Raw genomic sequence first — 72,089 nt, 5'->3', positions numbered from 1 at the left:
CTTCAATTCTAACTTGGGTGCCTGAACAATAGAGCGTAGCATTTTATTAGTAGAAACCGGAATTGACAAATAAGAAATTGACCTCTTTATAGGCTGAGCCTCCAGTGAGGCCACAGTCTTGATCACTCTAGGCTCCTCAACGTCCCACTCAACCTTGGGGATAGGTTCCCCATTTGCATCATATCCGACCCCCTCCTCTAGGGTCAGAGCCAATTCATCCTCAACCATTGCTTCAGAAAAAACCTGCGCGAGTGAATCAACTACATCAATAGCAAAGCACGGTTTCAAGTCAGAAACAGGGTACCTCATGGCTTCAAGAATGTTGAAGCGTATAACATCACCATCAAACTCCATGGTGAGAGTCCCTTTGTACACGTCGATCTTCGTTCTTGCAGTCCTCATAAAGGGACGCCCTAAAAGTAATGGAGTGGTATTTAGGGGCGATTCCTCCATGTCCAATACGTAGAAATCCGCAGGGAATATCAGATGGTTTACCTGCACAAGAACATCCTCAACATACCCTTGAGGGTATTTGTTAGACCTATCAGCAAGTTGAATGACAACATTATCCCTTTTAAGAGGGCCTAGACCTAGGGACACATACAAATTATAAGGCATAACATTTATGGATACCCCTAAGTCTAACATCACATTTTCAAACCTGGTGTCACCAATGATACAGGGAACAGAAAAACTCCCTGGGTCCTTCAACTTTGGGGGTAGTTTCCTCTGGATAACGGCTGATACCGTCTCGCTCATTTTCACCACCTCTTTCTCTCTTGTCTGCCTCCTTGTGGTGCATAGCTCCTTCAAGAACTTGGCGTATGATAGGAGCATTTTAATGCGACGTTTTAACTGCATTTCCCTATGTTTTCTGCGCCATTTCCTTGGAAAAATCCCTGTTTTGGAAAGTTTCCATTCTTTGATTGGGAAAGTTCCTATTTGTATAAAGTTTCTATTTTTGTAGTTTTCATTTCTCATTTCTGGTAAGTTTCTATTTTTCATTTTTAGTAAGTTTCTATTTTTCAAATTAGGTAAGTTTCTATTTTTCATACTAGTTTCTATTTTCAGGACCTCCGAGCTAAAAAGTGGAAATGAACGCATGAATGGAACGAGGAGCTTGCCAACGCCTAGGGGAACAAAAATGAAGGACATTGGACCACAGAAATGAGCAGAAATGAAGAAAAGAAGTTTTCCTAGTCCAACCAGGAAACCCTGCGAAATGGAGGAAGGCTTCCCTAGCAAGTTTCCAACGCAACCATGAAAAAGAAATGGAAAAATAATGTGTTTTGCGTTGGAAAACGAGAAGGCTTGAAGATGAAGCAACGAGGCCCAAGAACTCTATGGATTTTCGGCAAAATGGATCAAGGCCCATCAAAGCCCATGACATTAGGGTTTGTGACGCATAACCCTAACCCTAGGGTTGTATTGCCGTGAAAACCAAAGAGAGAAACAAGGAGATGGCGTGAGAATCAAGAAGAACCTAGAAGATTTCGGTTGAGATTTTCTAGGGCAATTTTTATGGAAAGAAATATACTTGGAGATAAACCCTAGAAGATTGCCGTGAAGAATGAAGAAGAAAAGAAGGGATTGCCGTCCAAGTCAAGAAGAAACCCTAGAGATTTCGGCAAAGTGATAAACCCTAGAGAGTTTTAAGGAAAGCCAAAGTGTGGAGACCAAGAAACGGCCAAAAAGGAGTCTAGATTCGTCCCCTATATTCTCTAAAGATATTGTTGCCGAAATTGGTGAAGAAAATCAGAAAATATCTCTATATTTCGGCAATAATATATTTAGGGAATTAATATTGGAATTTTGTGATTGGTTGGAACACATCATAGGGCTTATGTGGCAAGCAAGCATTGGAGGAAAATTATGGAGAATTAACAAGTAATTGCCGTGAGAATTTTGAGGAGTGCACGGCTTGGAGACCAAGTTTGCCGTGCTCCTATATATACTCCCCTCTTCTCAACGCCAAAAATCCCATTCTTTACGTTAGACACTTGAGAAAAAAATCAGAAAACTCTCTAGCCTAGCCGTGCTCCTCTCCATCCTCTAGGGCAACCACGAAGTGCAAGCAAGGCCAAGGAAGAAGAAGACAAGCCGTGAACACCATCCATCCTCCACCTTGAAGATTGCTTTCGAAATTCAAGAGACCACATCATCACTTCATTCATCTCACCTTCATCACGGTGTAATCCGATTCTCCTTGTAACTTTGCTTTGTATTTTCGTTGGTTTTGCCTTAGTTGACACACATGTTTGAACAAGTGTTGATTTCTGAAATTTTATGATTAATTGTTAATTTTCAGATTCATATATTGCGATTTATGGTTGCTTTTGTGTGAGTGTTTGATTAAATTTGCATGATAGAAATCTTTTGTATGATAATCTTGAATGGTTCGAAACATTTAGGGTTTTTATGTGAATGTTGCTACGAATTTGAGAACATGGATCAACTTTTTGGTTTTGTGTTCTTGAATCAATAAGTAGTAAAGGTTTTGTACAAAAACCGAATTTAATCAAAGAAGATTGCAATTAGGTGGACTTTTTCATACTAAGTTGCACATTTGAGTTGATAGCCTTTCTAGGTGCTTATTGCGTTAAACATGTATGATTGACTAGCTTTCTAGGGCTTGAATGCATGTTTGATAGGATTAGTCTATGTGCTTTCACTTAGATTAATTAGCATTGAAAGTAAAATATGGGGAATTGTTTGCTTTTAACGTTTCACATGATCAACTCCTCTTGCATGACTATGATGAACAATGATGAACTTGAATCAATTTTAATCATGAGTTTCGACTTTGATCCTTGTTCTCACATCCCATTGATGTTTTTATGTTTTTGCATTTTAATTATTTAGTTAACTTAGTATTTATTTTCGGAAAAAGAAAACCAAAAACAAAATCCCCCCTTAATTTCGTAAATAGTGTGTATAGTTGTAAATAATTTTTGTGAATTTTATACTTTGTTTTAATTTTAATTGTTTAATTGTTTGATAATGACAGGTGTACCCTCAATCCCCGGAATAGAACGATCCCTATTTACTTTGTACTACTAATGACATTTCAGGGTTAAATTATGCGCTTGCTCAAAGCGTATCAGCGTATTTAGGCACTTGTTTGATGCACTCGATCAGGGGCATATTCACTTGAACCTTCTTGAAGATTTCCAAGATCTCTTGATCAGATTTATCTTTCTTCGTCTTGGCAAACCTTCTTGGGAAAGGTATAGAAACAACTGGGTTAGTCTTAACTAAACCACTAGAGTTAGGAATTGTACCTTTGGGTGCCTCAGCTTGGGGCACGTTAACTACCACCCTTGATGTAGGTGGGTCCTTCTCAACATCCTCCTTTGACACCTCCACAACGTCTTCTTCTTCATTATGGGCCGCTTGGGCCTTCTTGTGGGCTCTGGGAGGGTCAACTAGTACGCGTCCACTCCTAGTGATGATGGCTTAGGCGTGCTCATTCCTTGGGTTAGGCACTGTGTTGCTTGGTAGCTTCCCTGTTTCAGCAATCCGACCCATGAAATCCACCACTTGGCCCATTTGATTCTTGAGCTCTGCAATATCCTTTGAATGGGTCGCCTGTCCTTCAACCAAAGCTTGAGTAGCCGTGTTAAGTTGTTGTTGCCCCGCAGCAAGGGACTTCAACAGTTCATCATAATTAGGAGCACTCAAAGTATTAGAAACAGGAGGTGGAGGGACAGAATTGGGAATACCAAAAGTTTGAGGTACCTGAGGCCTCAAAAACAAACCTGGTGGGCGCTGAGAATTCTGACCTGGGCCTTGAGGTGGTCTCAAGGTGTTATCATTGTTGGCCCAACGAAAGTTGGGGTGATCTCTGAGCCCAGGATTGTATGTATTGGAGTAAGGGTTGTACCTCGGGCCGCCTTGACCTCCATGATACCCTAGGGCGTTAACAGATTCCCATCCTTCTGGAGAGGCAAGCTGGGGACATTTATCAGTGGGGTGCCCTTGAGTCGAGCACATCCCACACACTTGAGCCATTGCTCCTCCTCCATTACCGTTTAAGACTTGAGACAGCAAAGTAGACATCTTGTTGACCTTGTCTTCAAGAGCAGAGTTAGTGGACACCTCATGTACCCTCCGTTGAGAGGAAAGCACCCCCTCATATTGCTGATAGTTTAGTGCACGATTAGTAAGTAGCTCCTATCCATAAAGGACCCTCCAGCAGCAGCATCTAACAGACCACGCTCATTAGCGGTGAGTCCTTCATAAAAATAGGTAAGGAGGGACCCCTCACTCATCCCATGGTTAGGGCATGATGCTACAAGGCTCTTAAATCTATCCCAATAATTGCAGAAATTCTCCTCATGTCCTTGCGTGATTCTACTAATCTGCTTCCTCAAAACAGTGACCTTTGAGGCAGGAAAGTACTTCGTAAGGAACTCGCCCTTCATCCTTTCCCAAGTGTTGATAGTCCCAGCAGGCAGCTCAAATAGCCAAGTCTTGGCCTTGTCCTCCAAAGTAAAGGGAAATGCCTTCATCTTCAAGATATTGATATCAGCTCCTCTAGGGCACATACTCCCACAGACAAACTCGAACTCCTTGAGATGCTTGTTGGTGTCTTCACTACTCATCCCATGAAACTTGGGTAGGTGATGCAGAAACCCACTCTTTAACTCAAAATCATCATTAAGCCCCTCTCCTGGTTCTGGATAGGCAATGCATAAGGGCGCAGCACCCCCACCTGTAGGATTAGACAGTTGCCTAATAGTCTCAGCCATTGGTGCTTGTACTTGCTCAACACGGGCGTGCTCTTCCTCTTCTTCCTCTTCTGTGTTCGCAACGTCCTCTTCAGTGACCTCCTCTTCTTCCTCTTCAAAGACTTGTTCTTCTCCTTCTTCAGAATGGTCAGGTTTGTTGATCTCCTCGGTTGATCTAGTTGAGGAGTTATAACCTGAATAGCTAGAGTCCTGAGAATCCCTCCTTTCTAGAGGAGGGCGGTCTGAAAAAGTGAGTTCTGCCCTTCGCCTAGCACGTTCCAATTTTTCAAAGAGCTCCTTAGTCTTATCAGAGACAGTTGACATTCATGGACCTTTAAGACCAAATCAAGTGTTAGTAACATATACAAGGTTCGAAATACAAACATTATGTCTTTCCTACTTTCTAAGTTACTTTTACATTTACATACTTAGGTACTGGAACAGAGGACCTCGTTTGTGCAATGGGACTATAGAACAGCTACCCTCGACAAGGTCATGTTTAATCCAATATACCTTAAGCATGTCACACAACATTTTTTTTTATTTTTTTTTTATTTTTATTTTTTAAGTTTGTTATAAACTTAGTTAATATCTCAATTGATTCCAAGTTGTATGTCGAGCCCAATAGAAACCACTACTATTGGTGAGATACGATATAGGGATAGTCGCCTAGACATAAGTCTCTTTCCTTTGTTTCAGAAGGCCGGATGGCCAGATTAAGAGTTAAGTGAGAGGGAGGACTCATTTTGGTGATACTACGGAGGCTACTCCCTCATTGAGGTTTACGCCCCTATCGGCTACTCCCACATAGTGGTTTACGCTCATTCTATAGTATCTCTGAGATCCAATTGAACCCATCACCCAGGGTCCCAACCTAAGACACCATCCGTATGCCCCTTACTCAGCTGGGAAATTAACTTATGTGTTAGACCGTTCTCCAAGTGCTAATAAAGGCCACCCTCAACCTCAAGAGACCTTAGCAAGGTACTAATGAAGGGTTTAGGCCAATATTAACAAAAGGGCCCTTGTCTACTCATACGATTTTACACACATACAACAATTAAGTATTTAACTAAATTCATGACAACATACAATTTACAACAATTAAGTATATTAATCTAAGTGAAACACATACAATTTACAACATGCTTAAAAACTCATTCTACAATTTACAACATGCTTAAAAACTTCTACAAATTGTACAACAATTATAAAAGACATGCTTAATTTTGTAACACTCATAAAACTTAAACTAAATCACAATTAGAGCTGGCCCTAACATAAATCGCAATTTGTCACCATTCCACAAGTGTAGTACAAAAATTTAGCATGCATTCTATATACAACAAAATCGATGACACTTTAAGCGCTGGAGATTTTAACAATCCCCGGCAACGGCGCCAAAAATTGATGCGGCTAAAATAGCCTCCCAATTTAACCCTGCAAAATGTAGTTGTCAGTATAGGATAAGCAGGGATCGTTCAGTCCGGGGATTGTAGGGTACACCTACACAAAAAGGTCAATTAACAAATGAAAGAATAAAATGGGGGTTTTGAGATTTGGTTCCTAATCTACTTAAAATAAAAACAAAACAAATAAAACTATATACAATGATCGACTTCCCTAACCTAGACCAATACCACTCGGAAATTACTAAGTGTAAAAACAGAAAATTCATTTCAACATGCTACAAAAACGTGCCCATCTTAAATGCCTAGATAAGAGCCCAAATGAAAAGCCTCAGCGGATCAATCCATTTATCTGATTTGTTCTAATGTAGGCTTGGATCGGAAAAGTCCTTACCAAGCCTAATACTACTAATTTTCGAAAACACTCAGCGTAATTCTCTTAACTAGTAGTATTATCTAACCCTCGAATCAACTCACACGTGCAAATTAACCATTACACATAGAATTTAACACGTAATTTTCAGAATCGTTTAATCATTAAAGCATGATTTTTACCACTTTTTAGAACTAATTGCTACTTGTTTAACTCAGCGCCTTAACAAATAACAATTACCCTTGGCAAATTAAGCAAACACACAAGAATACTCAGCGTGATTCTAGCATGCAAACTTTTTAACCTAACTCTGAAAATTACCTAAACACGTAAAAGGGCACAAGATTGTAACATGCATCATAAAAGAATTCTCAAAATTAACTCAATAATAAACTGAAAATCTCAAAAATATTAATAAAAATATTCTGAAAATCTCATGTCTCCAATTACACAACTCGCAAATCCAAGCACACAAAACCGAAACAAAAATTGTAAATAGAGTCATAGTTACACTTTGAAGCTTTCCTCAGCGGCTTGGCAACAAGGTGATGAACTCGTCTCTACTATGGTGATGGAGCGTCCTTGACTCAGCGCCTAAGAACTTCGTAGATTGATGGATGGATGGTGGTCACGGTCTTGTAGGTGATGGAAGTTTAAGGAGTGAATTGGGTAGAGTCTTGGAATAGTTTTTGGACAGGAAGTGATGCTAATTCTGTTCTGGACGTTACCTATTTATAGGGGAGCATTGGTTGGCTTTTGTCGATCATACCCTTCATCATTGGACGGATGGGATTGCATCATAATTCCTTTAATTTCCCAAATGAAACGTCTCCTTTATGGCCTTAATTCCTCTCATAATGGGGTCTTTTAACAAGCTGAAACGTCTTTCTCTTATTTATTTTCCAGTTGAAACATCTTTTTTCTTTATTCCCCAACTGAAAAACGTATTTCTCCTTTATTCTCCAACTGAAAACGTCTTTCTCCTTTATTTCCCTTCTTCATTGCTTGGTCAAATGTCTTAAATGCTTTCTTTTATGACTCCATCGTTGTTGTTTCCAAGAGTTCCACCAGCCAAGGTTTCCTACAACAAGCAGGAGAATATCAGAATTTTCTAGAGAAAATAAAGGGAATTAAAATGTAAAGACCGCAAAAACAGTCGACAGTGAGGAATCCTAATCCAGCTAGGATTTTTCATGAATTTATCTTTTTCCGCTTATTTCACGCTAAACACTCTACAAATCTACAATACTCTTAAAATGACTCGATGACTCAAAACACGAAACTTAAGGGAGAAACAAGGCTAAAATGGGGCATATACTCAATAATATCGTCGCACTTTATGCTCCTATCAGTAGTTCCTCTCGTGCGGCTTTAACTGTCTAGAGCCATAGGCCACGACTTGGCCATTTTGCATAAGCACACAGCCTAGTCCGTTCCCCGAGGCGTCGGTGTACACTTGGTACGGGTCGACATTGTTCGGAAGAACTAGTACAGGTGCGGTCGTCAGCCTCGTCTTAAGCTCTACAAAAGCGTTCTCACACTTGTCGTGCCACTCGAACTTTGCGCCTTTCCTTGTCAGCTTGGTCAATGGTAGAGCGATCTTGGAGAAATCTTGGATAAAACGGCGGTAGTAACCAGCCAGTCCAAGAAAACTGCGGATTTCGTTCACGTTCTGCGGTTGTTCCCAATTAAGTACAGCTTCGACTTTTGAAGGGTCCACTGAAAGTCCAGCTGCAGAGATGACATGTCCAAGGAACTTTACTTCTGTGAGCCAAAAGTCACACTTGGATTTCTTAGCGTAGAGTTGGTGATCCAATAGTGTTTGCAGAACCACGCGAAGATGATAAGCGTGCTCTTCTTGCGTCTTGGAGTAGATGAGGATGTCGTCGATAAAGACAATCACGAACTTATCCAAGTAGGGTCGAAACACTCTGTTCATTAGATCCATGAATGCAGCTGGGGCGTTGGTCAACCCAAAAGGCATGACAACAAACTCGAAGTGCCCATAGCGCGTTCGGAAAGCCGTCTTCGGTATGTCCTCTTCACGCACTCGCAACTGGTGATACCCTGATCGAAGGTCGATCTTAGAGAAGAACATTGCTCCCGCAAGTTGGTCAAACAACTCGTCTATCCTTGGTAGTGGATACTTGTTCTTGATCGTTACTTGGTTCAATCGTCGATAGTCTACGCACAAACGTAGCGTTCCGTCAGGCTTCTTAGCAAACAAGACAGAAGCTCCCCAAGGTGATGAACTCTTTCGGATGAATCCCTTGCTTTCTAGATCCTCTAGTTGTAACCTCAGTTCGCTCATCTCGGCTGGTGCCATCCGATACGGTGATATCGAGATCGGTTCGGTACCGGGAACTAGGTCAATGCGGAATTCCACTTCACGATGCGGGGGTAATCCTGGTAGCTCCTCCGGAAATACGGCGGGGTACTCGTTGATAGGAGCATTTTAATGCGACATTTTAAATGCATTTCCCTACATTTTTCTGCGCCATTTCCTTGAAAAATCCTTGTTTTGGAAAGTTTCCATTCTTTGATTGGGAAAGTTCCTTATTTTAGAAAGTTTCCATTTTTGTAGTTTTCATTTCTCATTTCTGGCAAGTTTCCATTTTCAGTTTAGGAAAGTTTCTATTTTTCATTTTTAGTAAGTTTCTATTTTTCAAATTAGGTAAGTTTCTATTTTTCATACTAGTTTCTATTTTCAGGACCTCCGAGCTAAAAAGTGGAAATGAACGCACGAATGGAAAGAGGAGTCTACGAACATCAAGATGAACGAATATGAGAGAAAACGGTCCACACATTTGAGCAAAAATGAAGAAATAAGCTTTCCTAGTCCAACCAGGAAATCCTACGAAATGGAGGAAGGCTTCCCTAGCAAGTTTCCAACGCAACTATGAAAAAGAAATGGAAAAATAATGTGTTTTACGTTGGAAAATGAGAAGGCTTGAAGATGAAGCAACGAGGCCCAAGAACTCTATGGATTTTCGGCAAAATGGATCAAGGCCCATCAAAGCCCATGACATTAGGGTTTGTGACGCATAACCCTAACACTAGGGTTGTATTGCCGTGAAAATCAAAGGGGAGAGAGAGAAGGTGGCGTGAAAATCAAAAGAAGAATAAAAGATTACACAAGAGATTTTCTAGGGTGAAGTTTATGGAAAGAATTCATTCCTAGAAACCCTAAGCATGTTTTGGCCGAAATATCAAGAAGAAAATCAGAAAATATTCAAGGAATTTTGGCAAGAATATATTAGGGTATCTTCTTGGAGTTTTATGATTGGTTGGATGACACACTAGGGCTTACTTGGCAATTTCTCATTAGTGGAAGCTATGTGGAATTATTAATTTAATTCCTTGGAAGAAAATCAGAAAACTCACGGCTTGGAGGCCAAGACTTGACGTCTCCTATATATACTACACCCTAGACGTCTCAAAGGACGACTACACAATTCAGAAAATTCTCTCTACGCGCGGAAGCTCTCTCCATTCTCTAGTTCAACTTTTGGCGTTTTCAAGCAAGGAAGGAAGAAGCAAGACTAGGCCGTGAGCATCATCATCCATTCCACCTTGAAGCCGTGCACTTTGAAGCTTGCTTTCAAGTTTCATTCGTTCATCATTCAAGTCATTCATCCATCTCTCCATTCACGGTGTAATTCAACCTTCTTTCTTGTAATCACTTTTGATTCTCCTTGTTTGATTTCGTTGGATGTTGCTCTAGTTAACATTGATGTTTGAACAAGGTTTATAATCTGAAATTTTATGATTGAATAAAGGATTTCGAATTCTATGTTGTGATTCCAAAGTTGCTTATGTGTGATTGGTCGATTGAATTTGCTTTATAGATATCTCTTGTATGTTAATCTTAATTGGTTCGAAACTTTTAGGGTTTATGTATGAGTGGTGCTAGATTTAAGAACATGATTCAACTTTTTGTGTTATGAACTTAAATCAAAAGTAGTAAAGGTTTTGAACAAAAATCGAATTCAATTGAAAAAGGATTGCAATTAGATGAACTTATTCATACTAAGTTGTACACTTGAGTTGATAGCCTTTCTATGTGTTTCTTGCGTTGAATATGTATGATTGACTAGCTTTCTAGAGCTTGATTACATGTTTTATAGGATTAATCTTTGTGCTTTCACTTAGGTTAATTAGCGTTGAAAGTAAAATATGGGAAATCGTTTGCTTTCGAATGTTTCACATGATCAACTCCTTTCACATGACTTGGAAGAACAATGTAGGGTTAATTCGAATTTAATCATGAACTTGGTTTTAATCTTTGTTTCTTACATTGTATTCTTGTATTTTTGTTTTTGTTTATACTTAGTTTTAATTCTTATTTTTAATTTTCAAAAAACAAACCAAAAACCTAAAACCCCCCCTAAATTCGTGAATAGTGTTTATATGTGTAAATATTATACTTTGTTTTATTTTAATTGTTTAAATTGTCTTACATTGACAGGTGTACCCTCAATCCCCGGAATAGAACGATCCCTACTTGCTTATACTACTAATGATATTTCTAGGGTTAAATTATATGCTTGCTTTGAGCGTATCACTCGTCTACAATCGGCACGTAGCTGTTGGACTCTATGTTTGCCTTTTCCCCTGCAGCGATAATGTTGTAACAAGCGAGCGTTCTCCTCCCTCGAAAACAAGCCTTCAGTAGTGAACTTGGAGGTAAGAGGGGTTCTGCCATTTTTATTTCGAAGGCCTCCCTGCTTGGTGGTGTGATTCGCACGGCGCGTCGATCGCAATCGATGAGTGCTCTGTACTTGCTCAGCCAGTCCATCCCGAGAATTAGATCAAAATCATACAACTCGATTGGATAGAGATCGGCTTGGAGCTTCCTACTGCCAATAACAACTTGGCACCTCCTGTAGACTTTGTCTACTCCAGTCCCCACACCAAGCGGTGTGTTGAAGTCGAAAACTCCGTCTAGCGGGGTTGGTTCTAGTTCTAGTGACTCAGCTAACCATGTAGTGATGAATGAATGAGATGCACCAGTGTCAAGCAAAACTCTAGCCTCAGAGTTAGAGATGAGTATCGTACCAGCTAGTCCGGTGCCAGAGCCAGAAGCCTCAGTAGTCTCCCCACCGGCAATTGCATTCAGTTGTCCACGTCCTCCCTGGTTGCGTCCTCCACGGTTTCTTCCTCGGTTTGCCTGGTTGGCAGGTCGTGGTGCAGTGATCTGCTGGTCATACCTCACTACCAGCGGCTGAGGTTGTTGGTACTGCTGCTGAGTAGGGTTCGGTGGTCGATATGGTGTTGGCGATATCTGAGTCGATAGTGACTGAGCTGGCCTCAGATTCTGGAATCCCGAGCCAGAAGACGCTCCTTGTGAGTTGTTAACAAACGGGCAGCGAACCTTGGTGTGTCCAGGCTGGCCACAAGCAAAACAAGTGTAGGGTGCAGGGCCCCGTCTTCGTGAAGATCCACTACTACTGCTGGAACTGGCATTTCCTTGGGAGTTTCCTCCTCGGAGCTTCCTCCGGTGCACCCAGTGATTCTTCCGTGGGTGAGAGCTTCCCTGACCATCCCCACGTCTTGGGTATGCAGCTTCATCAGCCTGGATGGCGTAGGCGGCGGCTACGGACTCACTGTAGCTCAAGGTAGTGTCCGAGCGCAACTCACGTCGAATCGAGTCTCGGAGTCCCGCCATGAACCTCTGTTTCTTCATCTGATCGTCATTGGCGATTGCTGGCACGTACTTAAGTAGTCGTGTGAAGGCCACAACATACTCGTGAGTGGTCTTGTTTCCTTAGGTCAAAGCAAAGAACTCACTGATCTTCTGTGCCTTCAGAACAGGTGGAAAGAATCTCTCCAGAAAGAGTTGCTCGAACTCTGCCCAAGTTAGATCAGCGACAGTCCGTAGGCTACGGACGGTATCCCACCAGTTGTCAGCCTCCCCGACAAGCTGGTGTACAGCTAGGGACACACGGTACTGCTCCGGTGTCCGTATGATCTCTAAGATCTTATGAATTTGCTTCAACCAGTTCTCGGCCTCGCAGGCTTCACCGATTCCGTTGAACTGGGGTGGTTTAAGCTTGGTGAACTGCTCCAAGCATTGCGTCACCCTATATCTTTCAAGTTCTTCCGGGGTCTGTTCCGGGGCATTTCCTAGGGCTTCGAATGCCCTTAGCACTGCTGCCATTCTAGGATCGGGTCGTGGCGGCATCGTAACAGGAATCAAACTGACACAGAACAAAAGACAATATGGTTCACAAAGCTCACAACATGAGATAATCACAAATTCTTCAACGTCCAGTTGAAGTCTACAAATCAAAGACTTTTCCATTTTCTTGTGCCAAATGCACGATGTGGAATCTCCCTAATGAAGATCTCACGATATCATTTTGCAACAACACATAACTACGATGATCGGATTATGCAACGAATGAATGACTCTCGAAAAGAAGCAAAGTAGATAGGGGAGCCACGCGAAGGGTTATGGTAGCGCAAAGGAATCTAAATGAGAAGCGATGGTTTTGGGATAAGGCGTCACAGGTGATTTGAAACTTCTTTCTTAAATCCTTTTCTTTTGAAATCGAGACAACTCGCAAGACAACGAAAACTCAAAAGATTTTTCCGCAAAGCTTTTTTTTTTTTTTTTTTTTTTTTGAAATTGAGAACACTTTTACAAAACCAACAAAAACTTTCTCGAAAACGTTTTTGGGTTGTTGGGTTTTTAGAAGTAACGCTTTTACGAAAACAACTTTTTTCGAAACCGGCTCTGATACCACTCTACTGTGGCGACCCGAATGGGTATACCACAGCGCCGTAATATTAAGCCAATAGGAGCTCGATACGTCGTAGACGTACCGTAGACCTACCAACTTAATACTACAAGGCTTGTTGAAAATGCAATTTTTGGGAAAATGGGAGACCAAGAAAAACTTTTAAGAAAGGACTTTAAAATCAACAACCCAACATTTAAAATAACAAGTCTGGACATGCAACAAAATAAAGTGGGCAAGTGCACTGTGATGCCTTAGGGCTTACATCATAACCAAAATGGAAGGGAGTTCAACAATAACCATACAACAAGGGGTGAGGCGCGCTCTGGGTAGGCGGACCTCACAGAGTTCAACATGGAAAGAGAAGCTAGTAAATCGATAGAGTACCAAATGGGAAGAACTTCAAGCAACAGGAACAGCAACACACGGACTCGGCCAACGACCCACCTCTAATCCAAATCGTCCGGAATGACCTCGTTGTAACCTGAAATGTAGGGGTGAGCATTTCGTCCTCGCTAGCCCAATAGGGGCCGACCCAACCTTAGTTAGGTTTGAAATCTAATAGGTAAAACATAGCTACTAGAATATAGGTTGCGCGCATTTGTAAAATCAAGTAAAACAAATGCAAACAAAAACAATCACAGTTGTTTCGTTTCAGGAAATCATATGCAGCATGCTTCACACAATTTGGAGCTCCGAGATACTTACCTGCCGGCTAAAGTAAAATAAATCAGTGACCGTCCTGGTTCGTCTTGAGTACGAGAACCAGCCAACTACTCTGTAGTCCTTGTGACTACAAGTAGCGAAAGTGTCCATTTCCTGGCTCTGAGTCTCCTATGACTGGTTCACTGTCCGTATTTACCTTTCCTTGACAAACATAGGAGCACAGCCCCCTCCGGAGGTTCACGGTTATCGACACCGTGGGATCCCTAGGAATCTACGCGTCTAGGTCCCATTCATTGATACGTGCAAAAGCATCGTCAATTTAAACCCTGAAAAATATCATCGTTAGTATAGAGCAAATAGGGTATCGTTCAAAACCGGGGATTGAGGGTGCTAACATGTGAGAACAAATTAAAGAGAAAGAATATACACATTTACGAAATTGAAAGAACACTTTATAAGTTTTACAAAAATTAGAATTTTACAAGTTACAAGCATGCATAAAATTAGAACAACAAGAGTTAGAGAGAGAGCACATACATGTTTACACGAATTAGAGAGCAAAGGAATGAGAGAGCAACGAAAATATACAAGTATATATATAGGCATAAAATTCGAAAGGAAGAGAGAAAACTAAGTTAGAATGGGTTTTGGAAATCCTACTCCTACTTAAATACATTTTACAAATCCATATCACATAGGGAAACCATATACAACAAGGAAACAAAAAATCCCTAAAGAACACCACCAAAAATCCCTAAGAAACACAATTCCTAAAAAACACCAAAGAAATCCCTATTTTTTAGCAATCCCTAAAAAACACAAAACAATTTCCTAAAAACCACCAAAACAATTCCTAGAAAACACCAACACATATTTACTATTCACGGAGACACTATTCACGAATTCAAAAACATATATTTTTTTTATTTTATTATTTACATGAACATGCTACCTAAAAACTCTAAGTTAATTTTAATTATTTTACAAATATACAAGAACACAAAACATAAAAGATAGGGGGTTTTTGAAGATTGAAAACATATATTTTCGAAAACATTAAAGAATAAAAACGTTTTATTTACATAGGTGGGAAAAGAAGAATTTTCGAAAGCAATTTGTCAAGAACATTCAAGATCAACATATTCATGCATCCCTTAATCTTTATTAGTTATCATGAAATAATATCAACCAAGACACAAAGATCAAAGCAACCAATGTCCCTTTTAACTTTCTTTCTTAAGCCTATTGAATTAGCAACGCACCAAGACAATTTATTTTGAAAAGTCGACATCACACAATCAAAGCAACTGCGTTGAAAATCCATTTTCAAATCATTAAGTTCAAGAAAGAATTGATAAACATGAAAATCCAAGCGTGTCAAAACTTATCATTACATGCATAATCTGATTTCGACTCAAAGCAAGCCTTTACTACTTATTCGAATTAGGTTTCACAAAGCATCAAACCTAATTACTAGCTCATAACATGCAAGTATTCCTTTATTGGCCATTAAGACAATAGTTACATGCGTTTACCACAAAATCAGATTATTATTCCATTAAGTTGACAACTAACAAGACTCAAGAACACACAAACAAATCAAACATTGAAAAGCATATCAAAATTGAATTGGAAAATCAGAAAGTTAACTCATGGTTTCGGTTTTTACACAAAGAAAATCAAAACAGAAATTCTATCTAACAAGTTACAAAACCGAGAAGAAAACATAGGTGGAGATGGTATGAACAACCCTTATACACGTCCCAAGGTCCAACGCAGATCCAAGGCGGTGGCACAAGATGAAGATCACGGCAAAGGATGGAGGATGGCACGGCTAGAACTTCCAAGATGTGAAAACCTGAAACTCAAGAGCAAACCGGTGAGAAACGAAATTGTGGAGAATATGTTGTCACCCCTGAACGTCATACACACTAGGTATATATAGGAAGACGTCCAAAGCACTCCCAATTCGTTTCTACTTGGTTTCTCCAAAGTTGTGTTGATTTAGGACTTGTTTGGCACAAAGCAGATTTCCGGCAGACTTGACCTCAGTGCACTAAACCGGCCATAACTTCTTCTACAAAATAGATATCGCAGAGCTGTAAAGATTTCTGGAAACTAGACATCTGTAGCTTTCCAACCATATAAAGATCATAATTTTCTGAGCTCTGAGCGATTAATGGCACTCCGTTGAAGTTGACTGATCTGCACAGGAAGTAATCCGAATCTGTAATGGATTTGACTTTAAAGCATAACTTGTGTCCAATTAGGTTTTCCTTCACATCACATGCCTCTCACATGTCTTCCACGCCTTGTTGAAGAATGAAACGTCAAGACCTCCCTAGAACCTTCAAGAATCTCACGGCAATTCCAATCCATACTCAACTAGAAATCCAAACTCCACATTGCTTTGAAATCCGAATTCCTTGTTGCTTTCTCTTCCATGTGCACGGCATATGATCTTCTTGAGACTTCTAGATACTTCATGAATGTTCCAAGGCTCTCCTAGTATGAGTAGAACTCCATATGCAAGTAGGTTTCCTAGTTGAATACTGCTTTCTTTTCCGAGATGCTTCTACACTCTTCCGGAACCTTCTTGAGTAATCCTTATCCAACAGGGACTCCTTGTCACACTAGTATTCCTTATCTGAGTAGAATTGGGTTTCCTTGTCCAAGTAGAACTCCTAGTCCAAGTCAGCTTCAGACTCCTACTTCAACTGGGATTCCTTTTCCTAGTCAAACTGGGAGAACTTCCATTTCTTCATTTTTCTTCATTTCTGCGTCACTTGTGCCTTCCTTAGCCATTTTTGGACTTTGAGAATCCATTTTGCCTGTAAAAACACTAACCAAGTTAAATTGATCAAGATAAAGGAAATAACTTAGCAAAATATAGGGTTTAAACATTATAAACGTCGTATTTTATGCTCCTATCAAATTCCCCCACACTTAGCTTTTGCTAGTCCCTTAGCAAAATCAACATAACAAACCAAAAAGACTAAGAAACAAAACAAAACAAAGAACACAAGAACGAAAGACACTTAAACAAAAATCAAAACTCAAACGAAAATCAAAACCAAAAACAAAGACACAAAAACGTCACAAACACAATGACTCCAACGTTGACTCACAAAATGACTTCTAAGCCCTTTAACATATTGTCTCAGCAATCTCATACTTTCAAGTCACCAAGATTAGCACTTAACCAAGCATCACATCTTCAAGATATTCAAGAGCTAATTACAAAACATAATCCACATATAAGCATGTAAGACTTGGGAGTAAACAATGGTGATGGTTTAGCTCAACACATTTCAAACAAGTCATGATTCAAACCTCACATGGATATATCACTCTTTCTTCTCTCAGATTCAAGGCTCATGCTTAAAAGCTTATCACTCAAGTATATGTGAAAGATTACGAAGTAGATCACATACATAAGAAATGAGAGCATATATATTTTTCTTTTAAAGATCTCATGAAAGATATCAACTATATGCACGAATGAACCCAAGCCATAAGTTCAACAGTTATAACTCATCTCCACATCAAAGGCTGTCCCATCTTAAGGATCAAAGAGGTCTTACAATTAAGGGTTGTAATGGGGCCAAGGCTTAAGGTTTAAAGAAACAAAGGGATAGGAAAATCACAAAGTATCCTAAAAACCTAGCAGAGCACTTGCTGATGTAGAGAGACTATCTTCGAAATCCACCATGCATAGCAAAACGTCATGTCCTCCTTTGGGCTTATAAAAGGGTCAAGTGTCATGATGTTGGGCCCAATCTTCATTCTAACATTCTTTTGAACAAGTGTGAACAGGACAAAGACCAAATTCTTCAACAATGGGCCTTCAATTCAAAGCAAACTCCAAATCCACTAAGTATAGGGGACTAAAATCCATAGAACTTAAACAATAATAACACATTTTTTCTTTTAATTGCCGAAAATTCTTTCTCTTTTTTTTTTTTTTCGATTTTTTTTTTCTTTCGGCAATTACTTACAAATATTCATATGGACAAGTCTACCCCCACACTTGAACTTCTTCATGCCTTCAAAATTCATCCTTGACGCCAAAACTCCAAGCAAAGTCTCGAAAATATGCTCCACGAAGTCTTTAGAACAAAGGGTAAAGATATAACTATACTAGGGTTAAGGGTTAAGGAATTTGAGGGTGATGAAAGAAAAGGTTCAATGTAGGCTCAAAGGGGTTAAACTAGGGGAGTCCCACGACGGGCACAAATGGGGACACAGGCTATATTTGGCAATGGTGGTGAAAATCCTAAGTAAGTACCTTTATCCTTTCCAGAATCAGGGCCATATATTGATCATAAACGTCTCAACAAGCATAACAGTGAATTCTAGCATTCTCTAGTTCATTAAAGAGCTATGGCATGTAGTCAATCAAGATGAAAGAATAATGAGATCAACAAAATCATCGCCAAGAAAATAAGAGTATAATCATTTTTCTTCATTAATCACTCACAAAGAAAGGGCACATGGCTCAAATTCTCACAAGGGTTATTTTGAATCATAACTTATCTTCCACATGTTCATATTCTGTACCAAAGTTACGCATGCACCATATCTACTACACATTCATATGCTTTTCATAAATCATAATTAACCAAAGAATATCATCAAACATTATCTCAATCTTGTGATCCTCTTTTAGCCTTAATTTCAGAGATATAAGCACATCCTAGACAGTTAAAAGGGCATCCTAAGACTCGATCACAAAACAAAACAAAAGCAAGATATAAAAGTGACGCAATAAACATGACAAAAACGTTTGGACTTAGGGTTATTTCCCTTCTCCTTTCGGTAACTCCTTTGGAACATGACCAGGTGAAGAGAGTGATACGTGCAAAAGCATCGTCAATTTAAACCCTGAAAAATATCATCGTTAGTATAGAGCAAATAGGGTATCGTTCAAAACCGGGGATTGAGGGTGCTAACATGTGAGAAACAATTTAAATAAAAGAATATACAAATATACGAATTTAGAGATACAACATACAAATTTCACGAATTTATTACAAGTTTACAAGCATGCATAAAATTAGAACAAACAAAGAATAAAAAAGAGTTAGAGAGAGAGCACATACATTTAACATACGAATTTAGAAGACAATGAATAAAGAAAGCAACGAAATCACATATATATACTCACATAAATCGAAACAAACAAAGAAAACCAAGTTAGAATGGGTTTTGGAAATCCTACTCCTATTTATACACAATTACAAATCCATATCACATAGGGAATCCATATACAACAAGGAAACAAAAATCCCTAAAGAACACCACCAAAAATCCCTAAGAAACACAATTCCTAAAAAACACCAAAGAAATCCCTAAAAAACACAAGACAATTTCCTAAAAACCACTAAATTAATTCCTAGAAAACACTAACACATATTTACTATTCACGGAAACACTATTCACGAATTTAAAAACATTTTTTATTTTATTTATTATTTATATTAACATGCTACCTAAAAACTCTAAGTTAATTTTAATTATTTACAAATATACAAAAACACATAACATAAAAGATGGGGGGGTTTTTATAGATTGAAAAACATAAATTTTCGAAAACAAATAAAAAGATTAAAATCGTTTCTATACAAAGGTGGGAAAAGAAGAATTTTCGGAGAACAACTTATCAAGAACCATTCAAGAACAACACATTCATGCATCCCTTAATCTTTCTTTTAATTACCATGGAAAGCTATCAACCAAGAACACAAAGATCAAAGCAACCATTGTCCCCTTTTAACTCTCTTTCTTAAGTCAAATCGAAATAGCAAAGCACCAAATCAATTTTATTTTGAAAAGTTCGATATCAATAATGAAAAATCCCGTTTTCAAATCATTAAGTTCAAGAAAGAATCAATAGACATGCAAATCCAAGCACTCAAAGCAAGTCAAAACTCATCATCACATGCATAATCTGATTTCGACTCAAAGCAAGCCTTTACTACTTATTCGAATTAGAGTTACAAAGCATAACCTAATTACTAGCAAGTTACATGCAATTCTTCCTAATTGTTTGTCAGACTTAGAGAATCGTTAACATGTACTGAAGCATAAAACCAGATCAACAATCCATATATTCGGCAATTAATCAAGACAAAGGACACACAAACACATCAATCATGAAAAGAACATCAAAATTATACTTCGAAAACAGTTTTGTCACATCATAGTTTCGGCTTACGCAACAGATTTTCCATAGCAGAAATTCTAACTACAAGAAAGCAAAAACCGTGAAAATACATGATGAGATTATGGTGTGGACAACCCTTGATCACGTCCCAAGGTCCAAAGCAGATCCAAGATGGTGCACAAGTGTTGATCACGGCTAGGAAGGTGGATGGTCACGGCCTTTCTCCTTGAAGATTGCGAAACCTGAAAAACTAGAGAGAACAAGTGAGAATACGAAATTGTGGAGAAAATTCTGTACCTTGAGACGTCAAATACACTAGGTATATATAGGAGAACGTCTCAAGGCACTCCCAATTCGTTTCTACTTGACTTCTCCAAGTTCTTGTTGATTTAGGACTTGTTTGGCACAAAGCAGATTTCCGGCAGACTTGACCTCAGTGCACTAAAACGGCCATAACTTCCTCTAGAAAATAGATATCGATGAGCTGTAAAAATTTATGGAAACTAGACATCTGTAGCTTTCCAACCATATAAAGATCATAATTTTATGAGCTCTGAGCGATTTTCTATGCTCCGTTGAAGTTGACTGATCTGCACAAGCAGTAATCCGAATCTGTAATGGATTTGACTTTTAAAGCACAACTTAAGTCCAACTCGATTTTCCTTCACATCACATGCCTTTCACATGTCTTCCACGCCTTATTGAAGAATGAAACGTCAAGAACTCCCTAGAACCCTCAAGAATCTCACGGCAATTCCAATCCATACTCAACTAGAAATCCAAACTCCACATTGCTTTGAAATCCGAATTCCTTGTTGCTTTCTCTTCCATGTGCACGGCATATGATCTTCTTGAGACTTCTAGATACTTCATGAACGTTCCAAGGCTCTCCTAGTATGAGTAGAACTCCATATGCAAGTAGGTTTCCTAGTTGAATACTGCTTCCTTTTCCGAGATGCTTCTACACTCTTCCGGAACCTTCTTGAGTAATCCTTATCCAACAGGGACTCCTTGTCACACTAGTATTCCTTATCTGAGTAGAATTGGGTTTCCTTGTCCAAGTAGAACTCCTAGTCCAAGTCAGCTTCAGACTCCTACTTCAACTGGGATTCCTTCTCCTAGTCAAACTGGGAGAACTTCCATTTCTTCATTTCTTTCCATTTCTGCGCCACTTGTGCCTTCCTTAGCCATTTTTGGACTTTGAGACTCCATTTTACCTGTAAAAACACTAACTAAGTTAAATTGATCAAGATAAAGGAAATAACTTAGCAAAATATAGGGTTTAAACATTATAAACGTCGCATTTTATGCTCCTATCAAATTCCCCCACACTTAGCTTTTGCTAGTCCCTTAGCAAAATCAACATAACAAACCAAAAGACTAAGAAACAAAAACAAAGAACTAACGCAAATAAACTAAGTATGGAAAACGAAAAACACTAAGACTCAAGACTCAAAAACGTAAAAGACAAAGAAGACTCAAACGAAAATTAAAACCAAAAACAAAGACACAAACGTCACAAACAATAATGACTTCTAGGCCCTTTAACATATTGTCTCAGCAATCTCATACTTTCAAGTCACCAAGATTAGCACTTAACCAAGCATCACATCTTCAAGATATTCGAGAGCTAATTACAAAACATAATCCACATATAAGCATGTAAGACTTGGGAGTAAACAATGGTGATGGTTTAGCTCAACACATTTCAAACAAGTCATGATTCAACCTCACATAGATATATCACTCTTTCTTCTCTCAGATTCAAGGTTCATGCTTAAAAGCTTATCACTCAAGTATATGTGAAAGATTACGAAGTAGATCACATACATAAGAAACGAAAGCGTATATAATTTTTCAAAGATCTCATGAAAGATATCAACCACATGCACGAATGAACCCAAGCCATAAGTTCAACAGTTATAACTTATCTCCACAGATCAAAGGCTGTCCCATCTTAAGGATCAAAGAGGTCTTACAATTAAGGTTGTAATGAGGCCAAGGCTTAAGGTTAAAAGAAACGAAGGGATAGGAAAATCACAAAGTATCCTAAAAACCTAGCAGAGCACTTGCTGATGTAGAGAGACTATCTTCGAAATCCACCATGTATAGCAAAACGTCATGTCCTCCTTAGGGCTTATAAAAGGGCCAAGTGTCATCATGTTGGGCCCAAACTTCATTCTAACCTTCTTTTGAACAAGTGTGAACAGGACAAAGACCAAATTTTTCAACAATGGGCCTTCAATTTAAAGCAAACTCCAAATCCACTAAGTATAGGGGACTAAAATCCATGGAACTTAAACAATAATACACATTTTTTCTTCATTTAATTGCCGAAACATATTCTTGTTTTTTTTTTCTTGTTGTTTTTTTTTCGATTTCTTTTCTTTTTTTTTTTTCTTTTTTTTCGGCAATTACATACAATTTTTCTTATGGACAAGTCTACCCCCACACTTGAACTTCTGCATGCCTTCAAAAATTTTCCTTGACGTCAAAACTCCAAGCAAAGTCTAAAAAATATGCTCCACTAAGTCTTTAGAACAAAGGGTAAAGATATAACTATACTAGGGTTAAGGGTTAAGGAATTTTGAGGGTGATGAAAGAAAATGCTTAATGTAGGCTCAAAGGGGTTAAACTAGGGGGGTCCCACGACGGGCACAAATGGGGACACAGGCTTATTTGGCAATGGTGGTAAAAATCCTAAGTAAGTACCTTTATCCTTTCCAGAATCAGGGCCATATATTGATTATAAACGTCTCAACAAGCATAACAGTGAATTCTAGCATTCTCTAGTCCATTAAAGAGCTATGGCATGTAGTCAATCAAGATGAAAGAATAATGAGATCAACAAATCATCGCCAAGAAAATAAGAGTATAATCATTTTTTCGTTAATCACTCACAAAGAAAGGGCACATGGCTCAAATTCTCACTTAGGGTTATTATGAATCATAACTTATCTTCCACATGTTCATATTCTGTACCAAAGTTACGCATGCACCATATCTACTACACATTCATATGCTTTTCATAAGTCATAATTAACCAAAGAATATCATCAAACATTATCTCAATCTTGTGATCCTCTTTTAGCCTTAATTTCAGAGATATAAGTACATCCTAGACCGTTAAAAGCGCATCATAAGACTCAATCACACAACAAAACAAAACAAAAACACAAAAGATTTTTTTTTTAATTTTTTTATTTATTATTTTTTTTTTGAACAGTGACGATTTTTTATTATTATTAATAAAGTGACGAAAATAATTTTTTTTTTTTTTTTTTTTTAAGACCACACAACTAGCTATCTAAAAACAAAGTGAAACGTTAAACCCTTCCCCCACACTTAAATCATACATTGTCCTCAATGTATAAACAATTATAAAGCATGCAAAGCATCAATCAAGCATAGAAGAATAGTTAAAGCAACAAATCCTAAAAGAAAAGCAAAGTTGACGAAAATAAAAGAGAAGGGAAGAGTTCAAGAAAGCAAATCTGCGTTGATGGCTCCTCCACAGCTACGGTTGAAATGGGTTGCCTCCCATGCAGCGCTTAATGTTTAAAGTCTTTCAGCCTAGACTTGTACCTCCATTTATTCCAATGTATAGACACAACAAAACAACACAAGTATGAATATATACAAAACCAACAAAATTTTATGTACATATTTACAACTTTTACAATTTTTACAATCTTTAAGTAGTTAACTTCAATAAGGAGTCGTGAATCAAGGTTTAGACACACGGCCCAAAGATTCTAGTTTTAATACAAGTCTCCCTTCCCTTTATCTTTTGGGAACTCTTTTCACACAGAGCCAGGTAGTAGAGGAACGATTTTGGCGGAGCTCAGCTCACTTGATTAGCAGGGGACGAGACCCTTTGCTAGCACTTCTCGTATCCAATCAACCTAGACACCCTATGCTAATAAGGCGCGCCTACTTGATAAAGAAAACTTTGACAAGTATTAACAAGAGAATATTTCACCTAGTCCATTATGACTCACAACTTCTTACCAAACCCAACTATTTCGAAAATTGTCTAAGTATATGACTTCAACAAGACATCATGAACTATTGTTTTGGACGTGCGGCCCAAGTCCTTGCCTCCACACATATTTCTTCTCAAATCCTTTGGGCAACCTTACTCAAATGGCCAGTGCGGGGGAGGACGAGCACGAGAGGTAGAAACCATTTTGGCACAAGCTACTCCCACATAGTGGTTTACGCTCGTTTGATTGCCTTTCTGGTTTCAAAACCTGTCATGAACGTTGTCCCCTTCCTAGTCACCATTTCACATAGGCTATACTTACTTAGATAAGAGAAAACCTAAGTGCAAGACATTTTTTCAAGTGTTAACAAAAGCCGCCCTCAACCTTAAGAGACCTGAATCAGGCACTAATAAGGGGTTAAGGCTAAAATCAACAAAAGAGACTTCACCTATTCCATAATAGTTCATAATCCCTTACCAAAATCATACCTTAGTGGCGTTTTCATCACATGAAGACTTTTCAATCCCCGGCAACGGCGCCAAAAATTGATACGTGCAAAAGCATCGTCAATTTAAACCCTGAAAAATATCATCGTTAGTATAGAGCAAATAGGGTATCGTTCAAAACCGGGGATTGAGGGTGCTAACATGTGAGAAACAATTTAAATAAAAGAATATACAAATATACGAATTTAGAGATACAACATACAAATTTCACGAATTTATTACAAGTTTACAAGCATGCATAAAATTAGAACAAACAAAGAATAAAAAAGAGTTAGAGAGAGAGCACATACATTTAACATACGAATTTAGAAGACAATGAATAAAGAAAGCAACGAAATCACATATATATACTCACATAAATCGAAACAAACAAAGAAAACCAAGTTAGAATGGGTTTTGGAAATCCTACTCCTATTTATACACAATTACAAATCCATATCACATAGGGAATCCATATACAACAAGGAAACAAAAATCCCTAAAGAACACCACCAAAAATCCCTAAGAAACACAATTCCTAAAAAACACCAAAGAAATCCCTAAAAAACACAAGACAATTTCCTAAAAACCACTAAATTAATTCCTAGAAAACACTAACACATATTTACTATTCACGGAAACACTATTCACGAATTTAAAAACATTTTTTATTTTATTTATTATTTATATTAACATGCTACCTAAAAACTCTAAGTTAATTTTAATTATTTACAAATATACAAAAACACATAACATAAAAGATGGGGGGGTTTTTATAGATTGAAAAACATAAATTTTCGAAAACAAATAAAAAGATTAAAATCGTTTCTATACAAAGGTGGGAAAAGAAGAATTTTCGGAGAACAACTTATCAAGAACCATTCAAGAACAACACATTCATGCATCCCTTAATCTTTCTTTTAATTACCATGGAAAGCTATCAACCAAGAACACAAAGATCAAAGCAACCATTGTCCCCTTTTAACTCTCTTTCTTAAGTCAAATCGAAATAGCAAAGCACCAAATCAATTTTATTTTGAAAAGTTCGATATCAATAATGAAAAATCCCGTTTTCAAATCATTAAGTTCAAGAAAGAATCAATAGACATGCAAATCCAAGCACTCAAAGCAAGTCAAAACTCATCATCACATGCATAATCTGATTTCGACTCAAAGCAAGCCTTTACTACTTATTCGAATTAGAGTTACAAAGCATAACCTAATTACTAGCAAGTTACATGCAATTCTTCCTAATTGTTTGTCAGACTTAGAGAATCGTTAACATGTACTGAAGCATAAAACCAGATCAACAATCCATATATTCGGCAATTAATCAAGACAAAGGACACACAAACACATCAATCATGAAAAGAACATCAAAATTATTCACGAATTTAAAAAAATTTTTATTTTATTTATTATTTATATTAACATGCTACCTAAAAACTCTAAGTTAATTTTAATTATTTACAAATATACAAAAACACATAACATAAAAGATGGGGGGGTTTTTATAGATTGAAAAACATAAATTTTCGAAAACAAATAAAAAGATTAAAATCGTTTCTATACAAAGGTGGGAAAAGAAGAATTTTCGGAGAACAACTTATCAAGAACCATTCAAGAACAACACATTCATGCATCCCTTAATCTTTCTTTTAATTACCATGGAAAGCTATCAACCAAGAACACAAAGATCAAAGCAACCATTGTCCCCTTTTAACTCTCTTTCTTAAGTCAAATCGAAATAGCAAAGCACCAAATCAATTTTATTTTGAAAAGTTCGATATCAATAATGAAAAATCCCGTTTTCAAATCATTAAGTTCAAGAAAGAATCAATAGACATGCAAATCCAAGCACTCAAAGCAAGTCAAAACTCATCATCACATGCATAATCTGATTTCGACTCAAAGCAAGCCTTTACTACTTATTCGAATTAGAGTTACAAAGCATAACCTAATTACTAGCAAGTTACATGCAATTCTTCCTAATTGTTTGTCAGACTTAGAGAATCGTTAACATGTATTGAAGCATAAAACCAGATCAACAATCCATATATTCGGCAATTAATCAAGACAAAGGACACACAAACACATCAATCATGAAAAGAACATCAAAATTATTCACGAATTTAAAAACATTTTTATTTTATTTATTATTTATATTAACATGCTACCTAAAAACTCTAAGTTAATTTTAATTATTTACAAATATACAAAAACACATAACATAAAAGATGGGGGGGTTTTTATAGATTGAAAAACATAAATTTTCGAAAACAAATAAAAAGATTAAAATCGTTTCTATACAAAGGTGGGAAAAGAAGAATTTTCGGAGAACAACTTATCAAGAACCATTCAAGAACAACACATTCATGCATCCCTTAATCTTTCTTTTAATTACCATGGAAAGCTATCAACCAAGAACACAAAGATCAAAGCAACCATTGTCCCCTTTTAACTCTCTTTCTTAAGTCAATGATAGGAGCATTTTAATGCGACGTTTTAACTGCATTTCCTTGCATTTCTTGCGTCATTTCCTTAGTAAAACTCTGTTTAGGAGAGTTTCCATTCTTTGATTGGGAAAGTTCCTATTTGTAGAAAAGTTTCCATTTTTCTTAGTTTCTATTTTCCATTTTTAGAAAGTTTCTATTCTTGTAGTTTTCATTTCTCATTTCTGACAAGTTTCTATTTTTCATTTTTAGTAACTTTCTATTTTTCATTTTTGGTAAGTTTCTATTTTTCGAATTAGGAAAGTTTCTATTTCTCATACTAGTTTCTATTTTCAGGACCTCCGAGCTCAAAAGTGGAAATGAACACACAAATGGAAAGAGGAGCTTGCGAACGCCTAGGGGAACAAAAATGAAGAACATCGGTCCACACATTTGAGCAGAAATGAAGAAACAAGCTTTCCTAGTGCAACCAGGAAACCCTGCGAAATGAAGGAGAGCTTACCAATGAAGTTTCCAACGCAACTATGAAAAGAAATGAAAGAAATGAAGTGTTTTGCGTTGGAAAATAAGAAGGCTTGAAGATGAAGCAACGAAGCCCAAGAACTCTCAAGAATGAAGTGGATTTTCGGCAAAATGGTTCATGGCCCATCAAGGCCCAAGGGATTAGGGTTTGTGACGCATGGAATAAACCCTAGGGAAGTTTTGCCGTCCAAAATGAAGAGAGAAACAAGGAAGTGGCGTCCAAAAATCAGAAATTAAAAGGAGATTTTCTAGGGTTATTTTTATGGAAATACATCAAGAGATAAACCCTAGAATATCTTTTGCCGTCCAAGCCAAGAGGAAAAGGAGGAAGTTGCCATGATATACATGAAGAAACCCTAGAGAATTCGGCAAAGAGAGATTCTAGGGGAGAGTTTTAAGGAAAGCCAAAGTGTGGAGACCAAGAAACGGCCAAAAAGGAGTCTAGATACATTCCTACATTCCCTAAAGAGTTTTGGCCGAATTTAAAAGCAGAAAATCAGAAATTATCTCAAGAATTTCGGCAAGAAAATCAAGGGAAATATTCTAGGAAATTATGTGATTGGTTGAGACACATCATAGGGCTTACTTGGCAAGATTTCATTGGAGGGAATTATGTGGAGTTAACAAGAATTGCCGTGAGTTTCTCTAGGGTTTTACACGGCCTTGGAGACCAAGTGGCCGTCCCCTATATAGTCTCTCCTCTTCTCAACGTCAAAGGTTCTCTTCACACACAATTACACTTTGAGAAAAATTCAGAAAACTCTCTAGCCTAGCCGTGCTCCTCTTCATCCTCTAGGGCAACCACGAAGTGCAAGCAAGGCCAAGGAAGAAGAAGACAAGCCGTGAACACCATCCATCCTCCACCTTGAAGATTGCTTTCGAAATTCAAGAGACCACATCATCTTTCGTTCATCACCATCTCCATCTCTTGGTGTAATTCGATTCTCCCTTGTAACTTTGCTTTGTATTTTCGTTGGTTATGCCCTAGTTGACACATGTGTTTGAACAAGTTTCGAATTCTGAAATTCTATGATTAATTGTTAATTTTCAGATTCATGTTTTGCGATTTATGGTTGCTTATGTGTGAGTGTTTGATTAAATTTGCATGATAGAAATCTTTTGTATGATAATCTTGAATGGTTCGAAACATTTAGGGTTTTTATGTGAATGTTGCTACGAATTTAAGAACATGGATCAACTTTTTGGTTTTGTGTTCTTGAATCAATAAGTAGTAAAGGTTTTGTACAAAAACCGAATTTAATCAAAGAAGATTGCAATTAGGTGGACTTTTTCATACTAATTTGCACATTTGAATTGATAGCCTTTCTAGGTGCTTATTGCGTTAAACATGTATGATTGACTAGCTTTCTAGGGTTTGAATGCATGTTTGATAGGATTAGTCTATGTGCTTTCACTTAGATTAATTAGCATTGAAAGTAAAATATGGGAAATTGTTTGCTTTTAACGTTTCACATGATCAATTCCTCTTGCATGACTATGATGAACAATGATGAACTTGAATCAATTTTAATCATGAGTTTCGACTTTGATCTTTGTTCGTGCATTCCATTTGTATTTTTATGTTTTTGCATTTTAAATGTTTTGTTAACTTAGTTTTATTTTTGAAAAACCAAAATCAAAAATACCCCCCTATTTCGTAAATAATGTGCATATGTGTGAATATTATACTTTGTTTTAATTTTAATTGTTTAATTGTTTGACAATGACAGGTGTACCCTCAATCCCCGGAATAGAACGATCCCTATTTACTTTATACTATTAATGACATTTCAGGGTTAAATTATGCGCTTGCTTTGAGCGTATCAATTTTTGGCGCCGTTGCCGGGGATTGAAAAATCATTTGTCATATTGTGAATATTTAATATGTTTTGTTTATATTGTGACTAAACTAAAAAAAAAAAAAAAAAAAAAAAATTTACTTGTTAATTATTTTGTAATTGTCGAAAATTAGTTAATTAATTACTTAGGTTGTTATTTATATTGTTGAACACGAGTTTAATTGTTAGTTGTAAATTAAAGAAGGAATAGGTGAAGTCGTGTTTATTAATATTGGCCTAAACCCCTTATTGGTACCTAGTTCAGGTCCCTTAAGGTTGAGGGCGGCCTTTATTAACATTCATTGAACTGTCTTCACACTTAGGATCTTTTATATCCAAGTAAGTATAGCCTATGTGAGGTGGTGTCTAGGAAGGGGACAACGTTCATAACGGGTTCTGGATTCAGAAGTGCTTACAAATGGGCGTAAACCTCAATGAGGGAGTAGCCTATGCCAAAATGGATCCTACCTCTTGTGTTCGCCCTCCCCTACCTGGCCATTTCAGTAAGGTTGCCCAAAGGATGTAGGAGGGACTTAGTGTCTAGACGATTATACTTGGGCCGCACGTCCACTTGATTTACCGCTTGGAATTAAAATTGATATCAATAATATTTATGACAAAAAGAAAATGTAAGAAATTTTTGTGACACTTAAGGTATATTGGATTAAACATAATCTCGGAAAGGAAGCTGTTACAGCCCATTGCACTCTGAGATTCCCTGTTCCCGTACCTAAGTGTTGAAAATAATTTTAAAAAAAAAATAAAATAAAAGAAGAAAAAAGAGAAAAGAAACCGAAAAAAAAAAAAAAAAAAAAAAAAAAAAAAAAAAGTTTATTAGATGTGAATAGTGACGTTTTGTACTTTGTGTGAAAGTTTGTGTTTTTATTTTGTCTAATTATATTTGTAAAGAATTATACTTAAAGAAAATAAAAATGGAGTTATGAATTTTGTTAATTACTTAATTATTGTGAGTGTGTAAAATCGTATGAGTAGACAAGGGCCCTTTTGTTAATATTGGCCTTAACCCTTCATTCGTACCTTTCTAAGGTCGTATGAGGTTGAGGGCGGCCTTTATTAGCACTTGGAGAACAGTTTAACACATGAGTAATTTCCAAGCTGAGTAAGGGGCCTTACAGATGGTGTCTTAGGTTGAGACCCTGGGTGATGGGTTCAAATTGGATCTCAGAGATACTACAGACTGTGCGTAAACCACAATGTGGAAGTAGCCGATAGGAGCGTAAACCTCAATGAGGGAGTAGCCTCCGTAGTATCACCAAAATGAGTCCTCCCTCTCACTTACCTCTTAATCTGGCTATCTGGCCTTCTGAAACAAAGGAAAGTGACTTATGTCTAAGCGACTATCCCTATATCGTAGCTCACCAATAGTAGTGGTTTCTATTGGGCTCGACTTACAACTTGGAATCAATTGAGTTATTAACCTTGTTTATGACATTTCCATGACAAAAATAAAATACTTGTACATAACTCTCAATTGTACATTGGTCTATTTTCTTACTTCTCTTACTTGTACAAAATTTGTAAGTCTCTTTTGTTGCATTGTGAATAGTGACGTTTTTGTATGAAAATATTAACTTGTATTTCGTTTATTTTCGTAAGTTACTCACTTTTGTACATCTTAATGTTGTTCAGGAATTCCATGAATGTCCGAGTCCTCTAAACTCCCTACCATACAAGAGATTGAAGAAAGGCTCGCTCGTTTGAAAAATCCTCCTATACTTGAGTACAGAAGACCTTCCTCCTTGCAATTCAAAGAGTACAAGTTTAACGAGCAAGGGAAGAGAATCTATTCTTCTGAGGAATCTACATCACCTACACCTACTCCATCTCCTCCTTCACGTTCACCTTCACCTGTGGTTTCGTCTAACTCTACACCACCTTCACCACCACCTGAAGAAGTTCAAGAAGAGAGAATGGCATCCATTAGGGAACTATCCACAGCAACAGTTGAGGGAGGACCCCCTATAGGTATTGTGTACCCTGCCCCTGATGCAGGAAGAAATGCAGAGTTTGAGCTGAAGAGTGGATTATTGCACCAACTCCCTAAGTTTCATGGACTTCCTATGGAGGACGCCAATAAGCATCTTAGAGCATTCCAGGTTGTGTGTTCTAACATGCAACCACAAGGAGCAGATGAGAACATTCTGAAGATGAAGGCATTTCCATTCTCCTTAGCTGACAGAGCCAAAGATTGGCTATATGAGATTCCTGTTGGACGTATCACCTCTTGGGAAACAATGAGGAAGGCCTTCTTGGAAAAATACTTCCCAGCCTCAAAGGTCATCACTCTCAGGAAGAAGCTCAGTGGAATTGAACAAGCCCCAGATGAGTCATATTCCGCCTATTATGAGAGGTTCAATTCCTTACTTGCCCAATGTCCTCAACATCAGATGAAGGATGAGACCCTACTGACATGCTTTTATGAGGGACTCTTACCCTTAGAGAGGCAAATGCTTGATGCTGCAGCTGGAGGAGCTTTTGTGGACAAGTCACCTGCAGCTGGAAAGGAACTTATTGAAAATCGTGCCCTAAACACTCAACAGTATGAGGGTGTGAGACAGACCACTCGTAGGGTCAATGAGGTGAGCACTAGTCCTGCCATTGCGGATCAATTGAGCAAACTCACCCTTCTTGTGAACAAGGTCGCGACTACTCAAGGCCATGGAGGATCTTCTGCTTGTGGGGTATGCTTTACCCAAGGACATCCTACGGATCAATGTCCTCAACTAAGTGAAAATGGTGGTTGGGAGTCTGTGAATGCCCTAGGAGGATATCAAGGGAACCAAGGGGGTCCCCAACGTCCAAGGTATGATCCATATTCGAATACCTATAACCCTGGATGGAGGGATCACCCCAACTTCAAGTGGACCAACAATGAGAATGTTCAGAATCCTCTTGGTGGGAGTTTCCAACGTCCTCAAGGACATTCATTCCAAGGACCTTCCTTTCAAAGGCCTTACATGCCTCCTCCACAGAACGTAGGGAATTCAAATTCCCACTATGATAAGACGATTGAGGCGTTGACTAATTCCACTCAGGCATTGACTAGTGCCACACAGACTTTAATGCAAGGACAACAGACCCACACCAAGGACATTGCTGAACTCAAAAAGCAGATGGGACAAGTGGTGGACTTCATGACCAAGTTTCATGAAACTGGTAGGCTTCCGAGCAACACAATTCCAAACCCAAAGGGAGGCCTTGAAGGCCCAACCAGCTGAGGACGAGAGGAAACCAAGTCTAGGCTGAAAGACTATAAACATTAAGCGCTGCTTGGGAGGCAACCCAATTCAGAAGTAGCTGTGGAGGAGCCTTCAACGCAGATTTGCTCTTTTTCCTCCCTACTTCTTTATTTTATGCCTTTTGTTTTTTCTTTGAACTTTATTTTCGTATATTTCATCCCTATATGCTTAAGTGTTTCATTGCATGCTTATGATTGATTACATTACATTGAGGACAATGCAATATTTAAGTGTGGGGGAAGGGATTTACATTTTTGTTTTGAGTCATATATATTGAAAAATACAAAAAAAAATCGAAAAATGTCATAAAAATAAAAAATAAAAAAAATTTTGTTGCTTTTATTTATTGAGTCATAGGATGCCCTTTCAACTGTCTAGGATGATTCTATATCTCTAAAATCATGACTAAAAGAGGATCACGAAATTGAGATAACTTAAAATGGTATTCTTTGGTTAATTGAGATATATGAAAAATATGTGCCTTGTAGTGGATATGGATTTCGAAACTTTGGTACAGAATATGAGCATGTTAAGATGAGTTTTGATTCATATAAACCCATGTGAGATAATTGAACCATGTTCCTTTTTCTTGGAGTGAATGAAAAATATATTCTTAATTTCTTGGCGATGTTTTGATGATCTCATTATTCTTTCATCTTGATTGACTACTTGCCGTAGATTAAGTTTGATGGACTAGAGAATGCTAGAATTCGCTCTTGTGCTTGTTGAGACGTTATATCAACACATGGCCCTGATTCTGGAAAGGATAGAGGCACCCTAGGAATTACCACCATTGCCATATAAACCTGTGTCCTTAATTGTGGCCGTCGTGGGACTCCCCTAGATAGACCCCTTTGAGCCTACGTTAAGCCTTTTCTTTCATCACCCTTAAAAGTCTTTAACCTAAGCCTTAGTATAGCTATAACCCTACCCTTTGTCCTAAGGACTTAGTGGAGCTAAATTGATACTTTATTTGAAGATTTTTGGCGCTAACAATGAAGGATAAGAAGAGGTGAAAGTTCAAGTGTGGGGGAATCTTGTCCATAAAGAAAACATATGTGAAAGCCGTGAAAAGTGAAAAAGAAAAAAAGAAAAAGAAAAATGTGTACGGCTAAGAGAAAGAAAAGAAAGAAATATCTATGGATTTTAGTCCCCCATACTTAGTGATCTTGGAGTTTGCTTTGAATTGAAGGCCCACTACAGAAAAATTTGGCCTTTGTCCATTTCACTAAAGTTCAAGGGAAGTTTACATTGAAGATTGGGCCCAACATGAAGACATTAGGCCCTCTTATATTACCTCTATGGGGAAGTGACGTTTTTGCATACTTGGTGGATTTCTAGAAGTCTCTCTACATTTACATGAGCTCTGCTAGGTTTTTAGGACACTTTGATAAATCCTTACCTTTCATTTCTTTAAACCTTGAGCCTTGGCCCCATTACAACCCTTGAGAAGACCTTCTTGATCCTTAAGATGGGACAGCCCTTGATGTGGAGATGAGTTACAAGAGTTGAACCTATAGCAGTCCGTCTGTGCAAGTAGTTGATATCCTTCATGAGATCTTTAAAAGAAAATTATACTTGTGCTTTCGTTTCTTGCATTATGTGATATACTTGCTATCTTTCACATATAATTGAGTGTATAAGCTTTTAAGCATTGCCATGATCTGAGAAAAGAAAGAGTGGATATACCTTGTGAGGAATTGAATCAAACTTGTTTGAAGCATGCTTAACAGAAACCATCACCATTGTTCCAACCAAGTCCTACTTGTGTATATGTGAATTATGTGTTTTAATTAACTCTCGAATGCCTAAACATTGATTCTTGGTAAAGTGCTAATCTTGGTGTTGTGAAAGTAAGAGATTGCTGAGACAAATAGTTGAAGGGCAATAGAGTCTTTGTTTGTTTGAGTCTTTAATTTTCGTTGAGTCTTAGTGTGTGTCTTTGTTTGATTTTGCTAAGGGACTAGCAAAAGCTAAGTGTGGGGGAATTTGATAGGAGCATTTTAATGCGACGTTTTAACTGCATTTCCTTACATTTCTTGCGTCATTTCCTTAGTAAAACTCTGTTTAGGAGAGTTTCTATTCTTTGATTGGGAAAGTTCCTATTTGTAGAAAGTTTCCATTTTTCTTAGTTTCTATTTTCCATTTTTAGAAAGTTTCTATTCTTGTAGTTTTCATTTCTCATTTCTGACAAGTTTCTATTTTTCATTTTTAGTAACTTTCTATTTTTCATTTTTGGTAAGTTTCTATTTTTCGAATTAGGAAAGTTTCTATTTCTCATACTAGTTTCTATTTTCAGGACCTCCGAGCTCAAAAGTGGAAATGAACACACAAATGGAAAGAGGAGCTTGCGAACGCCTAGGGGAACAAAAATGAAGAACATCGGTCCACACATTTGAGCAGAAATGAAGAAACAAGCTTTCCTAGTGCAACCAGGAAACCCTGCGAAATGAAGGAGAGCTTACCAATGAAGTTTCCAACGCAACTATGAAAAGAAATGAAAAAAATGAAGTGTTTTGCGTTGGAAAATAAGAAGGCTTGAAGATGAAGGAACGAAGCCCAAGAACTCTCAAGAATGAAGTGGATTTTCGGCAAAATGGTTCATGGCCCATCAAGGCCCAAGGGATTAGGGTTTGTGACGCATGGAATAAACCCTAGGGAAGTTTTGCCGTCCAAAATGAAGAGAGAAACAAGGAAGTGGCGTCCAAAAATCAGAAATTAAAAGGAGATTTTCTAGGGAGATTTTCTAGGGTTATTTTTATGGAAATACATCAAGAGATAAACCCTAGAATATCTTTTGCCGTCCAAGCCAAGAGGAAAAGGAGGAAGTTGCCGTGATATACATGAAGAAACCCTAGAGAATTCGGCAAAGAGAGATTCTAGGGGAGAGTTTTAAGGAAAGCCAAAGTGTGGAGACCAAGAAACGGCCAAAAAGAAGTCTAGATACATTCCTACATTCCCTAAAGAGTTTTGGCCGAATTTAAAAGCAGAAAATCAGAAATTATCTCAAGAATTTCGGCAAGAAAATCAAGGGAAATATTCTAGGAAATTATGTGATTGGTTGAGACACATCATAGGGCTTACTTGGCAAGATTTCATTGGAGGGAATTATGTGGAGTTAACAAGAATTGCCGTGAGTTTCTCTAGGGTTTTACACGGCCTTGGAGACCAAGTGGCCGTCCCCTATATAGTCTCTCCTCTTCTCAACGTCAAAGGTTCCTCTTCACACACAATTACACTTTGAGAAAAATTCAGAAAACTCTCTAGCCTAGCCGTGCTCCTCTTCATCCTCTAGGGCAACCACGAAGTGCAAGCAAGGCCAAGGAAGAAGAAGACAAGCCGTGAACACCATCCATCCTCCACCTTGAAGATTGCTTTCGAAATTCAAGAGACCACATCATCTTTCGTTCATCACCATCTCCATCTCTTGGTGTAATTCGATTCTCCCTTGTAACTTTGCTTTGTATTTTCGTTGGTTATGCCCTAAACCCTAGTTGACACATGTGTTTGAACAAGTTTCGAATTCTGAAATTCTATGATTAATTGTTAATTTTCAGATTCATGTTTTGCGATTTATGGTTGCTTATGTGTGAGTGTTTGATTAAATTTGCATGATAGAAATCTTTTGTATGATAATCTTGAATGGTTTGAAACATTTAGGGTTTTTATGTGAATGTTGCTACGAATTTAAGAACATGGATCAACTTTTTGGTTTTGTGTTCTTGAATGTAAAATATGGGAAATTGTTTGCTTTTAACGTTTCACATGATCAATTCCTCTTGCATGACTATGATGAACAATGATGAACTTGAATCAATTTTAATCATGAGTTTCGACTTTGATCTTTGTTCGTGCATTCCATTTGTATTTTTATGTTTTTGCATTTTAATTGTTTTGTTAACTTAGTTTTATTTTTGAAAAACCAAAATCAAAAATACCCCCCTATTTCGTAAATAATGTGCATATGTGTGAATATTATACTTTGTTTTAATTTTAATTGTTTAATTGTTTGACAATGACAGGTGTACCCTCAATCCCCGGAATAGAACGATCCCTATTTACTTTATACTATTAATGACATTTCAGGGTTAAATTATGCGCTTGCTTTGAGCGTATCAGTCAAATCGAAATAGCAAAGCACCAAATCAATTTTATTTTGAAAAGTTCGATATCAATAATGAAAAATCCCGTTTTCAAATCATTAAGTTCAAGAAAGAATCAATAGACATGCAAATCCAAGCACTCAAAGCAAGTCAAAACTCATCATCACATGCATAATCTGATTTCGACTCAAAGCAAGCCTTTACTACTTATTCGAATTAGAGTTACAAAGCATAACCTAATTACTAGCAAGTTACATGCAATTCTTCCTAATTGTTTGTCAGACTTAGAGAATCGTTAACATGTACTGAAGCATAAAACCAGATCAACAATCCATATATTCGGCAATTAATCAAGACAAAGGACACACAAACACATCAATCATGAAAAGAACATCAAAATTATTCACGAATTTAAAAAAATTTTTATTTTATTTATTATTTATATTAACATGCTACCTAAAAACTCTAAGTTAATTTTAATTATTTACAAATATACAAAAACACATAACATAAAAGATGGGGGGGTTTTTATAGATTGAAAAACATAAATTTTCGAAAACAAATAAAAAGATTAAAATCGTTTCTATACAAAGGTGGGAAAAGAAGAATTTTCGGAGAACAACTTATCAAGAACCATTCAAGAACAACACATTCATGCATCCCTTAATCTTTCTTTTAATTACCATGGAAAGCTATCAACCAAGAACACAAAGATCAAAGCAACCATTGTCCCCTTTTAACTCTCTTTCTTAAGTCAAATCGAAATAGCAAAGCACCAAATCAATTTTATTTTGAAAAGTTCGATATCAATAATGAAAAATCCCGTTTTCAAATCATTAAGTTCAAGAAAGAATCAATAGACATGCAAATCCAAGCACTCAAAGCAAGTCAAAACTCATCATCACATGCATAATCTGATTTCGACTCAAAGCAAGCCTTTACTACTTATTCGAATTAGAGTTACAAAGCATAACCTAATTACTAGCAAGTTACATGCAATTCTTCCTAATTGTTTGTCAGACTTAGAGAATCGTTAACATGTACTGAAGCATAAAACCAGATCAACAATCCATATATTCGGCAATTAATCAAGACAAAGGACACACAAACACATCAATCATGAAAAGAACATCAAAATTATACTTCGAAAACAGTTTTGTCACATCATAGTTTCGGCTTACGCAACAGATTTTCCATAGCAGAAATTCTAACTACAAGAAAGCAAAAACCGTGAAAATACATGATGAGATTATGGTGTGGACAACCCTTGATCACGTCCCAAGGTCCAAAGCAGATCCAAGATGGTGCACAAGTGTTGATCACGGCTAGGAAGGTGGATGGTCACGGCCTTTCTCCTTGAAGATTGCGAAACCTGAAAAACTAGAGAGAACAAGTGAGAATACGAAATTGTGGAGAAAATTCTGTACCTTGAGACGTCAAATACACTAGGTATATATAGGAGAACGTCTCAAGGCACTCCCAATTCGTTTCTACTTGACTTCTCCAAGTTCTTGTTGATTTAGGACTTGTTTGGCACAAAGCAGATTTCCGGCAGACTTGACCTCAGTGCACTAAAACGGCCATAACTTCCTCTAGAAAATAGATATCGATGAGCTGTAAAAAGTTATGGAAACTAGACATCTGTAGCTTTCCAACCATATAAAGATCATAATTTTATGAGCTCTGAGAGATTTTCTATGCTCCGTTGAAGTTGACTGATCTGCACAAGCAGTAATCCGAATCTGTAATGGATTTGACTTTTAAAGCACAACTTAAGTCCAACTCGATTTTCCTTCACATCACATGCCTTTCACATGTCTTCCACGCCTTATTGAAGAATGAAACGTCAAGAACTCCCTAGAACCCTCAAGAATCTCACGGCAATTCCAATCCATACTCAACTAGAAATCCAAACTCCACATTGCTTTGAAATCCGAATTCCTTGTTGCTTTCTCTTCCATGTGCACGGCATATGATCTTCTTGAGACTTCTAGATACTTCATGAACGTTCCAAGGCTCTCCTAGTATGAGTAGAACTCCATATGCAAGTAGGTTTCCTAGTTGAATACTGCTTCCTTTTCCGAGATGCTTCTACACTCTTCCGGAACCTTCTTGAGTAATCCTTATCCAACAGGGACTCCTTGTCACACTAGTATTCCTTATCTGAGTAGAATTGGGTTTCCTTGTCCAAGTAGAACTCCTAGTCCAAGTCAGCTTCAGACTCCTACTTCAACTGGGATTCCTTCTCCTAGTCAAACTGGGAGAACTTCCATTTCTTCATTTCTTTCCATTTCTGCGCCACTTGTGCCTTCCTTAGCCATTTTTGGACTTTGAGACTCCATTTTACCTGTAAAAACACTAACTAAGTTAAATTGATCAAGATAAAGGAAATAACTTAGCAAAATATAGGGTTTAAACATTATAAACGTCGCATTTTATGCTCCTATCAGAGAGGAACGATTTTGGCGGAGCTCAGCTCACTTGATTGACAGGGGACGAGACCCTTTGTCAGCACTTCTCATATCCAAACTAGACCTTAGACGTCACATCCCATTGGATGCGCCTACGATGAAGAAGATATTTACCCAAAATTCATTTTGACTCTAACAATAACTAAACAACCAAACAAACAAAGAACACAAAGTTAACGCAATTGTTTTTATTTTTCTGTAATTTCCGATTTTTTATTCTGTTTTTTTTTATAACCACAAAAACTAGCTAAGTGAAACGTTACACCCTGCCCCCACACTTAAATCATGCATTGTCCTCAATGTATAAACAAATATAAAGCATACAAAGCATCAATCAAGCATGGCATAAGAGATAACGCAACAAATCCTAAAACAATTGAAAATTGACGAAAATAAAAAGAAGGGAAGAGTTCAAGAAAGCAAATCTGCGTTGATGGCTCCTCCACAGCTACGGATGAAATGGGTTGCCTCCCATGCAGCGCTTAATGTTTAAAGTCTTTCAGCCTAGACTTGGCTCATTCACTCCTTAGTTGGTGGCGCCCCCAAAGCCTCCCTTAGGATTTGGAATTGTGTTGCTAGGAAGCTTCCCTTGCTCATGAAAGTTACCCATGAATTCTACAACTTGACTCATTTGCTTTTTCATCTCTGCTACATCCGTGGATAAGGCATTGATTTGATTCTCATGATGAGTTTGACCTGCAATCAAAGCTTGAGTAGATTGAGTTAGAGTTCTGATCAATTCATCATTAGAAGCAGAAGAAGAATTTGAATTAAAGTTTGAATTGAAAGGAGTAGAGTTAGGAGCTTGAGGCTTTTGATAAAAGCCTTGAGGACGCTGTTGGAAGCCTTGATGTGTATTTTGCACGTTTTCATTGTTCCTCCAACGAAAGTTAGGGTGATCCCTCCATCCAGAGTTGTAAGTATTTGAGAATGGATCGTTTCTTGGAGGTTGACCACCTTGTTGGAACCCTATGGCGTTAACACCTTCAAGTCCTCCTTCCTCCATGAGTTGAGGGCATTGGTTAGACACATGCCCTTGCATAGAACATACTCCACACACCATGACTTGTCCATGAGTTCCCTGAGACATAAGAGAAGTAAGTTTGTTAATTTTATCTTCCATTTTAGCCAAAGCACTTACCTCATGGACCCTTTCACCTGTGGTGGTGGTCTTGGACCTAGAGCTCCCATACTGTTGTTGATTCAAGGCCCTATTCTCAATAAGGATCATTCCAGCCGCAGGCTCCTTGTCAACAAAAGATCCACCAGAAGCTGCATCTAGCATATCTCTTTCCAGAGGTGTGAGACCATCATAAAAGCAAGTGAGCAAGGTCTCATCCTTCATACCATGTTGAGGGCATTGAGTGATAAGAGACTTGAACCTCTCATAGTATTCTGCGTAGGATTCATCCTGCCCTTGCTGGATGCCACTTATCTTCTTCCTAAGCATGATGATGCGAGATGTAGGAAAGTATTTCTCAAGAAACGCCTTCATCATGTCTCCCCAAGATGTAATTCGTCCACTAGGCAACTCGTAGAGCCACTGTTTTGCCTTGTCAGCCAACGAAAATGGGAAGGCTTTCAATTTCAAAATTTGCTCATCAGCTCCTTGAGGCTTTATGCTAGTGCAGATGAACTGAAATTCCATCAAGTGGTTGTTGGGTTCTTCCATAGGGAGTCCATGGAACGTAGGAAGACGATGAAGCAACCCAGACTTCAACTCGAAATCAGCTGTTAATCCCTCAGCTGCAGCAGGGTAGGTTATGCAGGTTGGCACTCCCCCAGGTGGGATGACGGATGTAGAGAGTTGCCTTATGGTGAGAGCCATTGGTGGTGGTGGTGGTAAAAGCAAAGGTAGTGGGGCGTTGGGTGGTTCTTGATGTGGTGAATGTGGTGTATGTGGTGGTGATTGATCAGATGAAGTGGTTGAAGCTTCTAATCCTCCCTCTATTCCGTTCCCTTCACTATCCAATTCAAGCTCACGAATTTGAAGTGGAGTAGAAACTTGAACGTCAAAGATATCCAAGTTCTGCTTCAACCTCTCAATTCGTGCTTGGATGACGTGAAAGGGCGTTTTGGTGTACTTGGGTGGTTCAGACGATCCAGACATTCATTGATCTGTAGTAAAACAAAAGAATAAAGTTAGTAAGGTATAAACAAGACGTGGACCAAGGTACACACATTAAAAACGTCACATATATGCAAACATACACATGGCCAACGAAAATTATAGTGGTTAGTTACAATCTTTTACAATTTTCGAAATAATCAACTTTAATAAGAGAATTGTAAGTCAAAGTTTAGACGTGCGGCCCAGAGATTCTAATGTTAATACAAGTCTCCCCTGCTAAATCTTTTGGTAACTCTTTTCACATAGAGCCAGGTAGTAGAGGAACGATTTTGGCGGAGCTCAGTTCACTTGATTGACAGGGGACGAGACCCTTTGTCAGCACTTCTCGTATCCAATCAACCTAGACACTCTATGCTACTAAGGTGCGCCTACTTGATAAAGGAGGTTGCTTGACAAGTATTAATAAAAGAACTCTCACCTATTCCGTTATGACTTACTTTCTTCTTACCAAAACCAATTCTCTCGAAAATTGTCTAAGTGTATGACTTTAATAAAACATCATGGACTATTGTTTTGGACGTGCGGCCCAAGTCCTTGTCTCCACACATATTTCTTCGCAAATCCTTTGGGCAACCTTACTGAAATGGCCAGTGCGGGGGAGGACGAGCACGAGAGGTAGAAACCATTTTGGCATAAGCTACTCCCACATAGTGGTTTACGCTCGTTTGATTGCCTTTCTGATTTCAAAACCCGTCATGAACGTTGTCCCCTTCCTAGTCACCATCTCACATAGGCTATACTTACTAGGATAAGGGAAAAATTAAGTGCAAGACATTTTTTCAAGTGTTAACAAAAGCCGCCCACAACCTTAAGAGACCTAAATTAGGTGCTAATAAGGGGTGAAGGCTAATGTCAACAAAAGAGACTTCACCTATTCCATAATAGTTCATAATCCCTTACCAAAATCATACCTTAGTGGCGTTTTCATCACATGAAGACTTTTCAATCCCCGGCAACGGCGCCAAAAATTGATACGTGCAAAAGCATCGTCAATTTAAACCCTGAAAAATATCATCGTTAGTATAGAGCAAATAGGGTATCGTTCAAAACCGGGGATTGAGGGTGCTAACATGTGAGAACAAATTAAAGAGAAAGAATATACACATTTACGAAATTGAAAGAACACTTTATAAGTTTTACAAAAATTAGAATTTTACAAGTTACAAGCATGCATAAAATTAGAACAACAAGAGTTAGAGAGAGAGCACATACATGTTTACACGAATTAGAGAGCAAAGGAATGAGAGAGCAACGAAAATATACAAGTATATATATAGGCATAAAATTCGAAAGGAAGAGAGAAAACTAAGTTAGAATGGGTTTTGGAAATCCTACTCCTACTTAAATACATTTTACAAATCCATATCACATAGGGAAACCATATACAACAAGGAAACAAAAAATCCCTAAAGAACACCACCAAAAATCCCTAAGAAACACAATTCCTAAAAAACACCAAAGAAATCCCTATTTTTTAGCAATCCCTAAAAAACACAAAACAATTTCCTAAAAACCACCAAAACAATTCCTAGAAAACACCAACACATATTTACTATTCACGGAGACACTATTCACGAATTCAAAAACATATATTTTTTTTATTTTATTATTTACATGAACATGCTACCTAAAAACTCTAAGTTAATTTTAATTATTTTACAAATATACAAGAACACAAAACATAAAAGATAGGGGGTTTTTGAAGATTGAAAACATATATTTTCGAAAACATTAAAGAATAAAAACGTTTTATTTACATAGGTGGGAAAAGAAGAATTTTCGAAAGCAATTTGTCAAGAACATTCAAGATCAACATATTCATGCATCCCTTAATCTTTATTAGTTATCATGAAATAATATCAACCAAGACACAAAGATCAAAGCAACCAATGTCCCTTTTAACTTTCTTTCTTAAGCCTATTGAATTAGCAACGCACCAAGACAATTTATTTTGAAAAGTCGACATCACACAATCAAAGCAACTGCGTTGAAAATCCATTTTCAAATCATTAAGTTCAAGAAAGAATTGATAAACATGAAAATCCAAGCGTGTCAAAACTTATCATTACATGCATAATCTGATTTCGACTCAAAGCAAGCCTTTACTACTTATTCGAATTAGGTTTCACAAAGCATCAAACCTAATTACTAGCTCATAACATGCAAGTATTCCTTTATTGGCCATTAAGACAATAGTTACATGCGTTTACCACAAAATCAGATTATTATTCCATTAAGTTGACAACTAACAAGACTCAAGAACACACAAACAAATCAAACATTGAAAAGCATATCAAAATTGAATTCGAAAATCAGAAAGTTAACTCATGGTTTCGGTTTTTACACAAAGAAAATCAAAACAGAAATTCTATCTAACAAGTTACAAAACCGAGAAGAAAACATAGGTGGAGATGGTATGAACAACCCTTATACACGTCCCAAGGTCCAACGCAGATCCAAGGCGGTGGCACAAGATGAAGATCACGGCAAAGGATGGAGGATGGCACGGCTAGAACTTCCAAGATGTGAAAACCTGAAACTCAAGAGCAAACCGGTGAGAAACGAAATTGTGGAGAATATGTTGTCACCCCTGAACGTCATACACACTAGGTATATATAGGAAGACGTCCAAAGCACTCCCAATTCGTTTCTACTTGGTTTCTCCAAAGTTGTGTTGATTTAGGACTTGTTTGGCACAAAGCAGATTTCCGGCAGACTTGACCTCAGTGCACTAAACCGGCCATAACTTCTTCTAGAAAATAGATATCGCAGAGCTGTAAACATTTCTGAAAACTAGACATCTGTAGCTTTCCAACCATATAAAGATCATAATTTTCTGAGCTCTGAGAGATTAATGGCACTCCGTTGAAGTTGACTGATCTGCACAGGAAGTAATCCGAATCTGTAATGGATTTGACTTTAAAGCATAACTTGTGTCCAATTAGGTTTTCCTTCACATCACATGCCTCTCACATGTCTTCCACGCCTTGTTGAAGAATGAAACGTCAAGACCTCCCTAGAACCTTCAAGAATCTCACGGCAATTCCAATCCATACTCAACTAGAAATCCAAACTCCACATTGCTTTGAAATCCGAATTCCTTGTTGCTTTCTCTTCCATGTGCACGGCATATGATCTTCTTGAGACTTCTAGATACTTCATGAATGTTCCAAGGCTCTCCTAGTATGAGTAGAACTCCATATGCAAGTAGGTTTCCTAGTTGAATACTGCTTTCTTTTCCGAGATGCTTCTACACTCTTCCGGAACCTTCTTGAGTAATCCTTATCCAACAGGGACTCCTTGTCACACTAGTATTCCTTATCTGAGTAGAATTGGGTTTCCTTGTCCAAGTAGAACTCCTAGTCCAAGTCAGCTTCAGACTCCTACTTCAACTGGGATTCCTTTTCCTAGTCAAACTGGGAGAACTTCCATTTCTTCATTTTTCTTCATTTCTGCGTCACTTGTGCCTTCCTTAGCCATTTTTGGACTTTGAGACTCCATTTTGCCTGTAAAAACACTAACCAAGTTAAATTGATCAAGATAAAGGAAATAACTTAGCAAAATATAGGGTTTAAACATTATAAACGTCGTATTTTATGCTCCTATCAAATTCCCCCACACTTAGCTTTTGCTAGTCCCTTAGCAAAATCAACATAACAAACCAAAAAGACTAAGAAACAAAACAAAACAAAGAACACAAGAACGAAAGACACTTAAACAAAAATCAAAACTCAAACGAAAATCAAAACCAAAAACAAAGACACAAAAACGTCACAAACACAATGACTCCAACGTTGACTCACAAAATGACTTCTAAGCCCTTTAACATATTGTCTCAGCAATCTCATACTTTCAAGTCACCAAGATTAGCACTTAACCAAGCATCACATCTTCAAGATATTCAAGAGCTAATTACAAAACATAATCCACATATAAGCATGTAAGACTTGGGAGTAAACAATGGTGATGGTTTAGCTCAACACATTTCAAACAAGTCATGATTCAAACCTCACATGGATATATCACTCTTTCTTCTCTCAGATTCAAGGCTCATGCTTAAAAGCTTATCACTCAAGTATATGTGAAAGATTACGAAGTAGATCACATACATAAGAAATGAAAGCGTATATATTTTTCTTTTAAAGATCTCATGAAAGATATCAACTACATGCACGAATGAACCCAAGCCATAAGTTCAACAGTTATAACTCATCTCCACATCAATGGTAATGGATTTGACTTTAAAGCATAACTTGTGTCCAATTAGGTTTTCCTTCACATCACATGCCTCTCACATGTCTTCCACGCCTTGTTGAAGAATGAAACGTCAAGACCTCCCTAGAACCTTCAAGAATCTCACGGCAATTCCAATCCATACTCAACTAGAAATCCAAACTCCACATTGCTTTGAAATCCGAATTCCTTGTTGCTTTCTCTTCCATGTGCACGGCATATGATCTTCTTGAGACTTCTAGATACTTCATGAATGTTCCAAGGCTCTCCTAGTATGAGTAGAACTCCTTATGCAAGTAGGTTTCCTAGTTGAATACTGCTTTCTTTTCCGAGATGCTTCTACACTCTTCCGGAACCTTCTTGAGTAATCCTTATCCAACAGGGACTCCTTGTCACACTAGTATTCCTTATCTGAGTAGAATTGGGTTTCCTTGTCCAAGTAGAACTCCTAGTCCAAGTCAGCTTCAGACTCCTACTTCAACTGGGATTCCTTTTCCTAGTCAAACTGGGAGAACTTCCATTTCTTCATTTTTCTTCATTTCTGATAGGAGCATTTTAATGCGACGTTTTACTTGCTTTTCCCTACATTTCTTGCGTTATTTCCTTATTAAAACCCTGTTTAGGAAAGTTTTCATTCTTTGATTGGGAAAGTTCCTATTTGTAGAAAGTTTCTATTTTTGTAGTTTCTATTTATCATTTTTAGTAAGTTTCCATTTTCGGTAGTTTGTATTTTTCATTTTTAGAAAGTTTCCCATTTTCAGTTTAGGAAAGTTGCCATTTTTCATTTTAGGAAAGTTTCTATTTTTCTTATTAGTTTCTATTTTCAGGACCTCCAAGCTAAAAAGTGGAAATGAACTCACAAATGGAAAGAGGAGCTTGCGAACACCAAGGGGAGCAAAAATGAGGAACAATGAGCCACAGAAATGAGCAGAAATGAAGAAAAGAAGTTTTCCTGCTTCAACCAGGAAACCCTGCGAAAAGGAGGAAAGCTTACCAATGAAGTTTCCAACACAACCATGAAAAAGAAATGGAAAAATAAAGTGTTATGACGTTGGAAGGTGACAAGGCTTGAAGTTGAAGCAACAAGGCCCAAGAACTCAAAGATTGAATTGGATTTTTGGCAAAATGGATCAAGGCCCATCAAGGCCCATGAAATTAGGGTTTGTGACGCAAAACCTAAACCCTAGAAGAGTTTGCCGTGAAAATCAAGAGAGAAACAAGGAGTTTTGCCGTGAAAAATCAGAAAATAATAAGAAGATTTCGTGGAGATTTTATTGGGAGACTTTTAAGGGAAGAGAATATGTGTTGAACACAAAGAGCTCTCAAAAGGTGTCTAGATTCGTTCCCTATTTTCTCTAAAGGTAGTTTGGCCGAAATTGAACTACAAAAATCAGAAAATATCTCAAGGTATTTCGGCCAAGATTATTAGCGAATTAAAATGGAATTTTGTGATTGGTTGAACCATGTCATAGGGCTTACTTGGCAAGATTTTATTGGAGGAAACTATGTGGATTAACCAAGTAATTGCCGTGAGGATTCTTGGAGGAGTGGATGGCTTGGAGACCAAGTTTGGTGCTTCCTATATATACTCACCTCTTCTCAACGTCAAAGCTCCCTCCCATACAATTTACAACTTAGAAAAAATCAGAAAATCTTCTTAGCATAGCCGTGAGTTTCTCCATCCTCTAGAGCAAGCCACGAGTTCAAGCAAGGCCAAGGAAGAGAAGAAGAAGCCGTGACCTATTCCTCCACCATCCACCTTTGAAGCTTGCTTTCGAGTTCAAAGGATTCATCATTATTCACCCACCATCATCTTCCATCCACGGTGTAATTCGACCTCTACTTTGTAACCTTTGCTTTGAATTTCGTTGGTTTTGTTCTAGTTGACATATATGTTTGAATGAATATTAATTTCTGGAATTTTTATATGATTGAATGAAATTTTCAGATTCATATTATTGTTCTTCGAGAGTTGCTTATGTGGGTTTGTTTAATTAAATTTGCGTAATAGATAACTTTTGTATTTTAATCTTATGTGGTTGCAAACACTTAGGGTTTCGATATAATTGATGCTAGGTTTAAGAACATGAAATCAACTTTTTGTTTTGTGTAAACTTGAATCAAAGTAGTAAAGGTTTTGTACAAGGATCGAATTTAATTAAAGAGAATTGCAATTAGGTGGACTTTTCCATACTAAGTTGTACACTTGAGTTCATAGCCTTTCTCTATGTCTAATGCGTTGAACATGACATGATTGACTAGCTTTCTAGGGTTTGATTGCATGTTTAATAGGATTGATCAAGGTGCTTTCGCTTAGGTTAATTAGCATTGAAAAGTAAAATATGGGAAATTATTTGCTTTCGAATGTTTCACATGATCAACTCCTTTCTCATGACTTAGATGAACAATATTAGGGTTTTGAATCGATTTTAATCATATGTTTCGGTTTTTGATCTTTGTTCTCTCATCCCATTTGTATTTTTATGTTTTTGCATTTTAATTGTTTTGTTAACTTAGTTTTATTTTCGAAAAAAACCAAAAATCTAAATCCCCCCTTTTTCGTAAATAATTGTTTATACATGTGAATATCTTTGTGAATATTATACTTTGTTTTAATTTTAATTGTTTAATTGTTTGACAAAGACAGGTGTACCCTCAATCCCCGGAATAGAACGATCCCTACTTACTTATACTACTAATGACATTTCAGGGTTAAATTATGCGCTTGCTCAAAGCGTGTCAATTTTTGGCGCCGTTGCCGGGGATTGAAAAATCATTTGTCACTTTGTGAATATATTGTGTTGTTTATATTGTGACCGAAAAAAAAAAAAAAAATTACTTGTTAATTATTTTGTAATTGTCGAAAATTAGTTAATTAATTACTTAGGTTGTTATTTTTATTGTTGAACACGAGTTTAATTGTTAGTTGTAAATTAAAGAAGGAATAGGTGAAGTCGTGTTTATTAATATTGGCCTAAACCCCTTATTGGTATCTAGTTCAGGTCCCTTAAGGTTGAGGGCGGCCTTTATTAACATTCATTGAACTGTCTTCACACTTAGGACCTTTTATATCCAAGTAAGTATAGTCTATGTGAGATGGTGTCTAGGAAGGGGACAACGTTCATAACGGGTTCTGGATCCAGAAGTGCTTACAAATGGGCGTAAACCTCAATGAGGGAGTAGCCTATGCCAAAATGGATCCTACCTCTTGTGATCGCCCTCCCCTACCTGGCCATTTCAGTAAGGTTGCCCAAAGGATGTAGGAGGGACTTAGTGTCTAGGCGATTATACTTGGGCCGCACGTCCACTTGATTTACCGCTCGGAATTAGATTTGATATCAATAATATTCATAACACAAGAAAATGTAAGATTATGTTGTGATGCATTAAGGTATATTGGATTAAACATAATCTTGGAAAGGTAGCTGTTCCAGCCCATTGCACTTCGAGATTCCCTGTTCCCGTACCTAAATGTTGAAAATAATTGTAAAAAAAAAAAATAATAATAATAATAATAATAATAATAATTAGATGTGAATAGTGACGTTTTGTACATGTGTGAAAGTTTTGGTACTTGTTTTGTCTAATTATATTTGTAAAGAATTATACTTAAAGAAAATAAAATTGGAGTTATGAATTTTGTTAAATACTTAATTGTTGTAAGTGTGTAAAATCGTATGAGTAGACAAGGGCCGTTTTGTTAATATTGGCTTTAACCCTTCATTCGTACCTTTCTAAGGTCGTATGAGGTTGAGGGCGGCCTTTATTAGCACTTGGAGAACAGTTTAACACATGAGTAATTTCCAAGCTGAGTAAGGGGCATTACAGATGGTGTCTTAGGTTGAGACCCTGGGTGATGGGTTCAAATTGGATCTCAGAGATACTATAGACTGTGCGTAAACCACAATAAGGGAGTAGCCTCCGTAGTATCACCAAAATGAGTCCTCCCTCTCACTTACCTCTTAATCTGGCTATCTGGCCTTCTGAAACAAAGGAAAGTGACTTATGTCTAAGCGACTATCCCTATATCGTAGCTCACCAATAGTAGTGGTTTCTATTGGGCTCGACTTACAACTTGGAATCAATTGAGATATTAACTATGTTTAAAACGTTTCCATGTAAAAATAAAGTACTTGTACATAACCTTCACGTGTAAATTGTTTTGTTTTCTTACTTCTCTTACTTGTCCAAACTTTGTAAGTCTCTTTTGTTGAATTGTGAATAGTGACGTTTTTCTTGTATAAAATATTAACTTGTATTTTGTGTATTTTGTAATTTACTAACTTGTGTGCTTCTTAATGTTGTTCAGGATATCCATGAATGACCGAGCCTTCTAAAATCCCTAGTGCACGAGAGATTGAAGAAAGACTTGCTCGTTTGAAGAATCCTCCACAACTTGAGTACAGAAGACCTTCCTCTTTGCCATTCAAAGATTACAAATTTAACGAGCAAGGGAAGAGGATCTATTCTTCTGAGGAGTCCACATCACCTACACCTACTCCATCTCCACCTTCACGTACACCTTCACCTTTGGTTTCGTCCAACTCCACACCACCACCTTCACCACCACCTGAAGAAGTCAAAGGAGAGAGAATGGCATCCATTAGGGAACTCTCCACAGCAACAGTCGAAGGAGGACCTCCTTCGAGTATTGTGTACCCTGCCCCAGCTGCAGGAAGACAGGCAGAGTTTGAGCTGAAGAGTGGATTATTGCACCAGCTCCCTATTTTCCATGGCCTCAATATGGAGGTGATGCGGCTAAAATAGCCTCACAATTTAACCCTGCAAAAATGTAGTTGTCAGTATAGGATAAACAGGGATCGTTCAGTCCGGGGATTGTAGGGTACACCTACACAAAAAGGTCAATTAACAAATAAAAGAATAAAATGGGGGGTTTTGAGATTTGGTTCCTAATCTACTTAAAATAAAAACAAAACAAATAAAACTATATACAATGATCGACTTCCCTAACCTAGACCAATACCACTCAGAAATTATTAAGTGTAAAAACAAAAAATTCATTTCAACATGCTACAAAAATGTGCCCATCTTAAATGCCTAGATAAGAGCCCAAATGAAAAGCCTCAGCGGATCAATCCATTTATCTGATTCGTTCTAATGTAGGCTTGGATCGGAAAAGTCCTTACCAAGCCTAATACTACTAATTTTCGAAAACACTCAGCGTAATTCTCTTAACTAGTAGTATTATCTAACCCTCGAATCAACTCACACGTGCAAATTAACCATTACACATAGAATTTAACACGTAATTTCCAGAATCGTTTAATCATTAAGACATGATTTTTACCACTCGTTAGAACTAATTACTACTTGTTTAACTCAACGCCTTAACAAATAATAATTACTCTTGGCAAATTAAGCAAACACACAAGAACTCTCACCGTTATTCTAGCATGCAAACTTATGAACCTAACTCTGAAAATTACCTAAACACGTAAAAGGGCACAAGATTGTAACATGCATCATAAAAGAATTCTCGAAATTAACTCAATAATAAACTGAAAATCTCAAAAATATTAATAAAAATATTCTGAAAATCTCATGTCTCCAATTACACAACTCACAAATCCAAACCCACAAAACCGAAACAAAAATTGTAAGTAGAGTCATAGTTACACTTTGAAGCTTTCCTCAGCGGCTTGGCAACAAGGTGATGAACTCGTCTCTGCTATGGTGGTGGAGTGTCCTTGACTCAGCGCCTAAGAACTTCGTAGAATGATGGATGGATGGTGGTCACGGTCTTGTAAGTGATGGAAGTTTAAGGAGTGAATTGGGCAGAGTCTCGGAATAGTTTTTGGCCGGGAAGTGATAGGCCGGGAAGTGATAGGCAAGGAAGTGATCTTGGCTAGGAAGTGATAGGCCGGGAAGTGATGGGCCGGGAAGTGATCTTGGCTAGGAAGTGATAGAAATTCTGTTCTGGACGTTGCCTATTTATAGGGGAGCATTGGTTGGCTTTTGTCGATCATACCCTTCATCATTGGACGGATGGGATTGCATCATAATTCCTTTAATTTTCCAACTGAAAACGTCTCCTTTATGGCCTTAACTCCTCTCATAATGGGGTCTTTTAACAGCTGAAACGTCTTTCTCCTTTATTCCCGAACTGAAAACGTCTTTCTCCTTTATTTATTTTCCAGCTGAAACGTCTTTCTCCTTTATTTCCCTTCTTCATTGCTTGGTCAAACGTCTTAAATTTCCTACAAAAAGGTGGAGAATATCAGATTTTTTTAAGAGAAAATAAAGGGAATTAATGTAAAGACCGCAAAAACGTCGACGGTAAGGAATCCTGATCCCGTTAGGATTTTTTTCATAAATTTCGCATTTTGCGCCTATTTTACGCCAAACACTGCACAAGACTCTTAAACTGACTCGATGACTCAAAACACGAAACTTAAGGGAGAAACAAGTCTAAAATGGGGCATATACTCAATAATATCGTCGCACTTTATGCTCCTATCAGGAGGACGCCAACAAGCATCTTCGAGCATTCCAGGCTGTGTGTGCAAATATGCAACCACAAGGAGCAGATGAGAACATTCTCAAGATGAAGGCATTTCCCTTCTCCTTAGCTGACAGAGCCAAAGATTGGCTATATGAGCTTCCTGCTGGACGTATCACTTCATGGGACACAATGATGAAGGCCTTCTTGGAAAAGTACTTCCCAGCTTCGAAGGTCATCACACTCAGAAAGAAGCTCAGTGGAATCGAGCAAGCCCAAGATGAGTCCTATTCTGCCTACTATGAGAGGTTCAATTCCTTACTTGCGCAATGTCCTCAACATCAAATGAAGGATGAGACCCTCCTTACATGTTTTTATGAAGGACTCCTACCTTTGGAAAGGCAAATGCTTGATGCTGCAGCTGGAGGAGCTTTTGTGGATAAGTCACCTGCTGCTGGGAAAGAATTGATTGCTAATCGTGCCCTAAACACTCAACAGTATGAGGGTGTGAGACAGACCACTCGTAGGGTCAATGAGGTGAGCACTAGTCCTGCCATTGCGGATCAATTGAGCAAACTCACCCTTCTTGTGAACAAAGTGGCGACTACTCAAGGCCAAGGAGGACCTTCTGCTTGTGGGGTATGCTTTACCCAAGGACATCCTACGGATCAATGTCCTCAACTAAGTGAAAATGGTGGTTGGGAGTCTGTGAATGCCATAGGAGGCTATCAAGGGAACCAAGGGGGCCCCCAACGTCCAAGGTATGATCCATATTCGAATACCTATAACCCTGGATGGAGGGACCACCCCAACTTCAAGTGGACCAACAATGAGAATGTTCAAAACCCTCTTGGTGGGAGTTTCCAACGTCCTCAAGGACCTTCATTTCAAGGACCTTCTTTTCGGGCAATGCTTAAAAGCTTATACACTCAAGTATATGTGAAAGATAGCAAGTATATCACATAATGCAAGAAACGAAAGCACAAGTATAATTTTCTTTAAAGATCTCATGAAGGATACCAACTACTTGCACGGATGGACCCAAGCCATAGGTTCAACTCTTGTAACTCATCTCCACATCAAGGGCTGTCCCATCTTAAGGATCAAGAAGGTCTTCTCAAGGGTTGTAATGGGGCTATGGCTCAAGGTTTAAAGAAACGAAGGGTAAGGAATTTATCAAAGTGTCCTAAAAACCTAGCAGAGCTCATGTAAATGTAGAGAGACTTCTAGAAATCCACCAAGTATGCAAAAACGTCATAATCCCATGGGGGTGCTATAAAGGGGCCTAATGTCTTCATGTTGGGCCCAAACTTCACTCTAAACATCCTTTGGTCACTAATGAGTTGGACAAAGGCCAAATTTTTCTATAGTGGGCCTTCAATTCAAAGTAAACTCCAAACTCACCAAGTATGGGGGACTAAAATCCATAGATATTTTTTTCTTTTTCTTTCTTTTTATTTTCTAGCCGTGCATTTTTTTTTTTTTCTTTTTCTCGGCTTTTTCATACATTTTCTTCCATGGACAAGTCTACCCCCACACTTGAACTTTCACCTCTTCTTATCCTTCATTGTTGACGCCAAAAATCTTCAAGTAAAGTCTCAATTTAGCTCCACTAAGTTCTTAGAACAAAGGGTAGGGTTATAGCTATACTAGGGCTTAGGTTAAAGATTTTAAGGGTGATGAAAGAAAAGGCTTAACGTAGGCTCAAAGGGGTTTATCTAGGGGAGTCCCACGACAGGCACAATTAAGGACACAGGTTTATATGGCAATGGTGGTAATTCCTAGGTTGCCTCTATCCCTTCCAGAATCAGGGCCATGTATTGATATAATGTCTCAACAAGCACAAGAGCGAATTCTAGCATTCTCTAGTCCATCAAACTTAATCTATGGCAAGTAGTCAATCAAGATGAAAGAATAATGAGATCATCAAAACATCGCCAAGAATTTAAGAATATATTTTTCATTTCACTCCAAGAAAAGGGACATGGGCACAATTATCTCACATGGGTTTATATGAATCAAAACTCCTCTTAACATGCTCATATTCTGTACCAAAGTCACGAAATCCATATCCACTACACATGCATACATTTTTTCATATATCTCAATTAACCAAAGAATACCATTTTAAGTCATCTCAATTTTGTGATCATCTTTTAGTCATGATTTCAGAGATATAGAATCATCCTAGACAGTTGAAAGGGCATCCTAAGACTCAATAAAAGCAACGAAAATTTTTGTTATTTTTGACATTTTTCGATTTTTTTGTATTTTTCAATATATATGACTGAAAACAAAAATGTAAATCCCTTCCCCCACACTTAAAAAGAAAACATGAAAATAAAGAGAAATAGGGAAGGAGAAATCAAAGCTGCGTGTGTAGACTCCTTCACAGCTACTTCTGAATTGGGTTGCCTCCCAAGCAGCGCTTGAATTTAACGTCTTTCAGCCAGACGGACCTCCACTAAATAAAGTTAGTGACTATACAATAAAAGAAATACAAATTAATGATTTATACAAAAACGTTACTATTCACAATGTTTTTTTTTTTTTTTACAAGTATAAAGAGAAGTAAGATACAAGGATAAAGAGAAGTAAAATACACAAAATTTCCACAATAGAAAACATCACCTTTATGTCCAAGTTTAGTTAGGGTGTGACATAGTTAATAAAAGCTTGAATCCCATTATAAGCTCTTAACCAAAGTTTAGACGTGCGGCCCAAGGGCTAGATCCTTAATACTAGTCGCCCTCCTCAATCTTTTGGTAACTCTTTTCACACAGAGCCAGGTAGCAAAGGAACGATTTTGGCGGAGCTCAGCTCACTTGTTTAGCAGGGGACGAGACCCTTTGCTAGCACTTCTCGTATCCAATCAACCTAGACACCCTATGCTACTAAGGTGCGCCACATGAAAGAGAAGGGTGCAAGACTAATGTTAAAGACAAAGTCCTTCACCTATTCCATTATGGTCAAAAACTCATAATAAAATTCATACTTCCAAAAACCTGATTTTTACTATTCACGAAAATTTTATACAATTAAACTTATTTTCTTTTCTTTTATTTACAATTATTTCAACACTTAGGTACGGGAACAGGGAATCTTGGAGTGCAATGGGCTGTAACAGCTACCTTTCCAAGATTATGTTTAATCCAATATACCTTAAGTGTCACAACATATTCTTACATTTTCGTTTGTCATAAATATTATTGATATCAAATTTAATTCCAAGCGGTAAATCAAGTGGACGTGCAGCCCAAGTATAATCGTCAAGACACTAAGTCCCTCCTACATCCTTTGGGCAACCTTACTGAAATGGCCAGGTAGGGGAGGACGAACACAAGAGGCAGAATCCATTTTGGCATGAGCTACGCCCATTTGTAAGCACTTCTGGATCCAAACCCGTTATGAACGTTGTCCCCTTCCTAGACACCATCCCACATAGGCTATACTTACTTAGATGAAAAAGGTCCTAGGTGTGAAGACAGTTCAATGAATGTTAATAAAGACCGCCCTCAACCTTAAGGGACCTGAACTAGGTACCAATAAGGGGTTTAGGCAAATATTAATAAACATGACTTCACCTATTCCTTCTTTAATTTACAACTAACAATTAAACTCGTGTTCAACAATAAAAATAACAACCTAAGTAATTAATTAACTAATTTTCGACAATTACAAAATAATTAACAAGTAAATTTTTTTTTTTTTTTTTTTTTTCGATCACAATATAAACAACACAATATATTCACAAAGTGACAAATGATTTTTCAATCCCCGGCAACGGCGCCAAAAATTGATACGCTCAAAGCAAGCATATAATTTAACCCTAGAAATATCATTAGTAGTATAAGCAAGTAGGGATCGTTCTATTCCGGGGATTGAGGGTACACCTGTCAATGTAAGACAATTTAAACAATTAAAATAAAACAAAGTATAATATTTACACATATAAACACTATTCACGAATTTAGGGGGGTTTTTAGGTTTTTGGTTTGTTTTTCGAAAATTAAAAATAAGAATTAAAACTAAGTATAAACAAAAACACAAATACAAGAATGAAATGTAAGAAACAAAGATTAAAACCAAGTTCATGATTAAATTCGAATTAACCCTACATTGTTCTTCCAAGTCATGTGAAAGGAGTTGATCATGTGAAACATTCGAAAGCAAACGATTTCCCATATTTTACTTTTCATTGCTAATTAATCTAAGTGAAAGCACAAAGACTAATCCTATCAAACATGTAATCAAACCCTAGAAAGCTAGTCAATCATACATGTTCAACGCAAGAAGTTCAAAGAAAGGCTATCAACTCAAGTGTACAACTTAGTATGAATAAGTTCATCTAATTGCAATCCTCTTCAATTGAATTTGATTTTTGTCCAAAACCTTTACTACTTTGATTCAAGTTTACACAAAACGAAAAGCCGATTTCATGTTCTTAAACCTAGCACCATTCATATCCAAACCCTAAGTGTTTTGAACCACATAAGATTAAAATACAAAAGTTATCTATAAAGCAAATTCAATCGAACAATCACACATAAGCAACTTTGGAATCACAAAGTATGAATCGAAATCTTCATTTAATCATAAAATTTCAAAATATAAATCTTGTTCAAACATCAATGTTAACTAGAACAACATCCAACGAAATCAAACAAGGAGAATCAAAAGTGATTACAAGAAAGAAGGTTGAATTACACCGTGAATGGAGAGATGGATGAATGACTCGAATGATGAACCAATGAAGCTTGAAAGCAAACTTCAAAGAACACGGCTTCAAGGTGGAATGGTTGATGATGCTCACGGCCTAGTCCTTGCTTCTTCCTTCCTTGCTTGAAAACGCCAAAAGTTGAACTAGAGAATGGAGAGAGCTTCCGCGCGTAGAGAGAATTTTCTGAATTGTGTAGTGGTCCTTGAGACGTCTAGGGTAGAGAGTATATATAGGGAACGGCCAAACTTGGTCTCCAAGCCGTGAATTTCTGATTTATTTTCCAAGGAATTAAATTAATAATTCCACATAGCTTCCACCAATGAGAAATTGCCAAGTAAGCCCTAGTGTGTCATCCAACCAATCATAAAACTCCAAGAAGATACCCTAATATATTCTTGCTGAAATTCCTTGATTATTTTCTGATTTTCTTCTTGATATTTCGGCCAAAACATACTTAGGGTTTCTAGGAATGAATTCTTTCCATAAACTTCACCCTAGAAAATCTCTTGTGTAATCTTTTATTCTTCTTTTGATTTTCACGCCACCTTCTCTCTCTCCCCTTTGATTTTCACGGCAAAACATCTTTAGGGTTAGGGTTTTGCGTCACAAACCCTAATGTCATGGGCTTTGATGGGCCTTGATCCATTTTGCCGAAAATCCATAGAGTTCTTGGGCCTCGTTGCTTCATCTTCAAGCCTTATCATCTTCCAACGCAAAACACATTGTTTTTCCATTTCTTTTTCATAGTTGCGTTGGAAACTTGCTAGGGAAGCCTTCCTCCATTTCGTAGGATTTCCTGGTTGGACTAGGAAAGCTTATTTCTTCATTTCTGCTCAAATGTGTGGGCCGTTTTCTCTCATATTTGTTCGTCTTGATGTTCGCAGGCTCCTCTTTCCATTCGTGCGTTCATTTCCACTTTTTAGCTCGGAGGTCCTGAAAATAGAAACTAGTATGAAAAATAGAAACTCACCTAATTATAAAATAGAAACTTACTAAAAATGAAAAATAGAAACTTTCCTAAACTGAAAATGGAAACTTGCCAGAAATGAGAAATGAAAACTACAAAAATGGAAACTTTCTACAATAAGGAACTTTCCCAATCAAAGAATGGAAACTTTCCAAAACAAGGATTTTTCAAGGAAATGGCGCAGAAAAATGTAGGGAAATGCAGTTAAAACGTCGCATTAAAATGCTCCTATCATGATCAACTCCTTTCTCATGACTTAGATGAACAATATTAGGGTTTTGAATCGATTTTAATCATATGTTTCGGTTTGACAATGACAGGTGTACCCTCAATCCCCGGAATAGAACGATCCCTACTTACTTATACTACTAATGACATTTCAGGGTTAAATTATGCGCTTGCTCAAAGCGTGTCAATTTTTGGCGCCGTTGCCGGGGATTGAAAAATCATTTGTCACTTTGTGAATATATTGTGTTGTTTATATTGTGACCGAAAAAAAAAAAAAAAATTACTTGTTAATTATTTTGTAATTGTCGAAAATTAGTTAATTAATTACTTAGGTTGTTATTTTTATTGTTGAACACGAGTTTAATTGTTAGTTGTAAATTAAAGAAGGAATAGGTGAAGTCGTGTTTATTAATATTGGCCTAAACCCCTTATTGGTACCTAGTTCAGGTCCCTTAAGGTTGAGGGCGGCCTTTATTAACATTCATTGAACTGTCTTCACACTTAGGACCTTTTATATCCAAGTAAGTATAGCCTATGTGAGATGGTGTCTAGGAAGGGGACAACGTTCATAACGGGTTCTGGATCCAGAAGTGCTTACAAATGGGCGTAAACCTCAATGAGGGAGTAGCCTATGCCAAAATGGATCCTACCTCTTGTGATCGCCCTCCCCTACCTGGCCATTTCAGTAAGGTTGCCCAAAGGATGTAGGAGGGACTTAGTGTCTAGGCGATTATACTTGGGCCGCACGTCCACTTGATTTACCGCTCGGAATTAGATTTGATATCAATAATATTCATAACACAAGAAAATGTAAGATCATGTTGTGATGCATTAAGGTATATTGGATTAAACATAATCTTGGAAAGGTAGCTGTTCCAGCCCATTGCACTCCGAGATTCCCTGTTCCCGTACCTAAATGTTGAAAATAATTGTAAAAAAAAAAAAAAAATAATAATAATAATAATAATAATAATTAGATGTGAATAGTGACGTTTTGTACATGTGTGAAAGTTTTGGTACTTGTTTTGTCTAATTATATTTGTAAAGAATTATACTTAAAGAAAATAAAATTGGAGTTAATTGTTGTAAGTGTGTAAAATCGTATGAGTAGACAAGGGCCGTTTTGTTAATATTGGCTTTAACCCTTCATTCGTACCTTTCTAAGGTCGTATGAGGTTGAGGGCGGCCTTTATTAGCACTTGGAGAACAGTTTAACACATGAGTAATTTCCAAGCTGAGTAAGGGGCATTACAGATGGTGTCTTAGGTTGAGACCCTGGGTGATGGGTTCAAATTGGATCTCAGAGATACTATAGACTGTGCGTAAACCACAATAAGGGAGTAGCCTCCGTAGTATCACCAAAATGAGTCCTCCCTCTCACTTACCTCTTAATCTGGCTATCTGGCCTTCTGAAACAAAGGAAAGTGACTTATGTCTAAGCGACTATCCCTATATCGTAGCTCACCAATAGTAGTGGTTTCTATTGGGCTCGACTTACAACTTGGAATCAATTGAGATATTAACTATGTTTAAAACGTTTCCATGTAAAAATAAAGTACTTGTACATAACCTTCACGTGTAAATTGTTTTGTTTTCTTACTTCTCTTACTTGTCCAAACTTTGTAAGTCTCTTTTGTTGAATTGTGAATAGTGACGTTTTTCTTGTATAAAATATTAACTTGTATTTTGTGTATTTTGTAATTTACTAACTTGTGTGCTTCTTAATGTTGTTCAGGATATCCATGAATGACCGAGCCTTCTAAAATCCCTAGTGCACGAGAGATTGAAGAAAGACTTGCTCGTTTGAAGAATCCTCCACAACTTGAGTACAGAAGACCTTCCTCTTTGCCATTCAAAGATTACAAATTTAACGAGCAAGGGAAGAGGATCTATTCTTCTGAGGAGTCCACATCACCTACACCTACTCCATCTCCACCTTCACGTACACCTTCACCTTTGGTTTCGTACAACTCCACACCACCACCTTCACCACCACCTGAAGAAGTCAAAGAAGAGAGAATGGCATCCATTAGGGAACTCTCTACAGCAACAGTCGAAGGAGGACCTCCTTCGAGTATTGTGTACCCTGCCCCAGCTGCAGGAAGACAGGCAGAGTTTGAGCTGAAGAGTGGATTATTGCACCAGCTCCCTATTTTCCATGGCCTCAATATGGAGGACGCCAACAAGCATCTTCGAGCATTCCAGGCTGTGTGTGCAAATATGCAACCACAAGGAGCAGATGAGAACATTCTCAAGATGAAGGCATTTCCCTTCTCCTTAGCTGACAGAGCCAAAGATTGGCTATATGAGCTTCCTGCTGGACGTATCACTTCATGGGACACAATGATGAAGGCCTTCTTGGAAAAGTACTTCCCAGCTTCGAAGGTCATCACACTCAGAAAGAAGCTCAGTGGAATCGAGCAAGCCCAAGATGAGTCCTATTCTGCCTACTATGAGAGGTTCAATTCCTTACTTGCGCAATGTCCTCAACATCAAATGAAGGATGAGACCCTCCTTACATGTTTTTATGAAGGACTCCTACCTTTGGAAAGGCAAATGCTTGATGCTGCAGCTGGAGGAGCTTTTGTGGATAAGTCACCTGCTGCTGGGAAAGAATTGATTGCTAATCGTGCCCTAAACACTCAACAGTATGAGGGTGTGAGACAGACCACTCGTAGGGTCAATGAGGTGAGCACTAGTCCTGCCATTGCGGATCAATTGAGCAAACTCACCCTTCTTGTGAACAAAGTGGCGACTACTCAAGGCCAAGGAGGACCTTCTGCTTGTGGGGTATGCTTTACCCAAGGACATCCTACGGATCAATGTCCTCAACTAAGTGAAAATGGTGGTTGGGAGTCTGTGAATGCCATAGGAGGCTATCAAGGGAACCAAGGGGGCCCCCAACGTCCAAGGTATGATCCATATTCGAATACCTATAACCCTGGATGGAGGGACCACCCCAACTTCAAGTGGACCAACAATGAGAATGTTCAAAACCCTCTTGGTGGGAGTTTCCAACGTCCTCAAGGACCTTCATTTCAAGGACCTTCTTTTCGGGCAATGCTTAAAAGCTTATACACTCAAGTATATGTGAAAGATAGCAAGTATATCACATAATGCAAGAAACGAAAGCACAAGTATAATTTTCTTTAAAGATCTCATGAAGGATACCAACTACTTGCACGGATGGACCCAAGCCATAGGTTCAACTCTTGTAACTCATCTCCACATCAAGGGCTGTCCCATCTTAAGGATCAAGAAGGTCTTCTCAAGGGTTGTAATGGGGCTATGGCTCAAGGTTTAAAGAAACGAAGGGTAAGGAATTTATCAAAGTGTCCTAAAAACCTAGCAGAGCTCATGTAAATGTAGAGAGACTTCTAGAAATCCACCAAGTATGCAAAAACGTCATAATCCCATGGGGGTGCTATAAAGGGGCCTAATGTCTTCATGTTGGGCCCAAACTTCACTCTAAACATCCTTTGGTCACTAATGAGTTGGACAAAGGCCAAATTTTTCTATAGTGGGCCTTCAATTCTAAGTAAACTTCAAACTCACCAAGTATGGGGGACTAAAATCCATAGATATTTCTTTCTTTTTCTTTCTTTTTATTTTCTAGCCGTGCATTTTTTTTTTTCTTTTTCTCGGCTTTTTCATACATTTTCTTCCATGGACAAGTCTACCCCCACACTTGAACTTTCACCTCTTCTCATCCTTCATTGTTGACGCCAAAAATCTTCAAGTAAAGTCTCAATTTAGCTCCACTAAGTTCTTAGAACAAAGGGTAGGGTTATAGCTATACTAGGGCTTAGGTTAAAGATTTTAAGAGTGATGAAAGAAAAGGCTTAACGTAGGCTCAAAGGGGTTTATCTAGGGGAGTCCCACGACGGGCACAATTAAGGACACATGTTTATATGGCAATGGTGGTAATTCCTAGGTTGCCTCTATCCCTTCCAGAATCAGGGCCATGTATTGATATAATGTCTCAACAAGCACAAGAGCGAATTCTAGCATTCTCTAGTCCATCAAACTTAATCTATGGCAAGTAGTCAATCAAGATGAAAGAATAATGAGATCATCAAAACATCGCCAAGAATTTAAGAATATATTTTTCATTTCACTCCAAGAAAAGGGACATGGGCACAATTATCTCACATGGGTTTATATGAATCAAAACTCATCTTAACATGCTCATATTCTGTACCAAAGTCACGAAATCCATATCCACTACACATGCATACATTTTTTCATATATCTCAATTAACCAAAGAATACCATTTTAAGTCATCTCAATTTTGTGATCATCTTTTAGTCATGATTTCAGAGATATAGAATCATCCTAGACAGTTGAAAGGGCATCCTAAGACTCAATAAAAGCAACGAAAATTTTTGTTATTTTTGACATTTTTTGATTTTTTTGTATTTTTCAATATATATGACTGAAAACAAAAATGTAAATCCCTTCCCCCACACTTAAATCTAAATCCCCCCTTTTTCGTAAATAATTGTTTATACATGTGAATATCTTTGTGAATATTATACTTTGTTTTAATTTTAATTGTTTAATTGTTTGACAATGACAGGTGTACCCTCAATCCCCGGAATAGAACGATCCCTACTTACTTATACTACTAATGACATTTCAGGGTTAAATTATGCGCTTGCTCAAAGCGTGTCAATTTCTGCGCCACTTGTGCCTTCCTTAGCCATTTTTGGACTTTGAGACTCCATTTTACCTGTAAAAACACTAACTAAGTTAAATTGATCAAGATAAAGGAAATAACTTAGCAAAATATAGGGTTTAAACATTATAAACGTCGCATTTTATGCTCCTATCATTCACTTTCAGGTCACAAACACAACAAACAAAAGGGTACAGTATCTCAACATGCAAGTCTAGCCTCGGTTTTCGCAATCAACAATTATCAGTTCTGAAAACACATGTATCGCGAGGCATCGACTAATGAACAACCAAAAATACTTGCAGGCAACATAATATCATACTAGAGCATTCCACATATATCGAAAAGCCTCTAACAAGGAAGGGACAGCTCACCCTACCTGGAAAATGTTGGCGTACTCCACACTCTGATGCTTTCCGCTTAAGCTTCCTTAACGATCGTGTTTCCTAAACCATTACTTAGTTTGTAAGTAATTATCCAGGTAAACATCATGATCAACTTTAAGTAATCGCGCATACTAAATCATTTTTATTTCAATGAGACCATTAATTATTTCTTTCAACCTTTACCAATTTGGGAAACTAACTTCTTTCTTAAAAAGGAAAACGTCCTTATCGCTCCGCTAAACTTTCGCCAATCCGAGCGACCAAAGTTGAGTCGATCCTTATGTTTTACGAGGTCGGTCAACCCTGGTCAACTCTCGGAGTTGACTTTTGACCTTTGACTTTGACTTCTGACTTTTGACCAAATAATCCTTTATTTACCATTATTTATTATTTATCAAAAATAAATAAGTAAATAATTATAAATAAAGTTTTACTTTTACTTTTATCCATTTACTTCTCCTTTTTCACCTTTTCACTTTTACCATGACTTTTACCTCCACACTTTCACTTTTACCTTTTACCTCCTTTTTACTGAATTTACCTTTACTTTCACCTTCTTCACTTTTTACCACCTTACCATGGTAAAAACTCAATTAATCCAACTTTTACCATTTTCTTTATTTTCTTTTTCTTCCAAAAAATAAAGCAATTTCTCTTCTTCTTCCTTTTCTTTTTCTTTTGGTCAAAATGCACAACAACAATCACCAAAACAATCAACACAAAAATTCCAACACTTTGAAAATTATGCTAATACAATCCTACTAATTAAACCATCCTCAAACACCTAATTTTCACAATTTTCCAACAACAACAATAGCTCCATAAAATCAAAATCAACCAAATAAATTCCAAAAATTCTAGGGTTTGTCCAAAACCCATTCCTTACCCTTTCTCCTTCAAAAATCACGTCATATACCTTCTCCTTGGCCTTCTTCACCTACAAATCCGTCCATAATCAACATCTCAACCAAAAACTCGAAAACAAGGTTGCATGGATAGATCCTTACCAAAAATCCTTGCCAAACCCATAGCCTAGCTTGATGGTTCAAGGAGAAATCGGGTTCATGCAAACAAAATCACAAACCCAAATTAAAATCTCGGATTTAGGAAGAAAGATGTATAGATCGAAGGAATATAGGCTAGATTAGGATGGAAAATACCTTGATTTGAGCTTGGAAAGAAGAAATCACAAAAGCCCCAATTTTAGCTTCGGGTTCTAGGATTTTTGGGGGATTAAATGGCTAAATTTCTTGATTTTGGTTGGAGAAATGGAAAGAGGGGATGAAGAGAAGAAAATCTGGAAATTTTGGTTGAAATCCAGATTCCGGCGACGGCGGCGACCGGCGGCGGTGCGGCAGCGACGGCGGCGGCAGCGATTTCCGGCGACCGGGTAGAGAGAGAGGCTCTCGGTTAGAGAGAGAAAGCTGAAATGAGAAATGAGGGGGATGGAGGCTAGGGTTTGGTGATGTGTTCCTTAAATACCTCTCCCAAATTTAATTGTGAAAAGTCAAATCTGCCCCTCCTTTTGGGCCAATGGGCTTGGGCTGCTACTATTTCATTTTCCTTTTAATTTTCTCAAGCCCCCACTCCGAAAATTACCTCTTCAAACATCCTTATTTCTCCTATACTTCATCGAATCCTTTCGGGAAAAATTTTCCGAGCTTATCCTAAGCCTTGATACTTTAAAAATACTTTTCTAGACCCAAATTGGATTTTCTCTAAATTTCTTAATCCTTTTTAATGGCCTCAAAGTCTTAACCTAAGCGCGAATACTTGTGTACCATACGAATACGTGGCTTCCTACGTTATTCGACAAATTAAAATAAACAATAAATAAAATAAAAAGAATACGGGGGTCTACAAAACTGAAGATGATTTGAAGTCGCTTCAAAATGTTGGTCAGATTGTAGGAGAAGTTCTGAGACCTCTCAATTATGAACGTTGTAAGTAAAGTTTGGACCTTTCTTTGCTTAGAACATAAACATAGTTCCTGGAAACTCGTGATTATGATTTTGTTAGGATTGATCGGCCTCTAAGTAGAAAATGGAAACTTTTGGTGAATGTAATTTTGTTTGAGATGCTTTGTGTTTGAGAAGTGTAGAAGTAATTATGTTTTGGATATGACTACTCTAACTATTATGAGGGCTCTTCCAAGAGAGGTAATTACGATTCTAATGATATGAATTGACATTGTATATGTCTACCCTTGAACATTCTTGCTTAATTTGACTTGCAGGACAAATGCCATAATCCCAGTATTAGTTTTATTATGAAGCATAAACAATGCAGGTTGTTAAAATGAAATCAGCCATCTCAAGGTCTGGTTCATTCTCTATTATATATATTGATCTTATTTGCTTTACCAGAAAAGAAAAAAAACATTTGGGGACAAGCTGTGATTAATTACTAATTAGTGATCTTTTTGATTGGCTTTTATATATTGTTTATAATCAACATGCATTTATGCAGAGGGGATTTAGATTATGGCAGCACTCACAGTTCTTATTTTAGTATCTGTTTGATAATCTCAAACCATTTTATGGCTCCACTTTTTTTAATTTTTGGTTGTACACAATGAGACATGGTAGTTAATTAACTGTTATAATTGTCTGTTGGATCATTGTATGGAATTGATCAAAGGTACTCTTTTGCTGTTATTAGCTGAGTTGATTGAATGAATTGCGAGAAAAAGATTGGTAGAATAAGATTAGTGTTTTTGTCTTAGTTCGATGAGATCAAGTTACATATTTTCTGCTAAAAAGACAATTCTTTTTGTTTTTCTTTTTAAATAGATAGGGTGTTGTGTTTAGATTCATCAAATGTAGGTTCTTTTGGGTAATTAAGTAAAACTCCTTTGCTGACAAAGTCAGATATCACCAGATATTTGAGGGATTGTGAATATGAAACAAACTTAGTCCTCTGCTGCGTCTTCTTCTGCTTTACCAAGCCTTTTCTCTACTCTTTTCCCAGCTTGCCATCACCTGGGTATGTATCTTCCCCTATAAATAATTGCTTCACAGGCAGCTGGACCTTTATTTCAAAATTTCATTTCTATTTGAACATTATGTCCACATTAAGAAAGGGGGAGTTCTAAGAGAGAAAATATTGATTACTGTTATGCTTCATTGATATGATTGCCCTCTTATTTGTGGTTTATGCTTCAGACCGGTTTTCCTTATACTTTCAACTGAATTCATAGACCCTTTTTTGCATGTTCATGATCTTCATAGCTATAGTTTGTGTTCGATATGAATTATATGATAGATTTCTATTCTTAAAAGCTGTATGCTTAATTTTTCTCTTTGTCAATTGCATAATTTATTCTTCTTTGTATGATATCCATATTTCTACTTTTTATTGTATTGCAGGTCTGTTAGCAAGAAGAAATAGGTGAGATTTCATGTTTGTGTGACTCAACTTAAAATATAGTTTCACGATGGGTATTCTAAGTGTCTTAACTCTTTTCTTATTTAATTCAACACATCATACTTATCAAATATAATACAAGAAAATGAAGTATTTCTCACATACAAATAATATGGCATCCAGAAAGAAAATATCTCAAGAAGATTAAATGCAAATAGATTAGCTTATTGAAAATTGTGATGCCCCGGAATTTCGTATTTATTTTCCGAGGATTTTCCGGAAATTAAATTGTGGTTATCGGACGGTTTCGTGACTCGTGGATGGAGTGGAAGTATTTCGGACGAATTTTTATTCGGAAAGTATGACTTTAGGGGGTTTGCAAATGTTGACTTTTGAAGTGTTGAGATTCTCCGAAAACTTCCTTCACGAAAGTCGTAGAGCGCATCGATACGAGTTCGTGGACATGTAGAACGCGAGAATCGGATTTCGTATGAAGAAGTTATGGGCTTCGGAAAAACTTTCCATTTTGGTATAAAAGGACGAAATTTTCCGGAAATTGCAAAGAAGGCCAGATTTCCAAAAACGGAAACCCAGCTCTCCCCGAGCCCGAGTCGCAACAGCCACTTCGCCGGCGTCGTTCTCGCTCCTCCGGCCACCGTTTGCTTCGATTCAAAAGTGGGTTCTCATCGCCTCAATCCCCTCTAGAGGTCTGTGGAAGGATTGAAGAGAGATTCGAGCTGTGGAGGGAGCTACATCGACTGGAAGTGGCCTTGATCGGAGTCGGAGATTCCGGCCACCTTTGCCGGTGGTTCTTGAGGGCTTTTGGAGCTTGGAGGATGTTGATGCTTCCCACAAGGTGGCTTGCATCGATTCAACTCGTGGAGGCCGAATTTTGGAATTGAAATTCTAGTGTTTCAATCGGTCTGGTTTGTTCTAAGGTAAAATTCGATCGATTGGTTTATAATTGGACTTTGTTGTAGTTATGAAAGTTGAAATTGGGGTTGAGATGAAGAACTTTGGTGTTGGAAGTTTTGTCAAATTTTGAGTTTGGTTTGGCGGCGGTGCCGCCACTGTGGTGGTGTTTTCCGGCGGTTTCTGGCCACCTCAGGGATAGTTTCTGTTCCTGAGTTCGATCACTCGTCGATACGAGCATTTCGATATATTGTTTGTAATTTTTGGAGATCGTATGGGCATGTTGTGATTTTTACGGTTTCGGACCGTTCGATGTTTCGATCCGTGAGGATTTAAGCATCGGATCGACTTGTGGCTTGGACACATCGATCGTGGAAGTGTTCCGGAGACTTTGGGAGGTCTCGGATGTGGTTTCGCCTTGATTGGCGTCACCTTGGGAATTTTGGTTCGATTTAGGGTTTCGAACGTTATTCCTTGTGATTCGTTAACTGAATCAGAGTTGTGTTTCCTTAGGTACTTGACGAAGTATTCTTTGGACGGCTATTGTGATTGGCTGCTTTGTTCTGTATTGAAGACGCAGCGGGAGTTTCGAGGTGAGTAATCTCACAAGGTTCATTTACGAATGGAATACCTTTATCGTTTTCAGAGTTATAGATTTAACTGCAAACTATAGTTGGGATTAGTAGGCATTCCTGAGCGGATGACTACATAGATATATATTTACGTGAAATATATATGTTTTGGTGGTTTGTGGATTTATGAAAACAATAGGCATGAATGATGCGTTTTATTGTTTTGGGTTGTGGCTTTTGGAAAACAAATGATTATGGAATTGTTGAATTCAATTTGTTTTGAAAAGCGTTGGGATTTGTGTAACATTTTGGGTCCAGTGCGATTCATTTAATGTTTTGCTCCAAGGGACTGTGCGGCCCGAGGAACGAAGGTCTATGACCTTGGATTGTTTTGTGTTATGGCTTTTCGGAAAACAATGATTTTGGAAATGTTGATTTCGATTGTTTTCAAAAGCGTTGTGATTTGTGTAATGTTTTTGAGTCCTGTGCGACTGTTTTGATGATTTGCTCCAAGGGACAGTGCGGCCCGAGGATCGAAGGTCTATGACCTTGGGCAGAATATCAGGTAATCACGTCTTTGGCCGGACGAGTGGTTACGTTCAGTTAGAGCTCTAGTCTGTTTGCCATATAGGTAATTCATGGGGTAACGGGAATTGGTTATTGATAACTCATGACATTACGTGTTTTTAGGGAACAAAGTGTGAGTTGCTTCCTTATTAACGGTTTTTAAGGGGACAAGGTGCAAGTTGTTTTCCTTATTAACGACTTGGTACGTTTTGGTACGATTGATAGAAATCAAGGTGTGAGTTGCTTTCTATGTTATTTTGATAGAAATCAAGGTGTGAGTTGCTTTCTATGTTATTTTGATAGAATTCAAGTGTGAGTTGTTTTCTATGGTACGTTTTGGTACGATTGATAGAAATCAAGGTGTGAGTTGCTTTCTATGTTATTTTGATAGAAATCAAGGTGTGAGTTGCTTTCTATGTTATTTTGATAGAACTCAAGTGTGAGTTGTTTTCTATGGTACGTTTTGGTACGATTGATAGAATTCAAGTGTGAGTTGTTTTCTATGGTACGTTTTGGTACAATTGATAGAAATCAAGGTGTGAGTTGCTGTCTATGTTATTTTGAATTTGATTCGTGTGGGTTTATCCCGTGCTTTGTTTATTGATTTAAACGTGATTTGTGTGAGTTGTTTCCTCGATCGAAACGTGCGGGCTTTTATCCCGTAGTTTTGTGCGAGTTGTTTTGAGTTACTCATACGGGCTTGCAAAAGCTTACCGGGTTTGTTGTGTGACAACCCGGTGCACCATTTCAACGGTGTAGGGGTTAATCCTGCAGGGTAGGATAATCGGGGCTGAAGCCGAGGTAGCTTGTTGGCAACAGAACAGGTAGGAAGCAAAATTGATTGGCTTTGCCATTGTTATGACTTCCGCTATGTAGTAAACTCTGAGGAGCTTTTGCGTTTCATCTTGTTGTAGACAATTTAATTCGTAAGCTTATGTAATATATGACTCTGTGGGCGGGTCAATATTGACATAGTGGGTTCAGGGCACCAATATGTATGTTGTATAAAGGGAAAAAGTTTTCCAGGTATTTGGTATTGATGGCTGAACGTTCACGCATGTATAATTATGGGGTTATATATCGATTTTTAATTGTGTTAAAAATCAGGGGCGTGACAAAAATAGGTGCTTCCTCGGTTCATACACAGTAGATCATACATAGAATAATTCATATTCCAGTAGATCATACATAGAATAATTCATCTTGAATGCAGCCATATATAAGGTAACCACCCAATATTTATTTTGCATATCAGTTTTACAAGTATATTAAAAATGTGTGATACTGGCATGTGCGTTTAGATATACTTATATGGCATTGCTCACTTCAGCAATAGTTGCCTTCACCTGATATGCAGATTCACAACATGTAAAACTAATGCCAGAGAAAGCGCATCAGCAATTTTCCATACAGATGGAGTATGAAAATGCTGGTAGTCAGTTCTGTGCTTTTGAAAACCCTTGGTAGAAAACCCTACGCTTACATCATTGAGGTACATATATGCATTTGTAGTTATTCTGCATATCAAAAACTACATGCATGCCGAACTGAATAACTATTTCTCTACTCTGTGTTTAGGCTCCAAAAAAGCTTTAGCCAAGTTGTTGTTCAGCTGTAAAGTTCCAATTAAAAAAAAAAAAAAAAGCAAAGTTCATAAGTCCAAGATTTACAGTGATAGGAGCATTTTAATGCGACGTTTTAACTGCATTTCCTTACATTTCTTGCGTCATTTCCTTAGTAAAACTCTGTTTAGGAAAGTTTCCATTCTTTGATTGGGAAAGTTCCTATTTGTAGAAAGTTTCCATTTTTCTTAGTTTCTATTTTCCATTTTTAGAAAGTTTCTATTTTCGGTAGTTTCTATTTTTCATTTTTTGGAAAGTTTCCATTTTCAGTTTAGGAAAGTTGCCATTTTTCATTTTAGGAAAGTTTCTATTTTTCTTACTAGTTTCTATTTTCAGGACCTCCGAGCTAAAAAGTGGAAATGAACGCACAAATGGAAAGAGGAGCTTGCGAACATCAAGACGAACAAATATGAGAGAAAACGGCCCACACATTTGAGCAGAAATGAAGAAACAAGCTTTCCTAGTGCAACCAGGAAACCCTGCGAAATGGAGGAGAGCTTACCAATGAAGTTTCCAACGCAACTATGAAAAGAAATGAAAGAAATGAAGTGTTTTGCGTTGGAAAATAAGAAGGCTTGAAGATGAAGCAACGAAGCCCAAGAACACTTTGAATTTTCGGTAAAATGGATCAAGGCCCATCAAGGCCCAAGCAACTAGGGTTTGTGACGCATGGAAGAAACCCTAGAAGGGTTTGCCGTCCAAAGCAAGAGAGAAAGAAGGAGTTTTGCCGTGAAAAATCAGAAAATAATAAGAAGATTTCGTGGAGATTTTATTGGGAGACTTTTAAGGGAAGAGAATATGTGTTGAACACAAAGAGCTCTCAAAAGAAGTCTAGATACATTCCTATATTCTCTAAAGGAGTTGTGGCCGAATTTTAAGAGATAAAATCAGAATATTATCATGGTATTTCGGCAAGGAAATCAAGGGGGATATTTTAGAGAATTATGTGATTGGTTGAGACACATCATAGGGCTTACTTGGCAAGATTTCATTGGAGGAAATTATGTGGAGTTATCAAGTCTTTGCCGTGAGAAACCCTAGAGACTTACACGGCTTGGAGACCAAGTATGCCGTTCTCTATATATATCTTCTCATTCTTAACGTCTGGAGCTCCTCCCATACGTTTTACAACTCAGAAAAATCAGAAAATCCCTCTAGCATAGCCGTGAGTTCTTCCATCCTCTAGAGCAAGCCACGAGTTCAAGCAAGGCCAAGGGAGAAGAAGAATTGCCGTGAGCATCATCATCCATCATCCACCATTGAAGACTTGCTTTCAAGCTTCAAGAGACCACAACGTTTATCATCCATCTTCATCATCATCCACGGTGTAATCCGATTCTCCTTTGTAACCTTTGCTTTGTATTTCGTTGGTTTTGTTCTAGTTGACATATGTGTTTGAATGATTATTAAATTCTGGAATTTTTTATGATTAATTGAGAATTTTCAGATTCATAATATTGTTCTTCGAAAGTTGCTTATGTGAGTTTGGTTAATTAAATTTGCGTTATAGATATCTTTTGTATTTTAATCTTATGTGGTTGCAAACACTTAGGGTTTTGATATGAATGTTGCTAGGTTTAAGAACATAAAATCGACTTTTCGTTTTGTGTAAACTTGAATCAAAGTAGTAAAGGTTTTGTACAAATATCGAATTTAATTAACGAGGATTGCAATTAGGTGGACTTTTCCATACTAAGTTGTACACTTGGGTTGATAGCCTTTCTAGGTGTTTATTGCGTTGAACATGTCATGCTTGACTAGCTTTCTAGGGCTTGAATGCATGTTTGATAGGATTAGTCTTTGTGCTTTCACTTAGATTAATTAGCATTGAAAAGTAAAATATGGGAAATTGTTTGCTTTCTAACGTTTCACATGATCAACTCCTTTCTCATGACTTAGATGAACAATATTAGGGTTTGAATCAATTTTAATCATATGTTTCGGTTTTTGATCTTTGTTCTCTCATTCCATTTGTGTTTTTATGTTTTTGTGTTTTATTTGTTTTCTTTACTTAGTTTAATTTTTGAAAACCAAAAACAAA

General features: G+C 37.6%; 1 long non-coding RNA gene across 2 annotated transcripts; it reads right to left on the bottom strand.

Moving 5' to 3' along the window:
• Positions 1 to 13,618: 13,618 nt before the first annotated feature.
• LOC133734252 (uncharacterized) lies at positions 13,619 to 64,434 on the bottom strand. Of its 2 annotated transcripts, none has more exons than XR_009858165.1 (5): positions 64,170 to 64,434; positions 64,017 to 64,041; positions 63,896 to 63,946; positions 63,003 to 63,069; positions 13,619 to 13,739 (listed from the first exon to the last, which is right to left on the bottom strand). It is a non-coding gene; the product is annotated as an uncharacterized LOC133734252 (long non-coding RNA). The 2 variants fall into 2 exon arrangements; XR_009858166.1 differs by lacking the exon at positions 13,619 to 13,739 and adding an exon at positions 62,532 to 62,677.
• Positions 64,435 to 72,089: the final 7,655 nt, after the last annotated feature.

This window comes from Rosa rugosa, chromosome 2 (genome assembly GCF_958449725.1).
Source record: "Rosa rugosa chromosome 2, drRosRugo1.1, whole genome shotgun sequence".
NCBI classification, from domain to species: domain Eukaryota; kingdom Viridiplantae; phylum Streptophyta; class Magnoliopsida; order Rosales; family Rosaceae; genus Rosa; species Rosa rugosa.
Note: the sequence above shows the minus strand (reverse complement) of the source record. Positions and strands in the feature narration are given on the sequence as shown.